Below are 72,089 nucleotides of genomic sequence, written 5' to 3' on the forward strand. Positions count from 1 at the left end.
TGCCTGACTAACAGGAGAAACCCCGTCTCTACTAAAAATACAAAATTAGCTGGGCGTGGTGGCACATGCCTGTAATCCCAGCTACTAGGGAGGTTGAGGCAGGAGAATTGCTTAAACCCGGGAGGCAGAGGTTGCAGTGAGCCGAGATCGCGCCAACAATAGTGAACAACAGCGAAACTCCATCTCAAAAAAAAAAAAAAAAAAAAAAAAAACCATCATAAGGAGGAGGGGAAAGAGAAAAAGAGGAAGGGTTAGTCTTGTTGTCTCAAGTGGGACAGAGGTGGAAGAAAATAGGCATATAAGTAGATCTGTGCAGTCCAAGCCCACGTTGTTGAAGGGCCAACTATATGTTACATAAAGTCTACACATAAAGTTGTGTATTGATTGGTTGATGAGCATATCGTGACCAGAAGTTTGCAGGAGCCCAGCTCTGTATCTCCCCTAACAGTGGTTTAGTATTTGGTAACTCAGCGTTTGCAGTGACTTTGTACACCATAGCTGCTATGAACAAGAACCAACTGTACTGTTACTTTAAGTTACTGATATTTCCTAGTTACATGAAAGACAGAGTTTGTGACCATATTTCTTGTTTTTTTTTTTTATTGTTCCCTTGTTGCTTTGGGGTGACTTCTGAGAAAAGTAGGGGTATCTTGCCAGTTGAACACTGTGAATATTATTTTTATCAGAGCTTTTGGAAGGTTTACTTTATTAGGCAAAGTTTTAAAGAGCAGGAGGGTGCCAAGTGGGAAGCTGAGGTTCAGAGAACAGACAGCAAGAGAGGATGAAACCCAAAAGATGGCAGCCAAGACAGGAACCAAGTCCCCAGCTCTGGGTGAGTGCAAAGCCTTTTGAGTAAGTCCTAGCACATGAGTATTTGGGAATCAGGTAGCTTAAAGTCTCACCCTGCCTCTGCTGGTTATTATTTCTGTGAGACTGAAAAGTTATTGCTCTGGGGATCTGTTTCCTCTTTGCAAACTTTGATCATAGAATTCTTGAGAGGTTCTAACAAGATTATATATGGAAAGTGTCTGGTGCACAGTAGGCCTCAGCATTCATGAGTTTACACCTCATTTACTTGGGAAGAAAGGGCATGTGGGAACACTTGTATACCTGCATTTCTGATTACTCTCAGAATCGGTTTATGGCCCATGCTCAGAAAAATCAATCTCCAAGTCACACTTGTTTATTACCCAAACTGCTATTCAATTGCTTGATTACCCTTCTTCTCAAGGCTTGGTATTAAATAGCTCTTAGCTATTTTCAAAATCAAATCCACCTGGAGCAAATGAAGATTTGCCACCAATATCAGTATTGTAGAGGGAAGACACGCTGTGAGTGTTGATGGCTCAAAGAATTCCAGAGTTGGAGACATCTATACCAAGATGACATCCCTGGTTCTGCGCAGCCTTACATAGATCCCACTTAAAAGAGGACAGCATGTATCTGGGTGCCAATGTCCTGGCAAGTTTATTCCTTAAAAATCAGCTCAGTTACCGGAGCATTACACTTGGTAGGTCTCAGCTGGAGGGGCCCAGTCATAGGTGCAGAGGGCTTTCCTGTGATGGGGCCAGGACCGGCGAAAGGAAGCAGGAATACCCCTGGTGAGAGGCCCCTGCTACTCCACTCACCACGCTGGCAAGCAGGCTGGTGGATCAGACATCTCTGGAGGCATCTGCTTTAGAGCCCTCACAAGGGGAACTCACTATACCAGGGCTTTCTCCAGACATGGTGTGATTGTGCTCTGGTAGGGAAAGTTTTGGTTACTCTGTGCTGTGACCAAGAATTGAAGTTACTGAGTGGAAAGAAGTAAACTGACAAAAAAATGAGGGTCAGGCAGTAGATTAAGAATTAGAATGAGGCCGAGTGTGGTGGCTCACACCTGTAATCCCAGCACTTTGGGATACTGAGGCGGGTGGATCACCTGAGGTCAGGAGTTTGAGACCAGCCTGGCCAACATGGCAAAACCGTGTCTCTGCTAAAAATACAAAAAGAAAAATTAGCCGAGCGTGATAGCACATGACTATAGTCCCAGCTACTTGGGAGGCTGAGGCAGGAGAATCGCTTGAACCCGGGAGGCAGAGGTTGCATGAGCCAAAATTGCACCACTGCACTCCAGCCTGGGTATCAGAGCGAGACTCCATCTCAAAAAGAGAAAAAAAATTAGAATGAGAGCTGGGGTCCTGCACTTGTGTCTCCCTGTAGTAGAGTTTGATGCAGCTGGGGAGGGGTCATGGAAAAAGCCCCAGTCAACCCTCTGGCCATGTCACCTGACAGACACCTGTGACTGTTCTGTATTCTGCGTAACCATTTCTCATTAACGTTCATCTTTTTGGCCTCCTCCTCCCACTGTGTCCTAACAGTGATGATATGATTTATCTTCACCTCCAAGAAACAGTCCAGGAGTTATAAATGGTGCTTTCCACAGCTTATCAATCTTCGGGATTGATCAATTGGTAATCCCACCGACTGGTAAGCTGTGGAAAGCACCCTGTGTAATTTCTGTCGAGTGGACACTGTTATTAATTCATTTAACACATGCGGTAACTGAAGCTTGGAAATGCTGAGTAACTTATCTGAGGCCACCCAGCTGGTGATGGCAAAGGTGGGGCTCACATCTAAGTCTGTCTGGCTCCCAAAGCCCAGGCCTGTTCCACCGTAGCAGACTACAGTGTGGCACTGCAAATGCAGGTTGGGCTAACAAGCGCCTCATATCCTGGCTGCATAGGAAATCCTGTGGGCTTTTAACTAATTTTTCAAGTCTGTGATTCATCTCCTTGGTTGTCACTGAGCTGTGCTCAGCTATGATGTCTACCTGGAGGGAGAGTCTTCTTACCTTTGTTTGAAAGTCTTCATCTTATTCTGGTGGTTAGACCCTTCTTGTTCATACAGGGAATGGGTATGGATACTTTCTGGATGTTTGAAATGAAGTATGAGAAATTGGCTTTTCAAGTAGGGGACTGCATTGCCCATCAAGAACACTTTAATGATATTTTGAATTGTAAAAACACCAAATTATAATAGCTCAAGAAAGGGACTTGAATGGAATGATCTTGGGGTAGTTCACAAAACCAAAAGAGAAGCAGCTAAGCCTCAAGAAGGAATTGAATCTCTCTGGGGAAGACCGAGTATGTTATCTTTCTCTCTTTCCCTCCCTCCATCCCTCCCTCCCTTCTTTCCTTCTTCCCTTCCTTCCTTCCTTCCTTCCTACCTTTTCTTCTATCATGCATCTATCTTTGATTTTTGAATATGTTGGTTTTATTCTTCTTTCTTATTATAGACTAGTGGTTCGCAAAGTGTGGTATCCGGACCAACAGCATCAATAACACCTGGAAACTTGTTACAAATGCTGATTTCCAGGCCCTATCCCAGAAACAGAGGGTGGGAGTCAGCAACATGTGTTTTAGCAAGACTTCTTGGTGATCCTGGTAGGGGTAGCTAAAATGCCTGTAAAGATTCAGAATGATCACTGTGGGCTACATCTCTCTGCTTTCTACATGACAGAAAATAGCCAGTGATGTTACATTGCTGTAGGTGCTGTTAATATTCATATTTTACAGATGAACGACACTTTTTAAAACTTGCTTGAGCTGACACAGCTTGTAAGCAGGATAAGAATGTAGGCAATCTATCCCAGCACTTTGGGAGGCCGAGGCGGGCGGATCATGAGGTCAGGAGATCGAGACCATCCTGGCTAACACGGTGAAACCCTGTCTCTACTAAAAATACAAAAAAAAAAAAAAAAAAAAAAATTAGCCAGGTGTGGTGGCAGGTGCCTGTAGTCCCAGCTACTCAGGAGGCTGAGGAAGGAGAATGACATGAACCTGGGAGGTGGAACTTGCAGTGAGCCGAGATCATGCCACTGCACTCCAGCCTGGGCGACAGAGCAAGACTCTGTCTCATTAAAAAAAAAAAAAAAAGAATGTAGGCAACTTGACCAATAATGAATCCTACCTCTATAAGTTGTCCACTATGAAGGGCAGCACATCTTGTGGATAGTTTGAGTATGAATGAGGTGATATCTGAAATCTCATCTGTCTGCAAGATCACAGACTATCTTTGGACATTTGATGTTTTAAAATATGACCAATGTGGCCGGGCGTGGTGGCTCACACTTGTAATCCCAGCACTTTGGGAGGCCAAGGCAGGTAAATCACAAGGTCAGGAATTCGAGACCAGCCTGGCTAACAGGCTGAAACCCCGTCTCTACTAAAAACAGAAACAATTAGCTGGGTGTAGTGGTGGGCGCCTGTAATCCCAGCTACTCAGGAGGCTGAGGCAGGAGAATTGCTTAAACCCGGGAGGCGGAGGTTGCGGTGAGCCGAGATCGCACCACTGCACTCCAGCCTGGGCGACAGAGTGAGACTGTGTCTAAAAAAAATAAAAATAACAAAATAAAAAAAAATTGACCAATGCATTTTGTACTGCAGAGTGAAATAAGAAAGATGCTGGCATGTGGGATTCTCAATACAGATTGTTTTCTGAGACACTAGAGCATTTGAAACTGACTTTGGCTGGGATCAAGTCCAGCTGGACAGAGAGGAGTAAAGGCATTTTAACTACCCCTACCAGGAGAAACTATAAATGAAGACTGGAGATAACATGTTCCAGACTCTTAATCATTGGGGGCTCCAGATGGGAGACTTGACTTGGAAACACAGGGCTTTCCTCTTACATTTCACTGTCTAAGCCCCTCCTTGGCTTTAAGGTATGCACACTAGCAGTCTAAGGTCTGCTGTCCTGAATGCACCCCTTTTTTATATATATAATTATAATTCTCAGGATTTTAACTATGAAGGGAAGCCGTTCCAGAAGAAACGATGGAGTTAAGAGTTTGGCATTGTCCAGCTTAGTCGGCAAATCTGAACAACCTTTTTCTCTTTTAAAGACTTTAGTCCTTTTCTTTATCCTCTCAACTCTGCCCTTCCCAGCCTCTTTCCTGGTGTTCTAAAAATGTTCAATTTCTGTCCTTAGAACTTCATAGCATGACGTCTCCCTCCCTTGGATGAGATAATCCATGATATTCTCACTCTTCTACTTGACTTCTTCTGCCAAGTCAGCTTTTCCCTGTACCAGCTCACCCACATCCTTGGCCTCAGGTTTCTTGTCTGTTTTTCAACCCATTCTTTCTCTTTAAAATAAATGAAGATTTCAAGTCTTCCTTCCTTTCTCTCTCTCTCCCTCCTTTTCTCTCATCTTGGAGGCAGCCATATTAAGTATCTTCCCCTTCCTTCTTTAATAACACCAATAAGAATACCCCAAAACCTTTTATTTACTAAGAACACAGGGAGGCTGGCATCTCATCTGGAGTGGCCAGGAATAACTGCTGCAATGAGGAGCTTTTCATCACAGTTCCCCACAGGGGATGGGTACCTTGTGACATTTTACTGGCCAAGACCAAACTTAATTCAAATCCAGCAGGCATTTTTAGAAGGCATGTTGGCTAGCATGTCTTTATTGCTCTCATTTTTAATTATGAAGTATAATAAGGTCACATTTCTGGAAATAGAACTCAGTAAGATACATTGGTTTAATTTGTAAAAGTAATCTCCCTTCATATATGATATGTTTCATTCCACTTCAGCTAAAACCCACATCCAATAGCAGAAAAATGAAACAGGCTTCAATTAGCCTCAATAATCTTTCGGCACAATGATGAACAGGAAGAGAAAGAAAAATGGATATTTCATATCTTCATCATTTAAGGACTTTGATGATATAAAATAGATTAGCTCTATTTATTTCCCTGTTGCAGTTCATGTCTTCTTGAAAGGTTGTAATATGATAAAATACTTTTAATAAAATGAAGGTGAAAGGATTATTTGGAACTGAGTCAAAAAGCTTTTGACTAGGCAGCAGAAAAGCTCCAGGAGATCTTTTGCAAACTGGAGACTGGAACTGATCTGTGCTTTGGTGGGCGGAAGACATGAGCAAAGCTCCAAGTAGTAAATGGAAGCATCCTTAGACTTAGAGAGCTGATGATGGAATATTTCAATGCCAAAAGTATTACCTGTAAGCTATTTAGGGTCTAAAAGTTTTCAGTTGGAGATAAAACTAGTGCAGTTTTTTAAAAGCCCTACCTGAAAAAGGTGTGTGTAACTACAGTTGACTCTAGAACCGCACGGATTTCCACTTATACATAGATCTTTTTTCAATGAAAGTTACACCAAGTGCAATTCTCCTACCTCCCCTTCCACCTCCTCCACCTCTTCTGACTCTGCCACCTCTGAAACAGCAAGACCAACCCCTCTCTTCCTCCTCCTTCTCAGCCTACTCAACATGAAGACAACAAGGATGAGACACTTGTGTTGATAAATTTCCATTTAATGAATAGTAAATATAATTTCCACACAATTTTCTTAATATGTTTTCTTTACTCTAGCTTAATTTATTGTAAGAATACGGTATATAATATAATATAACATATGAAAAATGTGTTAATCAACTGTTTGTGTTATCAGTAAAGTGTCCAGTCAACAGTAGACTATCAAGTGGCTAAGTATTGGGAGAGTCAAAAGTTATAGGTGGATTTTCAACTGTGCTGGGGATGGGTGACCTTATTCCCTGCATTGTTCAAGGGTCAACTATAATAGGTCAATGGTCTGGAAAATTCGAAGAGAAAAAGGGTGTAAGCAGGAGATCCATGTTCCAGGAGTAGGTCTACATCACAGGTGTGAGTAAACTGAGATACATTCCTTGTAAGTATCCTGTTATTCATCCATGAAATAGGAAAACATAGCTAGCCACAATGGTAGTTTATTCTCATTTCAATGTTAGTTTTTAAGTTTCTATAATGAGTGAATCCTAGATATAAACTATGTAAAGATATATAGCTTTTTAGAGATCACACAGTGCTGCCATATATACAATGCTATTTGATCCTTACAAAAAATATTTGAGGAAGACAGTGCAGAAACCCCTATTTTGCAGATGAGAAAAGCTGGCTCCGATGAAGGTGACTTATCTAAGTTGGCATGGACCATTGTGGCAGAGCTGACTTGAACCCAAATTTTCTGGTGTACATTATGAACTGAATTCTGATTCAGTTCAACATGCATTGACCCCACTGTATGCTAAGCTCTAGAAATAAAATATGAGTAAGTTTCAGATCTTTAAATGCAGCCTATGAGAAAAAACAGGTACTTTCTATAGTAAATTGAACCATATGACCAATTGCTGTTTTTGTGGGCCAAAAATGTCGAATATTGGTTATTTCATTTGATTTAATCAAATAATATGTAAGTACTATGATAGCGGTATATTGATAAGTTACTTTGTTGTTTTCCTTATATCTGGAATTTCTGCTGCTCTCAACCATTTTTATCCTCTACTTTTTGAAGCAGTTGGCCTTGTCAGAGGTGGCTAAATGTCTACATCACTTTAATTCACAAGAGTACATATATGCACGCTGGATGACTGATGACCCTAGCAATCCACACAGACTTCTTTCTTGCCTGAATCAACACGCAAGTTCATGTCTAATACAGCATTTCTTCTGGGCCTGTAAATACAGGGAATCAATGGCTAATGAGCAACTTCATACAGGATCTCTGAGGTTGTACATAATAAGTTGGACTACCCCAGACCTAAGGTACATGGTATTTCGAGACGTCAAGGACTGCAGAGTTCTGATGGCTTAAAGAGTTAGGAAAAACCACTGATTTGCCAGCCAAGAAGTCATCTGTGACCTCAAGATCTGCAGCAGTGGTGTAAGACTGATAATTGGCAGCAAAATAAAACAGCAGTACATGAAAAAGGGTGGCTGTGTACCAAGCATTGGGTCAAAAATCTTAATCTCTGAAAGGTCATAGGTTTGATAAGTTAGTAGAGTTTTTCCACTTTAAAGATAGGAATGATCATAGCATTATTGAAGGCAGAAGGAAAGAATCAATTAGAAGTGGAAGGGTTAGGCAGGGTGCAGTGGCTCACGCCTGTCATCTCAGCACTTTGGGAGACTGAGGTGGGAGGATTGCTTGAGCTCAGGAGTTCAAGACCAGCCTGGGCAACATAGAGAGACCTCATCTTTACCAACCATACAAAAATTACCCAGGCATGGTGGCGCCATGCCGGTGGTCTCAGCTACTCAGGAGGGTAAGGTGGGAAGATAGCTTGGGCTTGGGAGGTTAAGGCTATAGTGAGCCATGATTGTGCCACTGCACTCCAGCCTGGGTGCAGGATGAGACCTGGTCTCAAAACAAACAACAACAACAACAGCAACAAAGATGTGGAGGGGTTAAAGGTGCTGTTGAGGTTGTGCGGGGAGGGAGACAGAATGAAATCCACTTGTCCAGGGGATAGGGAGCCTCCTTCTCTGCAAGGGAGAGAGGGAAAAAGGGGGAAAACTTTCACAGTGCTGCAAAGGTGTTTTAAGTAAATGAGGAGACTGATGACAAATTAATAGAGGAACTGACTTGGGAAAACAAATCATAGATACATAGAAAATGATACAATCTGCTCACTTATGGAGGAACAGATAGGGATGTACTAGAGAAAAAAAATAGCAATGAATTTCAAATAACTACTGCCGGAAATACAGCAGGTAGTCAAGGAGATGGGGCAATTGTGTGGATAAATGAGGTGTTAGTACATATTCATTGGAGATAAGTTTGAAATAGAAGAAAAAGCCTTTGGATGCAGTCCAGGCAAGATTTAGTATGGTCTTCTCATTCCCAAAGACTCTCAACTATATCAAGAATACTTTGATGTAGAAAGTAATTAACACAAATTATTATAGCCCAGGTATTTGCCATTCCCTTCTGGGCCTTCTTAAGCTCCACAAAACCTAGTGAACAATATAGAATTAATTGAATCTGTCACCGAGGCAAGAGATGGCAAAGGGGGGTTATTAGGATAAGCAACATGACCTCCTGTAACAACCCCCAAATCTCAGTGGCTAAACAAAAATAAAGGTTTATTTCTTGCTCACTCAAAGATCTTCCTTCTTGGGCAGTTCTCTTGAGCAGCTTACCTGGGTGATTCTCCTTTCATCTTGTCAGCCCACTGTGTCCTGGGTCCTCAGAGTCCTCCAGAAGATCTTCGGAGTCAGGTACTGTGATAGAGTGTGAGAAAAGACAGCAATTAGAGCAAGGTCAGCAAACTAACGCCCAGCAACCAAATTCAGCCCACTGCCAGTTGTTGTATAGCTTCTGGGCTAATAGTGATTTTCATATTTTTCAGTGGTTGAAAAAATAAAAGGAAGAATAGTTTGTGACATGTGAAAACTAAATGAAATTCAGATTTCAATATCTATAAGTAGTTTTTTTTGAAACGCAGCCACGCTTATTTGTTTGTACTTTTTTTAGACAGGGTCTCACTCTGTTGCCTAGGCTGGAGTGCAGTGGCGTGATCTCGGCTCACTGCAACCTCCACCTCCCTGGTTCAAGCAGTTCCCCTGCCTCAGCCTCCTGAGTAGCTGGGAATACAGGTGCCTGTCACCACGCCCGGCTCATATTTTTTGTATTTTTAGTAGAGATGGGGTTTCACCATGTTGTCCAGGCTTGTCTGAAACTCCTGACCTCAGGTGATCCGCCCGCCTCAGCCTCCCAAAGTGCTGGGATTACAGGCATGAGCCACTGTGCCCGGCCTGTTTATCCATTTTCTATGGATGACTTTTTGCTGAAAGGCAAAGTTGAGTATTACTTGCAATAGAGACTGTATGGCCCAGAAAGCCTACAAATATGTATTATTAGCCCTTGGTAAAATGTTTGCCTACCTCTGACCTAAAGGATCAAGCATCTGAGACTTGATATCTTCATTCTGCAAAGTCATACCTTGCTTAACCCAGAGTCTATTTGCAATAACTAGCCATACAGACCCACCTAGATGCAAGGAGGCTGGGAAATGTAGTCCCTGGCTGAGTTGTTACTTCTCTGCATCAACTCTGCCCTTTCACACTAGGAGCAAAAATCTTTGTGCTTCTGGTCACTATGTGTGCAGCAGGTGGATTACATTGTACATCTTGCTAGAAATAGATTTTTTTTTTTTTGAGATGGAGTCTTGCTCTGTCGCCCAGGCTGGAGTGCAGTGGTGCAATCTTGGCTCACTGCAACCTCCGCCTCCTGGTTTCAAGCGATTCTCCTGCCTCAGCCTCCCGAGTAGCTGGGACTACAGCCGCCCATCACCATACCTGGCTAATTTTTGTATTTTTAGTGGAGACGAGGTTTCACCATGTTGGCCAGGCTGGTCTTGAACTCTTGACCTCAGGTGAGCCACCTGCCTCAGCCTCCCAAAGTGCTGGATTATAGGCATGAGCCACTGTGCCCAGCCCAGAAATAGATTTAAATGTTCTTTATACATTTCTGCCCTTAAAAATCCATTTTTAATCATGTCACCAGAGGATAGATGTGTGTGTATGTGTGTATGTGTGCGTATATATTTTTTAGGGGATATGTGCACACTTTCTTTCTGCCCATCAATGGTCACTAGTTTGTATTCTTAGAGGATGCTAATCCTATCAGATCAGGGCCCCACCCTTATGATCTATTTAAACTTAATTACCTCCTTAGTCACCCCATCTCCAAATGCAGTCACACTGGGGGTTAGAGCTTCAACATGAATTCAGTCCTTAGCATGCACCATCATGCCTCTTCCTTTTATTGTGCAAAGTGACTCAGCCATGCCCAAACACTCAATCCTAAACTACATACCCACCCTCAGCAACATTAAAGGCAGGCCCCTGTAAATAGAATCCACCATCCTTAGAAGGGAATGGTTGTCAGAACTGATTAAAATATGTCTTGTAAGCACAACAAGTCTTCACAAGATAAAGTTGGGTTGGATGAGCATTTCCTCCATTCCCCTAACATTTTAAAGAAATTCAAGCAAAATGTCAACATACTCAATTAGACCAATTTTGTACAAGGCATTTTAGGGACTCTTCTGGTGCACTGATGCCTCACCAGAGATTTACTACTCTTCCATCATCTACCACCTAAAGCTACCTAAAAAAAACATAAAATCTAAGTAAAAATGAGTCTATAACGCAAACACAAGCCAGACACTTTTCTTATAACACCTGGCCACTCCCCAAACCATAGATTGTCCCTCCCCAAACCAGTGCTATATAGAAATACACACACACACACGTGTGTGTGTATTTCTATATAGCACTGGTTATATTTATTTCTATATTCTATATAGAAATATATGTATTTCTATATTCTATATAGAAATATATGTATTTCTATATTCTATATAGAAATATATGTATTTCTATATTCTGTGTAGAAATATATGTATTTCTATATTCTGTGTAGAAATATATGTATTTCTATATTCTGTGTAGAAATATATGTATTTCTATATTCTGTGTAGAAATATATGTATTTCTATATTCTGTGTAGAAATATATGTATTTCTATATTCTGTGTAGAAATATATGTATTTCTATATTCTGTGTAGAAATATATGTATTTCTATATTCTGTGTAGAAATATATGTACTTCTATATACGTGTGTGTGTGTATTTCTATATAGCACTGGTTATATGTATTTCTATATTCTATATAGAAACATATGATTTCTATATTCTATGTGGAAACATACGCATTTCTATATTCTATATGGAAACATACGCATTTCTATATTCTATATGGAAACATACGCATTTCTATATTCTATATGGAAACATACGCATTTCTATATTCTATATGGAAACATATGCATTTCTATATTCTATGTGGAAACATACGCATTTCTATATTCTATGTGGAAACATACGCATTTCTATATTCTATGTGGAAACATACGCATTTCTATATTCTATGTGGAAATATACGCATTTCTATATTCTATGTGGAAATATACGCATTTCTATATTCTATGTGGAAGTATACGCATTTCTATATTCTATGTGGAAGTATACGCATTTCTATATTCTATGTGGAAGTATAAGCATTTCTATATTCTATGTGGAAATATACGCATTTCTATACTCTGTGGAAATATACGCATTTCTATATTCTATGTGGAAATATACGCATTTCTATATTCTATGTGGAAATATACGCATTTCTATATTCTATGTGGAAATATACGCATTTCTATATTCTATGTGGAAATATACGCATTTCTATATTCTATGTGGAAATATACGCATTTCTATATTCTATGTGGAAATGTATGTATTTCTATATAGCACACACACGGATGTGTGTGTGTGTGCGTGTGTGTGTGTGGTGCTGTAGGGAAATTTTGGAGTTACCACTGTGATACAAACATTAATTAAAATAATCCCTGTTCTCAAAGGGATCACAGGCCAGTGGAAAGACAGACTTTATGCATCTATGGATCAAGAAGGTAGACTCAAATCAGTGCTCAAACTGAGGTCCAAACAGTGTTCCCTGAGCAAACACAGGAGAGAATTGATTAATTATGGCAGATGTTCACCAAGAGTAATGATTTTAAGTGCTGGGAATAGAAAGATTTTCTCCATCACACTTGCAATGCTAATCCCAATTCATTCATCATCAAACCTCACCTTGCCTGGCCATTTATCTTGAACACAAACCCAGCTCTATTCAGGAAAATCGGCCATCTCCATTTATACTTTGACTGCAGATGCTCAGAGCGGATAACTGCTGTCTGCTCTATGTCATGCTCATCTGGTCACTTCGTAGGCCAGCATCTTGCCAGGTGACCTCTTAAGTTAAGATGCCTTTTAATTTAACTTAAAGATAAGTCCTGGGAATAAAGCAGCCCTATAGGCCTGATACTGTAATACAGTCGAGAATGTGATGCTTCCTTGTTTCTCATCTGTAATTCAAGTGGAAATGATATTGAGCACCTTCTCTTTGGAGGTTACCAAATACAAAGATGGAAAGATGATTGACATGGTCCCTTTCCCTCCAGAATGAAAGGCCAACATACAGATGAAGATGCAAGGCTGAAGATGATATAGGAGGGAAATGGTGAAGATCAACGTGCCATGAAAGCATTAAAAATAGAAACAAATTGTAACTGAGGGACTGGGGACAACTCAACTCTCATTCCTCTCTTAAAATAAAAAATGATACTTCTCCTTGTGCAGGCAAACCTTTCAACCTCTTTATGATACCTTGGTCTCTAGCTTCCCTGATGGTTTAATCATTCCTGTTAAACATATACACGTCTTCTCCATGGTGGAGGGCAAAAAAAAACTTACATCAGGATTGTCAGCCTCCTCTGGTTACCCTTTGTCTCCCTTCTCCACCAAACATCTCAAGTCAATCCTACCATGATGCCCCTCACCAATGCTGCCATCACACTATCAACACTGCGTCATAAAAATCCAGGCATCTTCTCTCAATCTTGATTTATCCTGCATTTCTTCTTCCATGATATTCCTGTGTTACTGGAGTTTATGAATAATGCCACTGAATGTTAATATGCATTTCCTTTTCTTGTGCAAATTTTATAGGTATTTTGTCATTTGGGCATGGTTTCACTGAAATCTTTCATCCAAGGGTTTGCAAACTGCTGTTGTTGGACAAAACTGGCCCTCTGACTGTTTTGATAAATAAAGTTTTATTGGAACACAGCCATGCCCATTCATTTATGTATTATCTATGCCCGTGTTTGTGCAACAACAGTAGAGTTGAGTAGTTGCAACGGGTACTGTTTGGCCCACAAAACCTAAAACACTATCTAGCTCTTTACAGAAAAAGCCTGTCCACTCACAAGTTAATCTTTCCTGTAGTTCATATTATAGGTGCTATATATGATCTTTGGCTCTTTTTACCTTTGATATATTGATGCTGGACTTTAGAAAGGCCATATTTTTTTTTCCCAAAAAGAATCCCTGGTTCAAAAAGTTGGGGAAATCCTGATTCTAACAGGGACATTCGTACTTCTATTACCCTGTGCTGCAAACCTTAGGGCAGCTATGGTGCCCACAAAAGATCTCACTATGGAAAAAGAAACCTGTTGTTGAATATTTGTTACTTTATCAGTAATTATTCCACTTTTATTCTGAAAATAATCCTAAGTTCTTGTTATAAGCTGGAGACTATGCTCAGATAACTGAGGCCACCACTTTGATGGACTACGAGTTGTTCTGGTGAAGGCAGGTGTTATACCATAAAATATCTTGAAATAAAATGTTCAGAGTCAACAGGAGCTGTGTGGGTAATACTGAGAAAACCAATAGCCCTACAAAAAAAAGTATGCACACATGTATAAAGTTCCTCCAAGGAAGGGGACAGGGAGGTAGAGGAAGACAGCTACTTTCTATGATGAGGCCTTCTGTTCTAATTAATTTTTTTTCCACATTGGTATGTGTTACTTGGAGAATGTCTTTGGATGAATCACATTAATTTTCAATTTCTCTATCTTTGTAATGCAGAAAATAATGTCTTCTCACCAACCTTTCCAGAAACCCAAGGAAGTGTACACAAAAATGTTTCAAAAATGCTGAAGATGCATTTAATAGGAAATATAGGTACAGCAGGACAGGATATAACAAGACCTAGAGGATTTGACAGGGCATCAGCCCAGTGCTGTCCAATGAAAACATAATTAAACACTTTCTGGTAGCCACTTAAACAATTTAAAATGAGGCAGACAAAAGTAATTTTAGTAATCTAGTTAGCACAATGTATCTAACATATTATCATTTCAACATGTAAATAATATGAAAATTGTTGAGATGTTTTACAGTCTTTTCTTTCATGTGACGCCTTCACTATCCAGAGCATATTTGATGCCAACAGCACATCTCACATTGGACCAGCCACAGATCAGTTTCTCAGTAACCCCTGCCACTAGTGGCTACTGGACTGGACACCACAGCTTGAGGTTGTGCCCAGCTGGCAAGCATCTTCCGGGTCACCCCTAATACCCATGTACTTCTCCAGGAGCACTGGAATATGCCCTACAAATAAGCAAAAATGACCAAAAGTTAGAGACCAAATTCCAAAAGTGGTGTCATTTCTAGTCCTTAAAGTGGTCATATTCTTTTTTTTTTTTTTTCTGAGACGGAGTCTCGCCCTGTTGCCAGGCTGGAGTACAGTGGCACCATCTCAGCTCACTGCAACCTCTGCCTCCTAGGTTCAAGCGATTCTCTCGTGCCTCAGCCTCCCCAAGTAGCTGAGACTACAGGTGCGTGCCACCACACCCAGCTAATTTTTGTATTTTTAGTAGTGACAGGGTTTCACCATGTTGGCCAGGATGATCTCGATCTCCTGACCTTGTGATCCATCTGCCTCAGCCTCCCAAAGTTCTGGGATTACAAGTGTGAGCGACCGTGCCCAGCCAAAGTGGTCATATTATTATTTTAAATTTTTATTTTTAGTTTTTATGGATATACAGTAGGTTTATATATTTAGGGGGCACATGAGATGTTTTGATATAGGCATGCAATGTGTAATAATCACATCATGGAGAATGGGGTATCCATCCTTTTAAGAATTTACCGTTTGTTACAAATAATCAAATTATACTCTTTTAGTTATTTTTTAATGCACAATTAAGTAATTATCAACTACAATCACCCTGTTGTGTTATCAAATAGTAGGTCTTCTTTATTCTTCCTATTTTTCTACATAGTGTTATTATTAATAATACCTAATATATGTTGAATATTTACTATGTTCCAGACATTCTGCTGAGGGTTTTACAAGATTATTTCATCTATTACTCACAGAAAAACTATACAAAAATAATTACTATTGTTTTATCACCATTTTACAAGTAAGTAAACTGGGTAAAAATTATACGATTTGCCCAAGGTCACAGAACTTTTGGGTTTTGGAGCCAGGATTAAGCACCAGTCAAATGTTCCCAGAGCCCACACCACTAACGATCAAGCTATGCACTCATTTCTTTGTCTTCTGCTTTTTTCACTGTCACCATTGCCTCCTCCTAAATACTAACTCTTGTCCCCTGACCTGACATGGCACTGTGTTGCTGAAGCCTGGAAGCAGAGATAGCATTTTCTGCAAGCTATGAGTGATGCTATATTTAAAATGACCAGTCTCCTGGAATGCCAGTCTCTCCCTGCCAACACAAACACATAGTCTTCTACTTTCAGCTTTCCAATGTCTTCTGAGGCAGAGCATTGAATCACTTCTCTTTCTTCTTTTTTATATTTTTATATGAATCACTTCTCTAGAGGAAGGCTAGAGGGCTCCTCATTCACAAGTCTACAATTCTTATTCATTTTGCTGACTAATATGAAGCGGACTCTGTTCTCCATTCTTATAAGATGGTTCAGTTAATTCTCTTTCCAGGGCTTCTCACATTCTTCTGTGTGAGAATAAGGTAGGACAGAATTTGTTCCCCTTATTTTATTAAGTATTGGTAGAAGTGGTCAAACGAATGAACATTTCCAAATTATCTTTTTTCTTTTTTCTTTTTTTTTTTTTTTTGAGACAGAGTCTTGCTCTGTCGCCAGGCTGGAGTGCAGTGGCACAATCTCAGCTCACTGCAACCTACGACTCCCTGGTTCAAGTGATTCTCCTCCCTCAGCCTCCCGAGTAGCTAGGATAACAGGCACGCCCAGCTAATTTTTGTATTTTTTGTAGAGACAGGGTTTCACCATGTTGGCCAGGATGGTCTTGATCTCCTGACCTTGTGATCCACCTGCCTCGGCCTCCCAAAGTTCTGGCATTATAGGTGTTAGCCACCATGCCCAGCCCCAAACTATCTTATCTCCAAGACACTCAATCCTTTTTTTTTTTCCATTAGTGACTCGTGATACAGAAGACTCACTCCTTTTACAAAAAGATAGGAAAATGTGCATTTGTGCTTGCATGCATTCTTTAGTCAAAGGAATCCCCTCTGCCCCCACCCAGCCAACATTTTTTTTACTCTGGTTTTGAAAGTAATATTGCATTTTCTACTTTTTTTTCTTTTTAATAACAAACATTTAAATTTATAAATATATACCTTTTATGTGAGATTCAAACAATATAAAATTGTTTAACAAAAACCCTGACAGCCCCCATTTATCTCTGTCACTATCTCAATCATTTTCCCAGTAGTCATTGCTGTTAACAGGTTGGATCATTGTTCTCAGTCCCTTTGCTGTGTACAGTTACACATACGGGTATATATTACATCTTTAAAAAACACAGTTAGGGCCCTAGTATGTCCTATAGTATTGTCCTATAGTTTGCTTTGTTCATCTGAAAATATGTCTTGGTGATTTTTCCATTTCATATTCCTTTTCAAAGCTCCATCATATTTTATAGCAAAGATATAGAATGCTCTATTTCAAGACTACCCTATTGATGGACTTTTCTTGTGGTCTATTTTATGCTATTTTCAACAATTTTTAATAAGTAATCTTATACACAAAGATATATAGGGTATAAAATTTCTAATTTATTTTCAGTTTTGACAGATACTATAAATTGCCTTCAGAAAAGTTTCATCTGTTTATAGTTCAAGTAACAGCATAGAGGAGACTCTGAATCCTTCAATGATCACATCACTTGATTTTATATAATTTGAAACATTTTTGCTAATCTGACAGAAATTCTTCTTGTATTTTTCAGAAAACTTATAATAAGGTCTTCATTCTGCATTCATTTCCATAGCATAAAACCTGTGACCAGACTCCCTCAGTTCATACCATGGCTCTGCCACTTATTTGCTGCATGATCCCAGGCACATTGCTTTACTTTGCTGTGGTTTAGTTCCTCCCCTCTGAACATGGTGGCAATAATGATACTTTACTCCTAGGGTGGTTGTGAGGACAAAATTGGTTAACCTGTGTAAAACACTTAGAGCTACATCTTGCACATTGTAAAGATATGTACATACTTGTTTTATTACTATTCTCTATATTTTTTATTTTCCTGAATACAAAAAATGGTTTTGGTATGTTGTTTTTCTATTTGGCCATTTTGTTGAGTTATCTTATTTATTATAATGGTTTTTTTTAAAATGACTTCTCTTAGATTTCCTTGGTAGAGGATTGTAAAAATTAGAGAGTTGAGCAGTTGAGGCCATCCTTTGCAATAGTTAAAACTCTTTTTTTTTCTTGTCTTATTACATTGGCTAATATCTCTCATGGCAATGATAATGGAAATCCTTGTCTTGTTCCTAAGTAGTAAGACTTCCTCTGATATTTCACCATTAAGCAAGATGTTTGCTGTAGGATTTGGTAACTATGCTTTAGAAGATGAAGATATTTTATTGTGATAAAAATGATATTATTAAAGTATTTTTTTAATGAGAAAGCATGATGAATTTTATTAAATGTTCTCTTTGGCATCTTTTAAATTTAGCATATATTTTTTCTATTTTAATCAGCCTATGTGGTGAATTTTATTAGTGGATTGCCCAGTGATAAATAAGGTAAGCCATGTTGACATTCTATTTTTAAATGGTTGGATTTGATATGTGAATTCATTTAAAACTTTTCAGTCTATGTATGTGATACTAGCCTACTTTTTAAAATGTACTATTTTTATAGATTTAGTGGAGAAATTTTCTATCTTTTGTTATGCTGTAGAATATGCTATATGACATGAAATTGTCTGTTCCTTGAACAGACTCATGGGTCCAGAGTCTTTAGTGGCAAATCTGTGATTACTTTCTTGGTTTTTTGTATGGTTATTAGTATATTCAAGATTTATACTTTTTCTTGAATAATTTGTTTTCCTAGGAAGGAAGTCATTTATTTCACCTAGAGTTTGAAATTTGTTGGCATAAAGTGTTGCAAGATAGCCTCACAATTCATAAGTCTCCTGTATAGCTGACATAATACCACCTTTTTTTTTTTTAAGTAAGTCTTACTTTTGTCTTTCTTTTCCCCTTAGTCAGACCTACCAAAGACTTATCTAGTCCATTGGTCTTTACAAGGAGCAGACTTTGGTTTTGCAGATTAGTGAGAACATTTTTGGGGGGCTGTTTTCTATATCATTAATTCTTGCTGCTATCCTTATAATTTCTGCCTTTTACTTTCTTTGGGTTACTTTTATTATTTTGTTCATATTTTTTCACATGGGAAGTAAGACAGAGGCAGAAAAGCATTATAGAAACTATAATAGAAGTCTATACTTAGCCTGTTGAGAACACAAAAGAACAATAGATTTATTCTATAAATGGGGGTTGGGAAAGAGTGGGTGTCTTAGTCTGTTTAGGCTACTTCAACACAATTCCATAAACTGGATGCTTATAAACAACAGTTCTGGAGACTAGAAAGTCCAAGATCAAGGTACCAGCAAACTCAGTGTCTAGTGATGGCCCATTCTTCAAAGATGGACATCTTCTCATTATAGCCTCACATGGTGGAAGGAATGAGAAATCTCTCTTGAGCCTCTTTTATAAGGGCACTGATCTCATTTATGAAAACTCTGCACTTATGACCTAAACGCCTTCCAAAAGGCATCACTTCCTGATATTATAACAGTGATGGTTAGGATTTTAATATATGAATTTTGTGGGGACACGATCAATCAGACCAAGGCAGTGGGGGCTTCATGATTGAAGATACAAGTGAAGGGGATAGGTGCTCAGCCACTTATGCTTTTAAATGGTTAAAATATTTCTGGAAACATTCACACTCATACACACACACACACAGACACACACACAACTTGTTACAGCAATTGCATATGAGGAAGGTAAGTGAAGGTGTTTAGCATACACTCTTTTAGGCTGTTTTTATTTTACCATGTGCAACTACTATTTATTCAATAAATATATTTCAAATGAAGTAAAATCAAGCTCATTCTGTTGAACACAAAAACTCCTTGAACTGGAAGGACTCTGAGAGATAAACTAGTTTCAACTTCCTGCTTAATTTAAAATATTTTTAATGCTGGGAAGGAAAGGAGACATTAGCACTCTCAGAGGCAAGCAAGTGCAGGTTGGATGTCTCTATTAGAAGCCAGACCACATGCCTGCATGAATCCTGCTGTCTGGTGTGCTAATGTCAGCAGAGGCTACAGGAATGAGTCCATGATCCTGGGAATGCAGTTAGCAAGGGTGAGGAGGAAGGCCATGGTTGGATCCAGCCGCAACAGTGACAGAGGAGGGAATGAGAGGTTTCCTGTCTGAGGCAGGCCTTTGCTTTCCTTTCAAGACCCCTTATCTCTGGCAAGTTGTGTCTGCCTCCATTCACCTAACAGCTTGCCTGGCTCTGGTTTTTAGCTTCTGAATTGACTCCAGCACCAGACAGCATCCTTGCCTGCCCTGCCTTTGACCCACAACATCTTTTTATTTCCTAAGCACACAACCTGTGTCCCCAACTTCAGCCACTTTACTGTGTCTCCCACCAGGGAACAGGGAGGTATTGTACACACAGGTTGTAAATAACCGTGAGGTCAAAAACAAGTATTGAAAGTTGAGTAGAACAGACATGGAAAATGGAATTAGCTAGATGGATGGAGTTAATAAGTGAATATTTATCTGGATGAGGTGGAAGAACAAATTTGTGTCGGATGGAGAATGAGAGAAGGAGCCAGCTAAAAGGTTATATTTGGGAACGTGAAGTACCAAATTTAAGATCTCGAAGGCCAGAGCTAAGAAGGGGAAGCAGGGAGGAAATAAACATGCATTTATTGAATGCCTTCTGTGTTCCAGGAGCTCTGCAGATATGATCTCATTTAATTCTCTTGACTGTCCCACATTTTACAGATGAGGACTCTCAAGCTCATGGGACTAAATATCTTGCCAAAGACACAGAGCTGATAAGTGGAGAGGCTGGGATTAGGGGTAATCATAGAGAGGTGAATGGTGGGTTGAAGGTGAGACTGGAGAGACAGAAGCTTCATATAACTTGTCAGCTCCAAGTGAGTTTGGGGAAGTGGGAAATAGGTGCTGATTAGAGGAAGTAACACCTTCATCTACTTGGTTACTCATCCCAGAAAAAGCGTATCCCTTCTATCAGCAAGTCTTGTCAATTCTATTTCCCAAAAAAAAAAACAAAAAAAAAAAACCGTATTTAATCTCCATCCTCTTCCTCTCCATTGCAATCACCTTAGCCCAAGCTGGGATCCTAAAATAAACCACCATTTCTTTACCTAGAAGGCCATACTAAACTACTGGTCGTTTTTTTTCTCTTTGATTCATTTTCCATAGATCAGGTAGAATAATCTTCCTAATATGCATAGCTGATCATGTCTTGCCATCCTTTAAAACTTTCCAATAGCTTCTCTCATTTTTAGGAGAACCTTCCTTAGCCTCAGTGTGGACTGCAGGGCACTGATGGTCCATCCTTTGCTAACTCCGAAGCCACCTTTTCCTTTGCTTATATCCTCTGATTGTTTTGGCCTTTTCACTGTTTTTCAAACTCAACAAGCTTCTTTCAAGCTTAGAATTTTTCACATTTTCGTTTTTCCATGTATCACCTGTCTTTCTATCTTTTTTTCTGGCTTGTTTCATCATTTAGGTTTCAGATTCTATGGAACCTCAGCAGGGATGTTCTTCTTACTTAAGCTAGGTAAACTGAGTCTAGATTTGATTCCTTGTATTATACAGATCATTAGTAGAATAATTTATTTAAGTCCGTGTCTACCACTGATTGAAAGCTGCATGAAGCTGAGATTGTTTTATGACTTATCCAGCTTTTAGTTGACTCTCAGTTTGGATGAATGAGTAAGTGAATAAAACATTAAATGAATGAAAAAAGTACCCTTAAAGGGAATCACAACTATGGGCTTGATTATTTAACCAAGTGTATATGGAAAGGATGAAATGATCGTTTGCACAAACTCCTTCCTTTCACTCACCATAACCTAAAAGCAATGGCTTATCTGGGTAGCTTCTCCCACGTGCCACCCAAATGAGGTTTGGCTATGTCTTTCTTCCCCATCTGATCAGTGAAGAAATCTGAGTTGTTGCCTCTTACTTTTTTCCTTCCTGCTTCTCTGTGTCTCTGTCCCTTCACTGTCTTATTCTAGCTTGGGATTTTAGGTACTGCTGTTGGGCTGTCCCCTACTTCTTGCATGCTAAATGTCATGATCATGGTTTTTTTTCTCCCCCCCTTGGAAATATTAAAAATAAACTTAAGTAAATATATGCAGGAGGAATAAAGCCCCTCTACCCTTTTGGAATCTTCATAAAGCCACTTTGGGACGGTGTTTCCATTTCTCCCTGCACAGCTCTGATGCCCCGTGAGCCACAGCCCCCTGGCCACATCACAGACCCAGCAGTGAGGCTGCCAGGCTCAGCAAGGGGCACCAGCTCCCCTGGAGGGATCTGGGCTTTTTCCATGTTGTGAGTCAATCTGGGCAGACAAATCCTGCTGAACACAGTTATAAATTGGGGATTGTGAACTTCTCCTGCTGAGACACGCTAACAGTTTATAAGGAAGAAAAATTGATAAACCCCTGGGTATCATTTTTTTTTGTTTTCATTTCACTCCAGGGCCAGCTGTGAAAGGAAAATGACTGTAAACAGCCTATTAGTAAAACTGCTTTAGTAAAAAATACCGCAAGGGAAAGTCATAAGCAGTTGTTACGTCAGCCAGGGCTCCCCAGCTTGCTTTGAAAGGCAGAAGCAGTGGAAGAAAGCCCTGAAATGCACCTATCTTGCCAAAAACAAAACAAAGCAACATCTAGCACTCATTTTGTGAGTGTAGACAGACCATAATGTCCCAGAAAGTGGTAACACATCTCTACTTCCCTCATGGCCTCTTTGATGACAATTGCTCTCTGCCACATGCTTAGGTTTTCTTTGTTTGATTGTATCTTTTTACTTTTATTAAGGGCAAAGCATACAGGGAAAAGAAAATTGTGTCTAGATCTCTACCATATGAGAAAGCTCATTACAATGGCAGCCAGAGTTCCGAGGGCCAACCACGTCCTTCAGGGAAACAGAAGAGATAAAGTTCACTTTGGGTTGTTAAGCAAAGGCAACATGAAGGACGTTGCTTCTGGACAGGATCTTGAAATATAAGAGGGAGAGAAAAGAAGGAAGATGCTTCTACATAGAAGGGAAGTGGGGATAGAAGTTTCAAGGAGAAAGTTCCTTGATAGGGCCGGGAGTCATTCTAAGGTCAGCTTGCCAATAGGACGTCAATATGCAAACCTAAATTATAAATCATATCTAAAGGGTTAAAACATTAAAATTCAAATCTGTGGTCTGAGAAGAGGAGCTGGGTGGACCTCAGTGCTGTGGGGCACTGGTTTTCCCAGCTGGCAGTGTCCCTGGGCTTCGCCTCCTTCTAGAGGGTAGGTAAACTAAAGCTGCCCCTTACTGCCAGCACCCCCCACCCCCCAGCCCCAGGCCTGGCTTCTCAGAAGCCATTCCAAACCCAAGGCCCCACTGGGACCCTGGAGACCACTGGAGACCTCTGGGAGGCCAAAGTGATGTGTTGGTCTCTTTGGCTGGATTTCAGACCCAACACCTCGGGTCCCAGGGAGCCTGGCATGACCTTGTGGATTTGTTTATTAGCTGTTCTGTTAAAGTTCCATTCATTTATTTAAATAAACAACTCGGATCTCTGTTCCTAACTCAAGGCTCTCTCCCCCAGCAGCCTTAAATCAAAGGAAGCTTCTGTTATACTTTACTACTTTACTTTGCAAATTTGAGTTAAGAGGGCAGCCAAGACCAGATGACTTTATGGCTCAGCTGCAGCCACGTAGCAAGTTCAGCTAAAAGCCAGAGTTTGCACCCCAAATCTTACCAGTGTTTTTATTGTGCAAACCCCTTTGTTGTTAGGGCTGCAAGAGGCCAGACGAGAATGCCTGGCTTCTACTAAGAAATGAATGAATTTGAGGTTTGAGGTGGTGAAGACTAGGGGAGACTGGGTTCCAGACAGGAATTAGCTGTGAGGTTGGGGAGTCATTTTGCATCTCTGACCTCCAGTTTCTTCTTTTGAGATAATTTAGCGGCAGAGCAAGATAATCCATATGTTCTTTTTCATTCTAAACTTCTGTGGCTCTGAGGCTTGACAGATTACCATGACACAGCTGGTAATGGGAAGCCGCAAGTGAAATGCTGAGCTGGTAGGTCCACCCTTGGTGTGAAAGGAAGGCAGAAAGTATCTAAGCAGTTATTGGAACAGACAGCACCAGCTAAGGGATCTTTCCAACCACAAATAAGCTTATTATATACGAAGGGTGTGGTGAGAAGGATGTCAGATGTGAATGGAAGTGAAACGAATGGAATGTGGGTCTTAGGAGATCTTGAGGTGCCCAGGCAGAGGTGGAGATGAGCATAATCCTCAGCTTTCTGGCTTGCGGGTTCCAAGATAAAATATTAAAGAAAACATGAACTTAGGAGCTAAGATGATTAATTCATTTTGGGACATAAAAGCCCTTCATTTTGATTTTTAAGAGCTAAATAGAATATTTAAAATCCTTATTAATCTAATACTTAGTATATACTCATATTATAAAAAAATACACACAGAAAAATCAAAATACACAGAAAAGCACAAAGGAAAATAAATTGCAGTATATTGTCCATAATTTGATCATTCAACTCAGAGGTAATCACTATTTACAATTCAGTGAAAAAATATATATATATTATTATATACGTATGTATATAAGTATACATATATTATACATATATATGTATATAAGTATACATATATATTATACATATGTATGTATATAAGTATACATATATATTATACATATGTATGTATATAAGTATACATATATATATACATATGTATGTATATAAGTATACATATATATTATACATATGTATGTATATAAGTATACATATGTATTATACATATGTATGTATATAAGTATACATATGTATTATACATATGTATGTATATAAGTATACATATGTATTATACATATGTATGTATATAAGTATACATATGTATTATACATATGTATGTATATAAGTATACATATGTATTATACATATGTATGTATATAAGTATACATATATTATACATATGTATGTATATAAGTATACATATATTATACATATGTATGTATATAAGTATACATATATTATACATATGTATGTATATAAGTATACATATATATTATACATATGTATGTATATAAGTATACATATATATTATACATATGTATGTATATAAGTATACATATATATTATACATATGTATGTATATAAGTATACATATATTATACATATGTATGTATATAAGTATACATATATATTATACATATGTATGTATATAAGTATACATATATTATACATATGTATGTATATAAGTATACATATATAATACATATGTATGTATAGAAGTATACATATATTATACATATGTATGTATATAAGTATACATATATATTATACATATGTATGTATATAAGTATACATATATACATATGTAGCATATAAGTATACATATATAATACATATGTATTATATAAGTATACATATATATACATATGTAGTATATAAGTATACATATATAATACATATGTATGTATATAAGTATACATATATATTATACATATGTATGTATAGAAGTATACATATATATTATACATATGTATGTATAGAAGTATACATATATATTATACATATGTATGTATAGAAGTATACATATATATTTTACATATGTATGTATAGAAGTATACATATATATTATACATATGTATGTATAGAAGTGTACATATATTATACATATGTATGTATAGAAGTATACATATATTATACATATGTATGTATAGAAGTATACATATATATTATACATATGTATGTATATAAGTATACATATATATTATACATATGTATGTATATAAGTATACATATATATTATACATATGTATGTATATAAGTATACATATATAATACATATGTATGTATATAAGTATACATATATTATACATATGTATGTATATAAGTATACATATATATTATACATATGTATGTATATAAGTATACATATATATATATTTTTTTTTTTTGAGACAGAGTCTCACTCTGTCACCCAGGCCGGAGTGCAATGGCATGGTCTCAGCTCACTGCAACCTCCATCTCCCAGGTTCAAGCGATTATCCTGCTTCAGCCTCCCAAGTAGCTGGGACTACAGGTGGATGCCACCACACCTGGCTAATTTTTGTATTTTTAGTAGAGAGGGGGTTTCATTTCATTGTGTTGGCCAGGCTGGTCTCAAACTCCTGACCAAACATTCTTATAGTTAAATCTTTAGTCCAATTATTTTAAAAATACAAATGATTAGAAGCAGAATTTTTGGGTAAAAACAGGCGAGCATTTTTAAAGGTTTGATAGATTTGTATATTTTGCCAAAATACTTTTCCAAAGTTGAACTAACTTACACCCTCAGAAATGCTATATAGATGTATGTTTTCCCAAATCTTTGTCAACATTGGAAAATGTATTCCTTTTTATTGTTATTAATGAATAGTGCTATTAGATTTTGAGCAGTATCATGCTTTAAATATGGTTACTAGCTGGAAGCAGTGGCTCACTTCTGTAATTCCAGCACTTAGGGAGGCTAAGGTGGGAGTATTGCTTGAGCCTAGGAGTTTGAGACCAGCCTAGGCAACATAGTGAGACCTTGTCTCTATTAAAAAATTGTAAAAAAATTTTTTAAAAATGGTTATTTTGTAAATTTTATGTTCAAACTATTTTTTTATTTTAGCTTGTTGCTTATCTTTTATTGATTTTTGGACGTTATATATCTTGAATTTAATCTATTTTCCTGCCTTCAATGTTGCTATTTTTGCCCCAATTTCTTCTATCTCAATTTGCTTATTGTGTGTTTTGGTAAATGGTTCTATTGTATCACATATCTTTTCATTTATGCTTTTACCTTCACTCTTATATGTATATAAAGACCATACTTGCTCTAAATTACTTAAAAATACTTTTATAATTTTTTTAGGTTGCTTTTTAAATATTTTTACCTATGATTCACTTCAGCTTCATTTTGATGTAGGGAACTTAATTCTTGTAGTTAATGGTAGATAAGCTACCATCTGGCGAATTACATCATTGATATGGCTTGGCTGTGTCCCCACCCAAATCTCATCTTGAATTGTAACTCTCACAATTCTCACATGTCATAGGAGGAATCCAATGGGAGGTGATTGAATTATGGGGGCAAGTCTTTCCTGCACTGTTCTCGTGATAGTGAATGAATCTCATGAGATCTGATGGTTTTAAAAATGGGAGTTTCCCTGCACAAGCTCTCTTTTTGCCAGCTGCCATCCACGTAAGATGTGACTTGCTCCTCCTTGCCTTCCACCATGATTGTGAGGCCTCCCTAGCCATGTGGAACTGTAAGTCCAGTAAACCTCTTTCTTTTGTAAATTGCCCAGCTTCAGGTATGGCTTTGTCAGCAGTGTGAAAACGGACTAATACAATCATGTATCAATTGACTTAAAATATCTCTTTTAGCATATACTAAATAAGTGGGTTAGTTTCTGGTCCTTATTTACAGTACATTGATTTCACTGTTGTATCTTATATTTTGCCTAAACTTGTAGGACTTCACCCTTCAATAGAGTAGTTTAAGCATTTACTGTCAGTCCTCTATACCAGTGGGGGATTGGTTCCAGGACCCCCAGGATGCCAAAATCCAAGCATGCTTAAGTCCCTTATAAAAAATGGCATAGTATTTGCATATCACCCACACACATCCTACTGTGTCCTTAAAATAATTTCTACATTACTTATAATATCTAATATAATGTAAATGCTATGTAAATTTTTCTTATACTGTTATTTTTATTTATATCTTTTTAATTATTGTATTATTATTCTTTATTGTTCATGTCTGAATATTTTAAATATGAGGTTGGTTGAATTTGCAGTTGTGAAACCTGTAGATGCAGAGGGCCAACTATACATTTAATGTAATGAGTGTTATTTTTTCTTTTATTTCTGTAGTTTTGTACTTTATTTTTAATGTTCTCTTATTTTTCCTTTACTTTTAATTTTTTGTTGTATGGGCTGTTATTCCTTTTCGTAAACACCTTTTCCTCTAGTGACTTAGAACAGATACATTCGATTTTTGCTTCATTGCCATCGATAATCTAATTGGCAATAACAAGTGCAAAACACTCATGAGTCCTCTTTATATAAAATGAAGAAATTAACACTCTTATTTAACTTCTTACTTTTCTCTGCCATCTCCTAGGTTTTGGCTGACAGATAACATAGGGCAGTGATCAAAGGGTTTACCTTCTCTGTGCCTCAGCTGCCCCATCTCGAAAGTGGGCATAATAGTATCATAGGGTTATTATGAAAATAAAACGACATAGTGCACAGGATGCATTTGCAACAGTGCCTAGCACATGGTAAGTCAGCAGTAACATTGTAATGATCAGTAAGATTGAATACATCCTTTAACTTTTTCAATGATAATCATTATTTTACATCATGAAACTTTTTATTCATTAATTACTTTTACAGCCTTATCTGGGGAATTATTTAGACTTTATGTTTTACTTTAATAGTTTTCTCACCTACTCTCAATTCTTTCATATCATAGTTTTCTATGTGAGGACTCTTTATTGTGATCCATCTACTAGTTGATTGGAATATTTCTTTGGGTAATTTTAGGTTATACATGTATTATAGTTATATTAAGTTTGTAAGGGCCAAGGGGAAAAAAATAATGACTTTTACAAATTCGGTTGATTTTTTCTTTCATAAAAAAATCATTAGGCAGTCTGGAGCTGCTATGGAAGTTTAGTTTCACAGTCATCAGGATGCCCATCTTATTTTCACTTTCATTCCTAAGTAACAAAATGGCTTCTGCAGCGCCATCTATCACATCTTCTTCCATCCAGCATGAAGGAAGAAAGCCCAAAGAAGAGGTTGGACCCTCCTATTAAGGAATCTTCCTAGAAGGTGCATATACCTTGTTGGCTTATATACAATTGGCTAGAACTTAGTTACAATGCGAGGGAGGCCATGAAGCATCTTCTTCACTCTGACTAGCCATCTGTTCAGCTAGACATTTATTTCTGGGATAGAAGAAAATAGATATTGAGGTCAATTATCTGTCTCTGTCATTCTGCCCTTTTGACCACCTGAATATCCAGGTGCATTTGTTCCATTCTTTTGGCATATTCCTCTTCCACAGGGAGACAGTCCCAAGTCCTATCTAGGTAGGGCGCTCAACTCAGACTCCATGATTGCAGGATGATGTGCAATCTTCTCCATGTCTGCTATGGCTCCTCATCAATCAGTGTCTAACCCCAAACACACATTTCCTGTCCTTCCATATCTAATCTATATCAGTGAAGGAGAAATATGATGACCAAAACAAAAATGTATTCTTGGAGAAAAAGAATTGGAAACACACAATAGTTACTGAGCAGTGGCTACTGTGTGATCCTAATTCTGTTCTTCCTTCCAACTGGATCTATAGCAATGAGCCATGCCATGAAGTAGCCACAGCAAAGACCCTCCTACCTGGCAGGCCGGTCGATGGCTTGGTGGTCCCATCCTGCAGCCTCAGCTTCTGCTCCTTGCTTATTGTCCTTGGTGGTCATATCTGGGGTGGGCTTTGGAAAGGTTGATCTTTCTGGGGGCTGTGCACTTTATTCGCTCTCTTCCTGCTGGTGCAGTTTTGAGGGCCTGGGAGTTGCTTAGGGGTTGAATGATTACTGGCTTTTGAGGGTAAGCTTGTGATTTATTTGGATAGAATTCCCTTAATAATTTAGTAGATTTCCTGTTTATTTGCTTCCCATCAGTTGCATGTGTAAGTAACTACTGCCAAAGATCTTGTTTCCATATAGTTTCCAAACCGAACTCTGTGCTCTATGCAACCCTCCTCTCAATAGTGACCTTGAAGTTCTCTAAAACAACAGGCTTTGGGGATAATCCTGGGTAATCTTACAATTCCTACCAGGCTAGAACATGTCGTCTGCTAAGGATCCCATAATGAAAGATTTTTGAGCAGAGATTTGGGACCAAAGTTTTATATCTTGCTAATTCCAGGACTTCAAGTCATTACTTAAAACTGCTTCAGTTTGGAGTTTAGGAGAAATTGGTTTTTGTTTGTTTGTTTGTTTGTTTGTTTGTTTGTTTTTAGCCCTGTAAGGGTTACTAAACTCTCAGTCTACTAAAATTGAAGACTACAAGCAGAAAATATTCCTCCTGGAAAAGCTGTATTCCCTTCCAAGGGCTTGCAGCCCATCCCATTGTAAACTGGCGGTCATCTGTCTCTTGTGGGTGTTGTTAAGACTGGTAACGGCAGCCAACACACCCACATTCTGACTGTTTCTGACCATTTTCCCTAATTCCTTCTCTACTTATTGAGTGCACTATTTCCTTTCTTTTCTTTTCATTTTCTTTGAATCCCTCAACAGTGTCCATGTCTTATATTTGTCCCCTTCCTTTCCACAGTCTTCCTCTCAGCTCTTAATCTCGGTGTCTGGTTACCAGTTCAGAAGCCGAATAACGAGATAGGTGGGTGATGCTTCAGCAATTCATCCTGGCATTCTGGCAGGATGAATTCCTCTCTGCAGTTCTTCTCTCCATCTGGCCAACTGCTGTAGTGGCCACCGCCTGCTGCAATAAGGAATCTTGCTTTGGAGAGAATCCTCTATCCTGCCTCCATTGCCTTTGCTGGTGCCTGGCTTCTGGCCCAAGTGTTCTGGCAAGGCCAGTTGTGAATTCCACATGTCTTCTTCTCAGGCACTGCCACTCCTTATGCCTAGAGGCAGGGGTGGGGAGGAGGAGAATGACTGTTTTGTGGAAACCCCCAACTCAGAACCGCACAGATGCCCTGCAGTTCCACCTCTGCATGGTAGCCAAAGAGAGTCCTCTAAATGAAGCAATCTCTTTGAGCCTCTCAGCATCCCCCCACTTCCAGCATCACTCAACCCAGAAACAATAGAATCTACAAGGGGACTCCCTACATGTTTCTTATGAGGTCAGAATTGCCATCCTGGAAAGGTGAGTTACAGTGCTGCCCAGGTGATTCTTATGTGTTACTCTATGTTATATCTATTGTATAATCTCACATTTAAATAGCACCATTCCTTTTATTGCAATGCTTATGAAAACTTTCCTTGTTTTCAGGTTTCCTTCGTCAGTCCAGGCAGGACTGTGCGTTTGGAAAAGGGACGGATGCTGGTCCTGGAAGGGGCGTCGTTATCTAGAAGCTCCCAACCTAAGTGGGTGACTCATAGGGAGGGCAAGGAGAGAAGGACACAGCAAGCAACTTACATGTAAAACAAGACGTGTGGGTTATTATGGAAGAAATTCACAACCAAACTTGGGGTTAGCCCGTATTGTTTTCCAAGAACTCTATGTGGACAGTGACAAAAAACAGACCTGAGAACTAGCAGATTGGGCAAAGCCTTTTCACATAACAACAAAGAAAAAGCAATTCCTCAGGAAAAAATGGTCAATGGGTCATTGTGTGTAGACAAAACTACAAGTTCTGCTCCAGACTCTGGGGAAACCATGCTGCCATCTTCAAGCTGTGGCCATTCTGTAATACAGACTACGCTAAATCACATGTTGTCATCAAGGCAGAATATTTTGTTCTTTTATGGGTCAGCCTGGGATACAAAATTAGAGAAATTTGCAATGAAAAATCCCTTGTGTCTCATTGAACTTTTTCCTTAATTCAAACCTTTCCTTTCACAGTTTTGATTAGTGCCTTTGCCCATGTGGACAATATTTTATGATCAGGTTTTAAGAGTAATCTATCCATGGCTGGTTGGCTGCCTGGAACTTAAAACAATGACAACAACAATGTCCAGATAAACCCAATAAAATAGGCTTTTAAATGTGTGTGTGTGTGTGTGTGTGTGTCTGTGTGTGTGTTGTGCTGATCTTTAGCCTTGAAGCTTCACTCTTTCCCCTCTTCTGAAGCAAGAAGGTGTTTGCAGGGTGGCTGAACTTGCCAAACGCTGACGCAGAGTAGATCCAGGCTGGCAGCTGTCTACAATTCCTTGATGGGCCTCTTCTACAAAGAAGATTGATGTGAGTCAGCAAAGCCCTCATTAAGTGAGTCATACCATTAATAAAAGGCGCAGATTGCAAAGCGGTGTTTATTTCAGTGTTGATAGAAACCAGGACACAGTGGCCTTGAATCAAAAATAACCTTGGGCCAGACACATTGAACTTGGATCAGATCTGAAATCCCAGGCATTCATCCCTCCCTGAAGGCAAACATACGTCCAGATGATACCGCTGCCTTCCTTGTTGTACAAATGACTTGCTCCTCATCACCAGCATTTACCTTGTGCTTGACAGTTTGCAAAGCCTGTCCACTTACAAACTCTCTTGTTCTGACATGAGTGAGCCTTAAGCAGTGATTAAGTGCTCTTGCTCAGGTGTCGAGCAGTCCTGGGTCAGAATCTCAGCTCTACCATTTTGAAGCTGTGTGAACTTGGTTAGCTCATTTAACCCCTACAAGGTTCAGACGACACTAAATAAACTCTAAGTACTCTTACTACACTAAGTAACCCTGTCTAATTTCCTCATGTGGGCCCAGTCTCCTTAGACTCTCCAACTTATGGGTGAGGATAATAATAATATCTCCACCATACAGCATGAAGATTAAACAAGGTAATAAAATTAATGAAATAATTGCAATGTGTGGCACATCATAAGAGCTCAAGAAATGTAATAACCCTGAGATTTGGGTAGCATAGGCGTTATGCTGATTAATAGATGAGGAAACAGGAGCTGAAAAAGTTTACTCATTCAAGGTCATAGGGTTGGGACTGGATGCCACCACAAGTTGAAACAAGTTCTCCTGACTTCAAAGTCAGTGTTCTTTCAAAGCCACCCATGGCACAGGTATTTGAACAACAGGCATATTTTCTCTTGCCCTATTCACTTTCCAGGAAATGAAATTGTATCATACTTTCCTCCTGGCTCTCATTGGTTTACCGTTTTGTCTGTATTCACTTTGATTTCTATATCAGCTGCTGCAATGCTAGTGAAAAAGACAAGGTCCTTACCCTCAAGATGCTTGCTGCCTAGCAATTTGTTACCATCAAGCCATGAGGCTGTTGTAAGTTGTTGTGATGGCTGATATGCCAGACATAGGATTAATACCTCTTCAGCCTTGGTTGCGGAGTGAGGGTGATCATTGGTCTGGCATTTAGTAGGTGGCCCAAGAAATATTTATAAACTGACTGCCAGCCTTTCCTTGAGCAGGGAACATGGAAACTGAGGGATAAATAGGAGTTAGCTAAATGAGAAGCAACCAGGTCAGGCAGGAGGGCTCCAGGGGAGAGGGCATGACATGTGCAGGGAGCCGCAATTGAAGTAGGTGCAGGGGCCAGGAAGAGGAGGGTGAGCTGCGCTGGGGAGAGGCTAGGGAGGCCTGTGGTGAAAGGCTGTGTAAGCCATGTTAAGGATTTTGGACCTTATTCTATAGGCATCAGCTGCTTCGAAGAAGAACATTTTGACTTGGGTGATTTGATACCACTCTGATGACATCACCATGTTTAACACAGGAGAATCTGATGCAGGAGTAAAAGCGTAACCATTAATATGTGAAAGCACTCTTTCATTACCAAACAATGCACTCTAGATTATACATGGTATATATGATTCTTAAGTCATGCCCAGGCAGGGAATAAATCTGTTTTACATATGACTTGGTAAGTTAAAAGTTTCAGTTAAAAGCTCAATAATTATAAAAATATTAGAAGAAAATGTAGGAGACTATTTCTTCAATCCTGGGATAAATAGATAGAAAAATAGGCAAACATAAAAAATGTGTCTACATAAAGTCAAAACTTCCCTGAGATTCCACAAAAGAACTCTAAAGAGCTAAAACATAAACAGCATGCTAAAAATTTTTGTAACACACATGACAAAGGATTACTACTCTAATGCATGAATGGTTTGTAAAAATCAAAAGGAGCAAGAAGACCAGCTGAGTAGATTAACAGATAGCTGGTAAAAGAAGGAAGACATGGGGTTCTTGAGGGCAGTGAATTGCATTTGGTTCAGTGATGTATTCCTATTGCTTGGGAAAGACCTGGTGCACGTATTCACCAGTCATTCATATTGAATGAAAAAATATAAGAGGATCTTTAGCTTTAGTGGCACTTTCTTTTGTTTGCTTGTTTTGAGAGAAGTTTGTTGCCTAGGCTGGAGTGCAGTGCCATGAACTTGGCTCACTGCAACCTCCACCTCCCAGACTCAAGCGATCCTTCCACCTTAGCCTCCTGAGCTGAGTAGTACTTTTATTTTTCAATTTTATTTTTAAAATTTCCACAGCATATACACTGCAGAGTAGTACTTGTAAAAGAATATTTTAATAAACCCAGAAGATGTATTTTTAGTCATTAATTACTCAAGATTAAAGATATTGGTAATATCCAATCAGATTTAGAGAGGGTAGAGGAATTTTCAACTGTCGTGCGCATTTTTCAATTTTAAATTAGACATCATCAATCCCCTACAAAAGAGGGACTGACTAAATACATTAGAACACATCAGGTATAGAATGAAATAGTATGCAACCCTTCACACTCTTTGTATAGATCTGTATCAATTTAGCTTGAAAAGTTACATATGACATATTTGAAACTGAATTAAAATTGACAGACTATAAAAAGAATAATTTAATTGTTTCACCATTAAGTATGACATTTGCTATAGGTTCCTACGATTTTCATTTAGTTAGTAAAATTTCCCTCTGTTTCTAATTTATCAAACCTTTTTTTAATTTTAATGTTTAAATCCAACATTGCTGATGAGAGCATTGGTGTTAATTCAGTCTTTTTCCCTCATAGGTATCCTTTTCTCTACCTCAAATTTTATTATTCTAATAAAAATTTGCCACAATGTATCTCAATGGTGGCCCTTTTTCATTCATTCCTTCTCAAATATTTGATGAGCTCTTAATTCTTCGATATTTTTTCCCATCACTGCTTCTCACATTTGCTTTCCTCCTTTCTTGGATCTATCCATCATTTATCAAGATTTATAGTTATCTTTTTCTTTCTTTGTGCTAAACATCAGGTCAAGTTTTAGGCTCTATCTAGTAACTCAAGAATTTATTCTTCTTTGTCTGTATCCATGATACCATTTAGTCCACATTTCTGAGATTTTAATTTTAGTGATAGCATTTATAATTCACAAGCTGTCTCATTGATTCTCTCTTCCTTTTTAAAAAGGTCTGTAATATCCACTCTATGTCTGTGAAGATTGCAATTAAAAATTTAAAGTATTGTTCTCATTGCTCTATTAAATCTGTTCCCTGGAGTATTGTGTCAGTCAGCTATTGTTGCAATAATACTGCATAACAAACAATCCTGAAAAGTAGTGACTGACAATGATAAGCATTTATTTTTCTTGCTCACACATCTGCAGACTAAGGTGGCTCTACTCTAGGCGACATTTAGCTGGGCTGGGCTTCTGCATTTGGGTTGGATTCAGGTTTGCCCCACTTCACACTCTCCTTGGACAAGCAACTACCTGGGTGCATGTTCTCCTCCTGGTGAATGATAGGAACACAAGAGACCAAGTCAACTGGTGCAAGCATGTTTGGAGCCTTGGGTCACTGCCGCAACCACTAAAGGTGACTTTTGTTGGTATGTTCAGTCTTGAATTTGATTTTCCTAAACTAGTGTTTCTGTTACTGCTGTATCTGTTAAGCACTGCCTGTTTGTAGGGGAGGGTAGAACTTGGTGCTGGATTCGGTCTATGCCAGCCAGTCTCTAATGATTGTGTGGGAGGCGCTGTCCATGCCCTCCTGTGCCTCTGTACCACACACTGTTCTGGTGCATGCTCTCTTTTTAATGTACCTTCCCCTGAGTCTCAGCCTAAGGGCTTTCTTTGGCCATGGTAACTTTGTCAGTCTGTGCTTGGAGCAGGACCAGAAGACACGAGTGGGTGCCCAGCAAGTTAATATCCCTAGCAGCCGCCCTCAACCAATCATGGGCTGGAAATGGCATATGAATACATCAATTTACTTTTAACTGAGTGGGACAACTCGGAGGTCTGTATTATATAGCCTCACAGACATCCCCAGCAGGATTAAGCCCGTTGCTTATGATGGTGACCTGCTCTTTAACACACTTTCTGTTGAATACCTTCCTTCCTCCTCTTACTTCCCCACTCTCCTACAGGTGATCTTGAGGTTACTTCCAAAATAAATAACTTACATGCCAATTCTTCTCTCAGCGTTTGCTTTTGAGAAATCGAGCTCAAGAAAAAAATGCTTATTTTGACAATAAAAGGTAATTTAAGAATTACAATTCCTTCTTTGTACTTTCAGAATTCTCTGAATGCTGTACAATGGGTGGGCAATACAGAAAAAAACAAACCATTACTACCAACAGGACAATCTCCTGTCATACCACATTGCCATGAATGTCTCCTGTTTTTTCTTAGAAGTAGAAAAAATGCAAAAATCAGATAAATTAATATACTGCTTTCCCAAAAATACCAAGCAACTTATTTTGGTATTTATGACCCAAATTATAATTTGGAAAATAAGTTGAACTAAATAGAAAAACATGAGCAAGTATTTCAAATGTGATAGATTTCCTACAGTTTCATCTCAAAAGGAGAAGCTGGAGAAAAAAAACCCCTCTCTTGTTTATTTAAAGTTCACCAGCTTAATGGGGAACATCATGTTTATCTCAAAAGAACTATTGGGTATGAAGCTGTAACATCAGTGGAGATGTCAGACACCATGTCTATCTGCCTCCCTCCTCTCCATTCAGGGCCTGTTAATCCATCCAGGACCATGGAGGAGCTGTTAATCCATCAATACAACAAATTCAACTTCATTCTCTGACAGCCACTGGGCCAGGTTGGAAAAAGAGTACAGTAAAAGACACACAAATCTCGGATCTCAAGACACTGGTGCTCCACCAGTGATATGGTTTGGCTGTGTCTCCACTCAAATCTTGTCTTGAATTGTAGTTCCTACAATCCCCATGTGTTGTGGGAGGGACCAGGTGGAGATAATTGAATCATGGGGGCAGTTTCCCCCATCTTGTTCTTGTGATAGTGAGTTAGTTCTCCTGAGACCTGATGATTTCTTTTTTTTTTTTAGACGGAGTCTCACTCTGTCTCCCAGGCTGGAGTGCAGTGGTGTGATCTTGGCACACTGCAAGCTCCACCTCCTGGGTTCAAACCATTCTCCTGCCTCAGCCTCCCAAGAAGCTGGGACTACAGGCACCCACCACCGCACCTGGCTAATTTTTTGTATTTTTTAGTAGAGACGGGTTTCACCATGTTAGCCAGGATGGTCTCGATCTCCTGACCTCGTGATCCACCGAGATCTGATGGTTTTATAAGGGGCTTCCCTTTCACTGGGCACTCATTCTTCTCCTTCCTGCTGTTATGTGAAGAAGGATTTGTTTGACTTCCCCTCCCTGCATGATTTTAAGTTTCTTGAGGCCTCCCCAGCCCTGCAGAACTGTAAGTCAATTAAAGTTCTTTCCTTTATAAATTACCCAGTCTTGTGTGTGTGTTTATTAGCAGCATGTTGAGAATGGACTAATACAGTAAATTGGTACCAGAAGTGGGGTGCTGCTCTAAGGATACCCAAAAATGTGGGAGTGACTTTGGAACTCGGTAACGGGCAGAGGTTGAAACAGTTTGGAGGGCTCAGAAGAAGACAGGAAAATGTGGTAAAGTTTGGAACTTCCTAGAGACTCGGAGGGCTCAGAAGGCAGGAAAATGTGGGAAAGTTTGGAACTTCCTAGAGACTTGTTGACTGACTTTGACCAAAATGCTGATAGTGAAATGGACAATGAAGTTCAGGTTCAGGTGGTCTCAGATGGAGATGAGGAACTTGTTGGGAACTGGAGTAAAGCTTACTCTTGCTATGCAAAGAGACTGGTGGCATTTTGGCCCTGCCCTAGAGATCTATGGAACTTTAAATTTGAGAGAGATGATTTAGGGCATCTGGTGGAAGTAAGCAGCAAAGCATACAAGAGGAAACAGGGCATAAAAGTTTGGAAAATTTGAAGCCTGACAATGTGATAGAACAGAAAACCCCATTTTCTGGGCAGGAATACAAGCTGACTGGAGAAATTTGCATAAGTAACAAGGAGCCAAATGTTAACACCAAGACAGTGGGAGAAATGTCCCTAGGGCATGTTAAAGACCTTCATGGCAGCCCCTCCCCTCACAAGCCCTGAGGCATAGGAGAAGAAAACAGTTTCCTGGGCCAGGCCCAGGGTTCTCCTGCTGTGTTAAGCCTAGGGACTTTGTGTCCTATGTCCCAGCTTCTCCAGCCATGGCTAAAAGAGGCCAAGGTACAGCTCAGACCATGGCTTCAGAGGGTGCAATCCCCAAGACTTGTGGCTTCCACATAGTGTTGAGCCTGCAGGTGCACAGAAGTCAATAATTGAGGTTATGGAACCTTCATTTAGATTTAAGAGGATGTATGGAAACACCTGGATGTCCAGGCAGAAGTTGGCTGCAGGGGCAGAGCCCTCAAGAAGAAACTCCACTAGGGCAGTGTGGAAGGGAAATGTGGGGTTGGAGCCCCAGTGCAGAGTCCCCACTGGGGCACTGACTAGTGGAGCTGTGAGAAGCAGGCCACAGTCCTCTAGACCCCAGAATGGTAGATCCACCTGCAGCTTGCACCCATGTGCCTGGAAAAGGTGCAGAAACTCAACACCTGCTCATGAAAGCAGCCTAGAGGGGGGCTGTACCCTGCAAAGCCACAGGGATGGAGCTACCCAAGACCATAGGAACCCACCCGTTGCATCAGCATGACCTGGATGTGAGACAAGGAGTCAAAGGAGATCATTTTAGAACTTTAAGATTTAATGACTGCCCTATTGTATTTCAGACTTGCATGGGTCCTGTAGCTCCTTTGTTTTGTCAGTTTCTCCCATTTGGAATGGGTTTATTTACCCAATACCTGTACCTCCATTGTATTTATGAAGAAACTAACTTGCTTTTGATTTTACAGTCTCATAGACAGAAGGGACTTGCCTTGTCTCAGATGAGACTTTGGACTTGGACTTTTGAGTTAATGCTGGAGTGAGTTAAGACTTCTGTTGGAAGGGTATGTTATGTTTTGAATTGTGAAGACATAAGATTTGGGAGGAGCCAGGGATGGAATGATATGGTTTGGCTATATCCCTACCCAAATCTCATCTTGAATTGTAGTTCCCATAATCCCCAAGTGTCATGAGAGGGACCAGGTGGAGACAATTGAATCATGAGGGTGATTTCTCCCATCCTGTTCTTGTGATAGTGAGTTAGTTCTCATGAGATCTGATGGTTTTGTAAGAGGCTTCCCCCTTCACTGGACACTCATTCTCCTCCTTCCTGCCATCATGTGAAGGACATGTTTGCTTCCCCTTCCATCATGATTGCGATTTTCCTGAGGCCTCCCCAGCTCTGCAGAACTGTGAGAAAATTAAACCTCTTGCCTGTACAAATTACCCAGTCTTGGGTATGTCTTTATTAGCAGTGTGAGAAAGGACTAATACAGAGAGAGAGAAAACAAATAAATACATGGTCAAGGGTATTTCAGATTCTGATACATTCTTTGAGGGAAATAAATAGAAAAGTGTGATACAGATGGTTACTTTGGAGTGAATTGGGATTTCTCTATAACAGTGGAGAGGGAAATTCTGTAGGGAAAATTTTGTTTGAGCTAAGGCTTGGAAGATGAGAAGATGACAACTTAGCAGAATCAAAGAAGTCTCCCAGGCCAAGGAAGGAGTAAGGATATAGACCTGGCCCTGGCTGGAGCTTGCTGTTTGAGAGGAATATGAAGCAGACAGGGAGCCTGGAGAACAGTAAGCAACATCATTTTGTGAAATGAAAACAAACAAACCCCGAACTCCACATTCATAAACGCTCAAGTTTACACTGAGACACACATACTAAACTATTATACAAACTATGCAAAGGAATAAAAAAAAGGGATTTCTCATATACTGTTTGTGAGAGTATAAATTGGCACAAGCTTTCTGTGTAAGACTATTTGACAATGTCTATTTAAATTTAAAATATTCTTTTACCTTTTGCTTCAAATACTTTCATATAATTTGAAATTTAATTTAATTTTATTTACATTTAAAAATTTAAAAAATAGATTGTTGGGTGCAAGTGCAGTTTTCTTACATGGTTATATTGCACACTGGAGAAGTTTGGGCTTTCAGTGTAACTATCATCCACATAGTGTACATTGTACCCATTAGGTAATTTCTCATCTCTCACCAACACCTCCCGCTATCCACTATCCCACCTTTCTGAGTCTCCAATGTCTATTATACTGCTCTATGTGTCCATGTGTTCACATTATTTAGCTCCTACTTATAAGTGAGAACATGCCGTATTTGATTTTCTATTTCTGAGTTATTTCACTTAATGGTTTAAAGTTTTATAATTATGTATTCCTTCTGCACTAACAAACTAATGAAAAATTTAAACCTGCTGTCTTCACATATATTATATCATGACACATATACCCGCACATGCATAGATAAAGTGGTGGGGGAAGAGTCACAGCAGTAGAGTCTAAAACCCAATGAACAAACAGGTATTTCAAGGGAGACTTAAGCAACAAACCCAAGTCCTTACAGCAGCCATGAAAATGTTAGATTAAATATGAGACCTGAATCTAGAAGAAACAAGCTTAAGACCAATTTTTTCTTTTAATTAAAAATGTGTTGCTTGAACTATGTCCAACCCTGGTTTTTCTGGCATTCATAAGTCCTACTTTTGGTTCCAGACCTTTTCACCATTTATCACACTTTACACCCACCCTGCTAGGAAGAAACACAAGGTGGGTCTGTGTAAGTTAAGTGTGTGAGTGTGTGCCTGTGCTGTTGTTGAATCATTTCCCCCAGGTGATCCAGGAAGAAGCATATCACAGACGCCAGTTTATTACAATCAATTTTCCAATAACTCCTAACTGGGCCAGATTCAATTTAATAACAAAGGATGAAAGTGTCTAAGTCCATTAAACTACCAGATTCCTGAATTTACTTAAATCACATATTAATTTCCGTTCCTGATCTCACTGCTAAGCTGTCAAAGCTCTATCCATGTGTCACTGAGTCAACTATTTGGGGGTCAATTATGTTGAATTGCTTTGCCATTAATTGGATCACAGCCCAGCAGATTTCATGCAGTCTTCAGTTTGAAATGCTCCATGGTCTAATCACCACCTTGTCCTCTCTCTGAAAGCAACACAAAGGAATATGTTGTCTGATTGTCCTCCTGAATGTCAACCTTAAAATACAGGCAAATATACTAACATCCCAGTTAAAACAATGTTTAGTATAACTGCTTGTGAGCTGATAACTTATCCAGGTCCCAAGAGCAACTATTTTACTCAAATCATAAAGACATAGTCTTTTTTCTTCTTCTTCTTAACCTAACACCATAAATGTAATGCTTTATTACTTTTCGAGTTCCCCTCCCAATTCCCATTCTTTATAACTCTTACTCTTCCAGAATGGAATTTTCTACCACCTACCCCCAACCACTTTCTTTACAAAGCTAAGTCCTGTTCATCTTTAGCACCTTCGCAAGTGCCCACACTCTCCTGCTCCAGTTTCCTGCTTTTAATGTTCTCCAAAGCCCACTTTCCTCCTAGCCTCCTGGATTGAATCCAAGAGTCCTTTCAGCAGCACGATTCATGGTATTCATTTTCATTGAGAAAGGAGTGTGGCAGTGTAGTATCTTGAAGGAACAATGAAAGGTTCTTCTTAGCTGTGACATTTTTGCAGCTCTTAAAAACACCTGGATGTATTCTGTGATATTCTTGATGCTAAGAATTTCTCCATCCAAATATGGACCTAACCCACAGCTGGAAATAACATGCTCTTCAAATCCCCCTGCCAAAGACTTAAATATCTTCCCAGCATTTTAAATCATTTAAAGGCACTTAACCACTCGAAATGGTATGAGTTCTCCTTCCACTCACATGGAAAGCATTGCACAATTGACAAAGAGCATTAAAGGGGCTTCAAAACCAAAGTTAGAAAAAAAGTCATGAAAATCAAATACTCTAGAGATTTATGAATACAAATCTTTACCTAAACCATAGTAAAAGGCTCATCAGGAATGGGTGGACAGTCCTCCCCCACTCTCACTCCGAAAATGGTAAGAATTCACTTGTTCTGATTGGATGTACAAAGAATAAAAAAAGGCTTCTATAAAACATAAAAACCACAGGGGAAAAAAAACCTGTTTTTCTTTTTCTTTTTCCTTAAACAGGGGAAGAAAATCAACTGATAGAAATATTTCAATAGAACAAACACTGGGGAATAGGTGAACTTTCTCCAGGCCAAAAAACCTTCATCTCTTACCTGGACAACTGTAATAGCTGCCCAACAGGCTTCCACTCTGACCACCAAAATTCATTCTCCAAAAAGCCTCCAAAACATATCACTTCCCTGTCAAAATCTTCCAGTGACTTTCAACTCTTCTTTGAGTCAAACCCAACCCCTTTATCAGGGCCCGCAAGATCCTGCATGACGTGATTCCATGCTTGTTTCTGCCACCTCACCCTGAAACATTCCTGTTCTCTGTGAAACCACTACATTGATATTCTATTCTTAGAACACACTGAGCTTGTTCCAGCTCAGGCCTTTTGCACTTGCTATTCCTCTGTCTGGAGCACACTTTTCTGAGTTTTTTTAAAAGAGGTTCTCATAGTTTATTAATAAATCTAACTCCCATTAGCCTGCCTAACGCAGACTACTCTTTACCCTTAGCCAGTTTCTGCTATTTAATGAGTTTTATTCTTTCACAACACCTCAAATATATAACTAGGTTATCCTGTTTACTACTTTTTTTTTTTTACTATTTAGTCTCTTATTAGAATAGAGATGCCAGGTAGTAGGGACTTCTATTTGTTCAACATTATATCCTCGGTACCAATGACCCTTGAGCAACACGGATTGGAACTACATGAGCCTGCTTATTGCAAATTTCCTTCCACCTTTGCAACCAGTGGGACGGCAAGACCAAGCCCTCTTTTTCTCCTCCTCCTCCGCCTACTCAAAGTGAAGTCAGCAAGGATAAAGACCTCTGTGATGATCCACGCCTCCTTAATGAATAGTAAATATATTTTCTCTTTTAATTTTCTTAATAACATTTTCTTTTCTCTAACTTACTTTAACAATACAGCGTATAATACACATAACACACAAAACATGTGTGGATTGGTAAGGCTTTTAGTCAATAGCAGGCTATTAGTAGTTAAGTTTTGGAGGAGTCAAAAGTTACATGGGGGTTTTTGATAGTGTGGGGGTCAGTACCCCTAATGCCCATGTTGTTCAAGGGTCTACTGTAATTAGAACTTGGTCTGGTACTTATAGCCTTCAATAAATATTTTTGGAATGAATGAATGAGTAAATGATGAATTTAAAGATCCTGTTCTAAAATATAGAGATTACTAGTCAACACAGTTCATTAGTGAACCAAGCACAATAAATTCATAATTGTGCCTCATGAATGAGCATTTCTATGATGACACACGAAGTAATGCCATGTATTAGGAGAGTCAAGAAGCACATTGCTTTGATAGATACTCCTTCTTTTCTGGGTTCTATATCTTTGAACTACTCTGAAACAGTGTTTTCCAAACGTTCCTGATGAAGAGTCACCTAGGGTGCTGGTAAAAATGCAGCCTCCAAAACCTGGCTCTTGGAGATACTGAAATCATGAGTCCAGGAGGAATCCTGAGAATTTGAAACTATAACATGCATTTCCTGGAGATTTTTGTCAATGAAGTTTGAGAAACTGCTCTAGAGCGGAGGTTGGCAAACTGCTACACATTAAAATCCCAGGGCCCAAGTTGTACCCTCATATTAATTAAATCAGAATGTCTAGGGGTCAGACTCAGGCATTCGTCTTTTCTAAAACTCTTCATTATTCCAAAGTGTGTCCAAGTTGTGATAACTACTTCTCTAAAACAGTGTTTCTCAAACTTTAATTTGCAAATGAATCACCTGGGGATCTTGTTTGAGTGTAGATTCTCATTTAGTGGGTCTTGGTGGGAGCCCAAGACTCTGTTTCTTTGGCACGCTTCCAGCAATGTTGATGCTGGGGGTGCTCTCATTAAGTAACAAAGTCTAGTGGATACATAAACTGTCCAATACCTAGTGTCATTGGCCATGCATATGGTATAGGAACTGTTAGGATCCTATGCTGGAATCTGTGGGGCTGTGGCTCAGAACATGATATCTCAAACTAGGGCAACTTGACCCACTGAGTACTTTGAACAAGAGGACTGGAAGGTCTCAGAAGCAAGGTTTCTCTAATATTCTTCTGCCCTCCCCTCTCTTGTCCCTCATTCTCCTCTGGAGCAAGTCATAGAATCCAGAATTCCTCTTCCCAAGGCACGTTATATAAACTAGAACTCTTCACTGAGCGCGGTGGCTCATGCCTGTAATCCCAGCACTTTGGGAGGCCAAGGCCAGTGGATCATGAGGTCAGGAGTTTGAGACCAGCCTGACCAATGTGGTGAAACCCTGTCTCTAATAAAAATGCAAAAAATTAGCAGGGCGTAGTGGCCCATGCCTATAATCCCAGCTACTCAGGAGGTTGAGGCAGGAGAATTGCTTGAATCCGGGAGGCGGAGGTTGCAGTGAGCCGAGATTGCACCACAGCACTCCAGCCTGGGCGACAGAGTGACACTCTGTCTCAAAAAAAAAAAAAAAAAAAAAAAAGAAAAAGAAAAAGAAAAAGAAAAGAAACTAGAACTATTCTCCCCAAAGCAAGTCGTAAAACCCAGAAATGTCACTCTTCCTTTCTCTCATCTCCCTTGAAGACCTAATTCCAGAGGGGTCCTGTCCTATATCTTGGGGAAGGGACACAACATTGAGAGACCAAGAAGAATCTGAACAGATGAACCTTGCTGGGTCTGTCCTGTCCTCAGTCTATTACCACGAGATCACACCCTTTTGTCCAATCAGATTTCTATATGGCTGTGCATTCTTCATTGAACCTAAGCATAAAAATAGATAGTTTTCTCTAGGTCTTTGGGTCTTCAGTTCAAAAAGCTCTGTGTCAAGTAAGACTTTGATAAAATAAGATTGTTATGCATTTCTCTTGTTACCTTGTTTCTTATTATAGGAGTGTCGACCATGACGCCTGTGATGGGTGAAGGAAGGCTTCACACTTTTCTGCCCCTACAGTGGTAAGGCTGGTGTGTACTTAAGGCATTTGTGTTGCTGCACCAACCATATTGTCCAACTAATCATATTTTGTTATGGACAAGTTTTCTTCCTGGAGTCTGGGGCTGAGTAATACAGTCCATTTATTGTTGGTAAACACACCTGATGGTCCACTTCATGTGAGGTGCTGTGCTTACTCTCCTATGGATGGGACAATCACCATAAATGTTGAAATAAATATCCTCGGCCAGGTGTGGTGGCTCATGCTTGTAATCCCAGCACTTTGGGAGGCTGAGGTGGGTGGATCACGAGGTCAGGAGATCAAGACCATCCTGGCTAACATGGTGAAACCCCGCCTCTACTAAAACTACAAAAAATTAGGCAGGTGTGGTGATGGGCGCCTGTAGTCGCAGCTACTCGGGAGGCTGAGGCAGGAGAATGGCGTCAACCCAGGAGGTGGAGCTTGCAGTGAGTCGAGATCATGACACTGCACTCCAGCCTGGGGGACAGAGCGAGACTCCGTCTCAAAAAAAAAAAAAAAAAGAAAGAAATATCCTCACACGAAACAGTCATATTTATGTGCTGTCATTTTACAATGGTCTTCCGTCCTGAAAACACACCAAAGTATTAAAAACTCTGCAAACCTTTGAAACCCATAGCTTGAGTTGGATGACAGTCTTTTAAGTGTCTTCATGGATGGAGCCTAATTGCTTACAACCTTGAACAAATTGTCGCATCTTTTTTGTAAATCTGAATCTTGATTCTGGAAACACATACATATTGGTAACATCAATGGTCAGTTTCTGAGTCTTTTCATTATCTGTCATGCCAAGGCCTTATTATAAGCAGAAGCTGTGAGTGTGGAAAAAGAAGTTTCCCTTGACTGGCTTTGGTCAAAGGCCATGTCCTTATATTCAATTAGGCCTGTGGCAGTTCCATCACTGAGTAATAATAGATCTGATTATCTTCTTAATGACTAACATAATCAAATCCTTTATTGATAAAACCACTGCTTTGTGCTTGACCATAATGAAAGTTGAGGAAAAAAATTGATTTTGTTGCTGAAGACTAATCAGTGTCCTTAAATTGTGAAGTCTTTTGGGAAGGGGGAGGTGCCATGATTCCAGTTGCTCATGAGCATCAATGATTTGAACCGTCCTGGCATTGAGTCTTGAATTATAGTATAAAGTCATTCAACATGGGAAGCATCCTTATGGCTTGAGTATTCTTGCAACAGATGATTATTTAAAAAAAAATTCAATACAAAGAACCAAGTAAATTGAAGTAAAATATCATAAGTTCTATTTATGGAAAGAGAATCTGCCATATTCTAGAGCAGTAGCATGTTTAAGAGGGGGTATTATCACATTGTGGAAATAAAACCAGTCTTCCCACTTGCTAACTGTGCAGAATTAATCAAGCTCCTCAGAAATTTAGGATTCAATTCCCCTATGTCTAAAATTGAACCTCAAAGTCCTTTTCATTCTCAAAATTCTATGAATCTATGAGTGTTTCAGCTGGTATGCTCCTACAATGGCTCAATTTAGAAATGGGAGGTTTGTAGCTTTTAGTTAGCAGCCCTTGTTTTCTGATAGTCTCTGATGGCCAGCAAACTAATTAAAGATTAACACGACTTTATTCGAAACCTCTCAGACTGAGAGTTGTAGATTTGCTATGGAATAAACTGAGGATATCTGTACTCTAAACTAGGCTCTGTGGGTACTTTTCACTGGGCACAAACTCACTTAACAAAATAAGAGGACATACAGCCACATATATGTTTATTCAGCCCCTTGCAACCAAGTCCCTTTTCAGCACCTCCGTAACTCTGTTGTGAAAACAGCAAGGTAATTGCCAAGTTCAATCAGCTTCCATGATGTAATAAATGGAAAGACCTGTGAATTGCTCCATTGCTACACATTAAGGCCTGGAATGATGTCATTCTTTAAAAATAAATAAGCATAACCTAATGTCTTTTTATTAATAGTCGACTAATTGCTGCATCAGAAGAAGGAAAGCTTTGTAGAAGGGAGTGAGAAACTGCCCCTGACATCATACCAACAGTACAAGAGGGACTTTATTCTCTGTGTGTACACACATACACACATGGGTAAAATGGCTTCTTAAATAATGAATCCCTAGATAATGCTGCAAGAGACATGAAAGGGGTGTCAGCAATCTGATTGGCTCACAGCTGGAAAAAATTAGCGAACTGAAAAATGACAGAATGATACAATGTACTACACGGTAATAGCCTTGGCTTGGCAGGGAAAGGAGGGAAGGAGCTCTGTTTTGAGCGACCCCTCCTGCTGTCCCTGGGCATCCTCTGTTTCAGACCCCACACCTGCACAGATGCTTACCTGTGTTCTCATTTATTTGTTCAAGTACACTGCAACCACTGCAAAGACCTAGTAAGGTGCAACTTAGTTGAGTGAAAATAGAATCAATAAAATGGCTTTACTATTTGGGGGTCAATTATGTTGAATTGCTTTGCTGTTAATTGGATCACAGCCCATCAGATTTCATGCAGTCTTCAGTTTGAAATGTTCCATGGTCTAGTCACCACCTTGTCTTCTCTCTGAAAGCAACACAAAGGAATATGTTGTCTGATTGTCCTCCTGAATATCAACCTTAAAATACAGGCAAATATACTAACATCCCAGTTAGAACAATGTTTAGTATAACTGTTTGTGAGCTGATAACTTATCCAGGTCCCAAGAGCAACTATTTTACTCAATTCATAGAGACATAGTCTTTTTTCTTCTTCTTCTTAACATAACACCATAAATGTAATGCTTTGTTACAATTATAAATTGTAATGGGAGCAATATATTAAAAATAAAAATCAAACAAGACTGAACCATTCCTCAATAAGGAAAGTAGAGAAGTCAAGGCACTGTAGAAGAACCAGATTATCCAGGTATTAGGAATCCTTAAGTATTTATGGCTTTAGAGACTGAAGTTTTTCTTATCAATGGGTTTGAATGCAGCAATGTTTTTCCCCAGGAGATTGAATCTGTCCCTTTCTCATCTACTCAGGATGTGTTTTTGCAATGATTTTTGTAGCAATGGATAAAAGAAAGGTCCTTTCACAACTTCTGGAACATGTTATCATATTTCCTATGGACAGACATCATAAAATACTGACTCAAATTGAAATGCGTGATTCATTGTTAGTGGGAACACAATCCCACGTGCATTACCATATATTATGTGGATAGCAATATGCCTCTTATTTTCAGCATAGAATTTCTTAGCTATGTAGTCAACATATGTATCAGTTGCACGAGGCATTTCGACCTGAGTCATTATTATAAGGGAAAGAGGTTCAGAAGCTATTATCAAGGGAAAGCAGTCCTGGTATCTGGTATCTGGCTTGTGATCAGTGCTCTAACAACTCTGCATAAGCCATTCAAATATTACTCCTTTGATACTGAGTCACGACTGGAGTTATGAGTGAGTCAGAAGAAATAACTTATCAAGAATATGAAAGCATTCTCTTGGCTTCTCTTGCCTGAAGATTGTAAATGCGAATGATTGCCTACCTCTCCCACCAAGTTGCAGAGCTGAAATGACTTAATTGAGATTCTAGCCACTAACAGTGCTTCAGTACATAGAGTGACCACTCTAGCGTGGTAGCTCATCTGTGTTACTCAAGCAGAGCATTATTCATCATTAGACACATAACAGGAGCTTCAGTGATGACAGAGGAAGAAGGATAACAGTGAAAAGGAGAAGAGGGAGAAAACCTAGTGTGCAGATGCCAATATAAACTACCTTGCAAGGAAGCACAGCCATGTGTTGGGAAGAGCACTGGACTTGAGAATAATAACAATAATGATTAACAACAACAATTATAATAATTGGGAGTCAGGAACGTGAGTTCTGTTGTATTTACCTAAGACTCTGTTTCTCAAAGGTTAGTCCCTTTGTTAAAAATGCAAATGCTCAGGCTCCAAGGCTATCTGGATCAGAGACTCCGGGGCAAGGTCCCAGCGATCTGTGTTTTAATAAGCCCTCCAGGTAATTCTGATGCACTGTAAGGTTTGAGAACCAACCTAAGAAATTTGTTGAAGCTAGGCCAGTTGCAACGTTTACTTTTTGAAAGCAATTCCCCCACACTCACATGATCCTCACTCTGCTCTCCACTCTGCCCTCACTACATTCTCTTTCTTCAGAGATATTGACTAGGAAAGACGTCTGAGAGTAAGAAAGAGTTTGTGCTGTTCAATAGCTGTGGGACTTCAGGCAAGTGTAGCCACTTTTGGGGCCTCAGTTTCCATATCTGCAAAATGAGGGGTTGGCCTAGAAGATCACCAAGATTCCTATAGATTTAATATTATACCGTTCTAAGAGTTGTTAAGTGTTATTCTCAACCTTAAGTGTCCACCATCACTCTCATTATGCATGTTACCAAGGCATCCAGAGGATAAGAGAGGCTGATAATACTCCTCAAGATAACAACACAATAAACAATCAAAGCCTTGCAGATAATAAGACCCTTGGCAAAAAATGCCTGACTATCTAAGACAGGAACAGTGATGTATAGCAAATACATTTAAACTTAGCAGTCTGCATTCTTGGGACATAGACTAAAGATTGCGTGTTAATGTTAGAAAAAGCAACACATTCCCCAGAAGGGTTATTCTGAATGATTAAATGGTAAATCCAGGTGAATAGGCATTCACGCAGATAAAACAATGAGGTTTCATAATGGATTTATTAATAATAACATACAATAATAAATGTGAGACAGAAGCCACTGGTAAACATTTTGGAAACCAGATGGTGCATGCATTAGATAGAAGAGACAGTTTAGGCTCATTTTATTATTTTATTTTATTAAAAAAATTTTAGCTATTTTAAATGGAAAATTTAAAACTGACAAAAAGTAGGTACAATAGAATAATGAACCCCTGAACTTGTTGGAACCAAAGTTTTAGGCGAAGACTATAATGGGGAAATAGGAAAACAGTGAAGATCAGAGAAGTGGGAGACGACAGGTTAGACCCAGGGAAGCAGAAGAATATCAGCAGTGAAATTCTCTCTTCAAAGAGCACATGAAGAAGACGTCTGAGGCTGGGCTCTGGATGGCTCATAGTGAGATGGGCCAACCACTGATAATAGCAATGACATAGGAGAGGAGATGACAGTCTTATAAACACTTTACACTTATTCTCCCAACACCACTGTATGTGATAAGTACTGGTAGTAACCCTGTTTTGGAGGCATGTTAACAGAGTCCCAGAAGGCTAGCAAGTGGCAGAGAGGGGACTTGAACCCCTGCAGGTGGCTTCTAGAGCCTGCATGCTTATCCACTAAACTGCTTCTTTACCTTAGAGATATATCAGACCAATCTCCTTGTTATACAGACCAAGGGGAAGAGAGAGAAAGTGACTTCCTACTGGCAGATAGAGTCTCTCAACGTGTATTGGGCAACCCCCAAATACAAAATACTGATGCCGCTAGGCACAGTGGCTCATGCCTGTAATCACAGCAGTTTGGGAGGCTGAGGCAGGCGGATCACTTGAGGTCAGGAGTTCGAGACCAGCCTGGCCAACATGGTGAAACCCCGTCTCTACAAAAACACAAATATAATTAGCTGGCTGTGGTGATTATGCCACCTAGCTACTTGTAATAATATAAAATAAAATAAAATAAGATAAACAAAATAAAACAAAATAAAAAACTAGTAGTAATCCTAGCTACTTGAGAGGCTGAGGCAGGAGAATTGTTTGATCCTGGGAGGCAGAGGTTGCAGTGAACCGAGATTGCACTACTGCACTCCAGCCTAGGTGACCAAGCTAGATTCCATTTCCAGAAAAATAAAAAATAAAAAAAGTACCGATGCCTCACCCAAAGCAAATGAGTTAAAATCTTACAGGGATAGGGCCGCAGCCTTCTTTGAACCTCCTCGGGTGATTCTAATGTGCAGCCGAGGTAGAGAAACTACTAAGCGTGGAAATAGCTTTAGGTGTCATCTGTTCTGAAATTCCAACTCTGTCACTCTACATGTCCTCACTTGTTATATAAGGAAATATCTTTTTTATTGAGGTGATTATAATACAAACAGTTTTTCAAAGGCCTTTGGCACAACTGCAAGTACTCAACAAATTAGAGTTGTTTTTTCTCCTATTAGTTGCTGACATATTCAAAGTTAAAAGAATGGATTTTATTTTGCTTTGTTTTCCCATAATCTTAGTATATGACATCCAGCTTCAGCAACACATTGCAGTAATAACTCACATATCAAAGGAGCCGCCTGTTGTAATCAAGGCTTGGGATCAATGAAAGTCAACCAGGCTAACAAGTAGAGTATCACTGCCCCCAGATGTCTGACACTTGTGCTCAGTAAAACGCAAATACCTCCATTCTGATCATCCAGAGAAGTTTTAAGTGCTTCCCCCGCCCCCCTCCAGTTTATCTGTGTGAATTGCCTTTCTTGAAGAGGCTAGTTAACCATGGCAAGGCTCAAGATAACTTGTTCTCTGCCTTCAACTATTTGAAGGGCTTTTGATGATCATGAAACTGAAACATTATTTATTCTCTCTGCCTACAGAGGACTCGGCAATGAAGCATGGACCCCTGCTGAAAGGAAAAATTTCAATTGCACATGAAGAAAATATGCTGAAATAGACTACAGAATATTTAGATCTTGGTCACTGAGTGAAAATATGCTGGAATAGACTACAGAATATTTAGACCTAGCACTCTCCTACCGTAAAATACAACACGGTTCTGGTTGGATTGGCCTTCACCTGCTTAACCTATTTTCCTTGGTCTTTTCACACTCTGTGATTTAATATTTATTTCAATTCCCTGATTCAAACCAACCATGTGTCCAGAGTGACTTTGTAAACCCAGTCCGGGCTGAACCGAGGCTGAAACTCCAAGTCCCTCTGGGCCTTTAAGGCTTACAGATCTCAGGAGTGAACATTTTCTTACCAAGTCACTGCTCTCAAAACAAACCCTGGAATGGAAGCTTCATTATCTTGTGGCCATCAGTCCACCTTTCTTCCCCTTCTGCCCTGTTGAGTTTATGTGTGTTTTATCTCCCTCCCGAGAGGGACTATACTTTGTTGGTGTTAAAGTGATCACGCTGGAGAGTTTATATATTCTCTCATCTTCAAAAAAATCTATCTTTGATTCCTAAATGCCTACATTCACAGCACTTTACAGCTGAAAGTGGTTGAGGTTGGGGCATTCACTGGAACATCTTGAGAGAGTGAAACTGAAGCTTCAGAAAGGCGAAGCGACTTACCCAAGACCAAGTGGCTATTCCGTTTTGAGAGTAGTAACTTTTCCCAGTAATGGGGCTACAGGAATGTGCCACCATGCCCTGCTAATTTTTATTTTTATTTTTTTTTGGTAGAGATGAGGCTTCATCATCTTGCCCAGGCTGGTCTCAAACTCTCGGGCTCAAGTGATTCACCCATCTAGGTCTCCCAAAATGAAAAACTTTTTATATAGTGAAAAATTAGTCCGGGCACAATGGCTCACACCTGCAATTCCAGCACTTTGAGAAGCAGAGGTGGGTGCATCAGTTGAGGCCAGGAGTTCAAGACAAGCCTGGCCAACATGGTGAAACCCATATCTACTAAAAATACAAAAATTAGTCAGTCATGGTGGCGCACCCCTGTCATCCCAGCTACTCAGAAGGCTGAGGCAGGAGAATCGCTTGAACCTGGGAGGCAGAGGTTGCAGTGAGCTGAGATTGTGCCACTGCACTCCAGCCTGGGCAACAGAGTGAGACTGTGAAAAGAAAGAAAGAAAGAAAGAAAAAGAAGAAAGAAAGAAAGAAAGAGAGAGAAGGAGAGAGGGAGGAAGGAAGGGAAGTTAAACATATATAATAAAAGTAGATAGCATAGTGTATCAACCCCCATAATCCTGAAACTCAAGAACCATCACTGATGATTGGTCAGATGTGAGAGGTGCCCTCCATATACCTGGAGGAAACGAGCATCTTTCTCTCTGAACACACAGGGACACGGAAAAAATCTGAACAAACAGGCCCTACTAAGTCCCCTCAGTTTATTACCATTGGATCCTACCGTCACGGAGAATCTTATTTCTCCACGACTCTCCGTTCTTCATCAAGCCTAGCTCAGGTTTGTCTGGTCTTTGCTCCCTTATGAAGGCCCCTATGTCACATAAAATGTACATTAAATACATTTGTATGCTTTCTCTTGTTAATCTGTCTTTTGTTCAAGTGGCTTTAGCCACAAACCTAGGAATAGCAGAAAGATGTTTTTCTTCCCCTACATATTGTCTATACCCCAAATTACCTCTCTCCTATATTAATTTTAAGCAAATTCTAGACATTACATTACTTTATGCATAACTACTATAAAAAAAGTTCTTAAAAAAACCCAACCACATAACCACCGTAATACTATCACACTTAAGAGTTTCAAAATAGTTCTTTGATACCATCAAATAGACAACTTTCAGATTTTCTATTGCCATCCAGTTATTACTTTTTTAAACAATGTTTTGATAGAACTATTATGTTAAAATAATAAGAAATTATGTGTCTGGAGCTGAAAATCTGACTGAATGACTTCAGAGTAAAAGACTATCAAGAATGTATGAGGCTTTAAGAAGAATGTTATAGATATTAAGTATTTTATAAAATCAGAGAGTGGTATCAACATCCACTGAGTCCTATGCTCAGAAGGCCAAAGGAAGCATAATTTTTAACTGGGCCTGACATTTAGGCATTAGGTAAGTAGAATTTAAAAGGGCAAATTCAGACTAGGAAGAGATGTGCCTAAAATCTCAGAAGCAGGAATATGTGAGGACTATTTGTGAGATGGTGAATAGAACACTTGTTACAGTCGAAGCTTTGCACCTTTACAACAAAATACGGAATGATAATATTAAGTATTTGAGTTGGATGTGATTCTGAAAGTCCTTAAATCTCAAGCTCAGGGTTTTTAGCTTGTCTTTTTATACATTGGGGTTCCAATGGAGGGCTTTTGAGCTATTATAAATGCAATCTGATTACATGAATAGTGGCAAAACAGAAATGCAACATTTTGTCATTATTACACAAAATAAATTGATGAGGAAGCAACACCTATCTATCTCCGTACACCATCAGAAAATATAATTAGAGAAGGAAGTGTAATTTAAATGATAACTTCTAACCACTGTAAATATGAAGATTTTTTTTCCAGGGACATTCCAATATCATTTGTCAACAGACATCAAATTAAACTGGGAAAAAAAGAACATGACTAGTTTATGTCTCCAGTCAAGATATTTGAAGTTGTTTATTGAACTGGAATTCAATCTCCATAATTCTGCGGCTTCCTCTTTTTATCCATAATAATTCATCTCTATAATTAAAGCCTAATGAACCAAACAATTTCTCTCTTCATAATCAAGTTCAGCTGTGTGAGGGGCCAACATTAAAATAGAATCTTTCCAGTAAACAGATCCAGTGCTCCTAGCTAAAAAAAAAAAAAAAAGGAAAAGAAAAAGAAAAAAACACATACTTTCTTTTTCTCTTGAAATTTCTCATTTATTCCCATTAATTAGATTTATTTCCTTAAGGATGCTGGAATGTCATAAAGAGTATCAATAGAGACTCCTAATAACCTCCAGAACTAAAGAAAAGCTTCATTTTTATTAAATTAATTAATTGATGCCACTTGAAATCTCAAATGTGCCATGTCATCTATGATCTATTGAGGGCCTTCAATTCATTTGTTTCATGCTTTGTTGTTTAATAATGCTTTGGTTCTTGGTAAAAGGATTGGTAAGAAAGAAGATGGAATTTCCATCTTTGAGTTCTTATTTAAAATTTAAATAACTCTTGCAAATGTAAGGCTTTAAAGCCATTATCAGTTAACGTCTTTGGACATAATTAGCTGATATCCAGCTGGGACCTGTATCGGTGCCTGTTGAAATGAAGGCCCAGGCTGAAGAATTGCAGAGTGAAGATAACAAGTACAACATTATCAGTCTCTACAGCTTTGCCAATCAAGCCAGTCAAGTCACTTCAAAGCAAATCTCTTTCCCCCGTCAGCGTAAATAAATACCAGAGATTGCCATGTCTGAGTAGCTACCATTTCTTCTGAAAAAACTTCTATTGTTGAAATAATTGTAAATAATATTTTACATACACTGCATTATACATAACAAGGTCCTTTCTTTTTTTTTCTTTTTTTAAATTTTCTTCTTTGAGACAGAGTCTCGCTCTGTCGCCCAGGCTGGAGTGCAGTGGCTCAATCTTGGCTCACTGCAACCTCCACCTCCCAGGTTCAAGCAATTCTTCTGCCTCAGCCTCCAGAGTAGCTGGGACTACAGGTGTGCACCACCACACCCCACTGATTTTCGTATTTTTAGTAGAGATGGGCTTTCACCATCTTGGCCAGGGTGGTCTCGAACTCCTGACCAACAAGGTCCTTTCTATTGGAGCCTCAGTGGTTGCCCCCATTTGGGACCTGTTTTCCCTTCATTATGGCTCTTAGGAAGCTCAAGCCAATATTTAAAAAAGATATTTCACAGAAAAAGTGGATCCCTAGCTTCACTTGGAAACTAGGAAGATGGCACAAAACTAGTCCTGTCTTCCTATTTTCTCAGGAAGCTGGGATCAGCAGACTCTGAGGAGCAGCCACCCTCTTTGGAAGGGGCATGTGCCCCCATTTCTCCTGGGCTCCAGTTCCCCCCACCCCTGAGGCTGTATAACTCTCCATTATCATTGTCTTGGAATTAATTTCCTTTTCTTCTGGTAGAGAAATATCTTCCTACACTTATGTCTCCATAAAAAGTGGGAGAAAGAAAGATGGCCAAGAGGCACACTGGCTTTCCCTACACCCTGTCTGCCTTATTCATTTAGGTTTCCTGCCTGACTCCCATGGACAGTGAGTCCTTACTCCTGCCTCAAGACCTTCAGATCAATACCCCTCCTCCAACTCTGGTTTCTTTACATTTTTTCCTTTGTCTTTTATCTTTTTCATTTTACTATTTCCTCTTGTATCTTTTTTTTTTTTTTTTTTTTTTTTTTTTTTTTTTTTTTTTTTGAGACAGAGTCTTGCTCTGTCGCCAGGCTGGAGTTCAGTGGTGCAATCTCGGCTCACTGCACCCTCCGCCTCCTGGCTTCAAGCAATTCTCTTGCCTCAGACTCCCAAGTAACTGGGACTCTGGGACTTCAGGTGCTTGCCACCACGCCCAGCTAATTTTTGTATGTTCAGTAGACATGGGGTTTCACCATGTTGGCCAGGATGGTCTCGATCTCTTGACCTCGTGATCCACCCGCCTCGGCCTCCCAAAGTGCTGGGATTATAGGCGTGAGCCACTGCACCTAGCCTGTACCCTTTAAAATAAAACCTTAGAACCTAGAATTAGCTCAGTTCTGTCTTTCATTCTTTTTTCCACATTTTCAAGCATAAACATCCTTTGTTTGGTTTGTTTCTCTTGACATTTCACCATTTACCAACTCTCTGACAGAGAATTTAATAACTACCAGTTTAAAATTTGTCTGTAAATATTATAAAGGGACTTTTCAAAATCTGGAAATTTTCTGGCTCATCACATGCATGTCATGCATATCAATTTTTTCAGGCAAGGGTTGCATTTATCGTTGTGTTCTCAATGCCTAACAGTGTGAGAAACAGAATAGTCACTTACGAAATGTTTGCTGAGTGAAGATCCCTTCAGATAGAAGCTAGTTAGATCAGAAGTCTGTAAAGGTTTGTCACCCGAGAAAAAACAGGGTTTATTTGCCTGGCGAGTAACATGAGAATGCAGATTTTAATCAATAGGAGTTTTATTACTTGTCACAAGTAAGGAGAGCACTACAAGTGTTCTCCAAAGTGGTGTCTCCCCAAGGGAAGCGACAGGAGGGTTTTATGGGGGTGAGAGAGGAAAGGGTGCATCATCGCATATAGAGGACGGGCCCCATTTGTGCAGATGTAGTGAGTCATCCTGCCGGCAACACTGGTCTCATGTTATGCTAATGAAGCTGTAGCCCCTCCCACGGTGGAGAATTTAGCATGGAACTGAGGATAGTTCACTTAGGTTCATGTATAAGTTGTTGGGGTCTGTCAGGAGCTGGTTTCAATAGACGATGTGGCTGCATTCCACACAGAATTTGGGGAAAAACAGGCTGTCAGCTGGCAGGATGTAAAACAGTCTGATTGCTCAAGTTGATTAAATTCCCGTAGTCCCTGGGCACTCTTCCTCTCTGCTCACACTTTTTCTGCAAAAAGACAAATAGCAAATACTGCAGGCTGGTCGGACCATATGGCCTCTGTAGCACAATAGCAGCCCTAGAAGATACATAATTGAATGGGCAGGGCTGTGTTCCAATAAAACTTTATTTACAAAAAAGATGGTGGCCTGGATCTGGCGTGTGGGTCTGTAGTTTGCCAACTCTTGGCTTAGAGGATGTGTCATTTTAAAGCATTTGGAGAAAATAAAAAAAAAAAAACTATGCTCACTTTCCTTTCTCTGTAGAGAGTAAGAACTGAAATTTAGAAAGGCCAGTCAAGTAGCTATTGTAATCCAGGAATTCAATCCACATTTACTGAGCCCTCCTCTTTTCTAGACCCTGTGGCAGGTTTGGGAAACATTATAGTGGACAGAAAGAGAATCTCCCTTACATCAGTTTTAGAGTGTCAGGGACAAAAAAGACTTATCCTCTACCTTCTTAGGTTCAGTTTTTGAAGGATTAAACTGACAATTAAACTGCAAATTAAACTGACAAAAGACAGTTTAGCAAGAGGGGGAAAAATCCCAGATATAATTACACAGGCACACACAGGGTTTCGCCAAAAAATGTGAGTCAGAGATAGGTTGGAAATGTGGGGCTTAAATAGCATCTTAATAGGGGATGAAGAAGGGCAGAGGGGCACTTCTGGGAGTCCACATGACTTTTAAGAAAAATAAATGGGCCCTTAGGAGAACATATGAGAGTTCTGGTTGTTTTATGACAATGTTGGTTTAGGTGATTTCTTATTCAGGAGCTGACGTGACTTCTCATCTCTAGTGATAAGAGTCCGTTTTCTCTGGTTGTGAAACTCCTGGGGAGGGAAGTTATGACAACTGAATTCTTTTGAGAGGCTTTGCTTTTAGGGAGATAAAGGGTGTTCAGAAAGGCTTCTTCCTGCAGCTGTTGATTCCCAGAAGTCTTCAGCTCTAAATGATTCTCATGTCACTGAGGCATAGTCTCAGACTCCTGGGAGAGAGAGGCAGGGTTACAGGGAGAGACAAGATAAGACTTACACTGTGATGACAGAGAATCCTGGAGTTCACAGCAGATAAAAGGAGGACCTCCCAGAAGAAGTGATTTCGAAGCTGGAGCCTGAGGGATGGGTGGGAGCTCAGCAGGAGGAGTGAAGATAAGATGTAAGCTGTCAGTATAGAGAGAACACATCCAGCAAAGGAACCAGTCTGTAGAGAGGCCCAGAGGCCCAAACAGCAAGGAAATGCAGTGCGAAAATGCAAGTACATCTATCTGAGACAGAAATGCCAAGGGTTATTGCTGGAGAAGTGGCAGGCCCTGTGCTTTACTTAACACACATGGAATCATTTACTGTCTGCTTTCTCTGTTAGCTTGAAGTCAGGAACTGTGTCCTTGTGGTTCATCCCTACACCCCCTAGTGCCAGACATAGCTGGATGCTCAATAAATATCTGTTGGCTGACATTTGAGCACTAGGCTTAATTATTGAGAAGAGAAGGTTATGGGTTTTTTAATATGGGGAGATTTTCCAGAGGCCTCTACCACAGTCTGCTTCACATGCCTTTCGGGAATCCAAGGGTTACACAGGAACCCTTACCTCCAGCTTTGTGCACTCTACCAAAAACACATCCACACTCATGTAGGACTTTCACAAGTTCATGAAAGGCAAGCGTAGTATATTGACTGCAGCCAAGGGAACGATTTTCCAGCCCTCCCTGAATCCATATCCTATGCAAAGAGACTACACAGCTCCTCCCAGGAGGACACAGAATTGATATCCTACCCCTTGAATGTGGCCCGCCTTATGACTTGCTTTGGCCAATTGCTTGCAGCAGAGGTGATACTGCACCATGGCCATTGTAGGAGAGAAGATTTATTTTCTCATCCGTTGCTAGGATTGTGGTTGAGAAGCCTTATAACAAGAAACAGATCATCAAGAGAAAAGCATAACAATTTAATGAAGTTTTACATTACATGGGAGACTTCAGAAATGAAGATTCAAAGAAAGAAAAAACTATTTTTATGTTTAGCTTTGATAAAGAGTAAACAGTTGGGCAGAAGTATGAGTGGACAATGGGGGTATGACCTAATAGTAATAAACTGGGGAAAACTTAGCAAAGCCTGTTTGTTTAGATCCTTCTTGATTTCTCCGTGTCCTCAAGCATAAGAATGTTTCTTTCCTCCAGGTATAGGGAGGGCACCTCTGGAAAGAAGGTTTTATGATCTACTTCAGGAGAAGGTCAGCTTCAAGGGAGAAGCATTGAGAGGAAGGTGAGAGTGACCTGCTTGCTTCTGCTGTTTTCTCAAATTCCAAGGTGCTATATTATGGGGTAGCATGTTCTGAACCCAATCACTGGCTTCCAAAGACCTTGTATGCTTCTACTCACTTGGAAATCCATAGTCATATATACAGGCCTGGGTTAGCCTGCTGGGTGTTGGGAGACACATGGCCTAGTCTGTCTGTTGCCTCAGGAACAGCCAACCAACCACAGACATGTGTAAGGCCATCCTACATCTGCCTCTCAATGGCCTAAACCTGGCCTTACCTGACCTGCATGTGTAAGCCTGGCACAAACTGGCAGGTGAGCCCAGCTGATGAGCAAAGTAGCAAGAAATAATAAATGCTCACTGTTTTAAGTCACTGGGTTTTGGGGTGATTTGTTAGGCAGCATAGCTAACTGATACAGCATGAAAAAGGGATCTCTCTTCTCAGCTTTTTCTCATTATCTATAACTTTTTTCTCTCCAAAGCATCACCCCTATTTTTCCCCTTGGACTGTCTCTTCAAAGTTAGCATCTAATAGGCTTTCTCTTTCTGATATTCATCTTTTAAATATTATAGTCATATGTGCAGATTTCTAGATCACCACTGAAAATTGAAAGTGGAATCTGAATCCACACGAAATGGATTTTTTTTTTTTAAAAAAAGAGCAAGACACATATCATGCAGTAGCTAATTGTTTGTGCGTGGTTGAATGACTGAACACACAGTGGTGAGGTTTTTCAGCCTTCTATCATAGCTTGCCCATAACAGGGAACACAGAAACGGTGTGTGCAGCCCAGCATGAAAGAAAAGACCTCAGGTCGGTTCCTTTCCAGTTTGCCATTCACAGACAGAGGTGAGGCAGGATGCTGTCCATCTTTTTCAAGTGGACACAGGTTGCTCTTAGGGCATGTTTGCTGCCTTGATCCGGATGAGCAAACAGTGATCTTGTGGAAGTAACAGGAATGGGAGTTTTGACATCAGAAGAAGAGCACTGTGGTCAACAGAATTGCATCTCTTTGTCCTCAACAGCCATTTCTCATTAGCTCCAGGACCCTTGGACCCATGTCACTTGGCATTCCTGCAAAACCTCATGCCAAGATTGTCATTGTGGCTGATATATAGATTCGAAGGTAATCTCACATGTAGTAAGAAAAAGAGGTACACAGAGGCCAGCTATTAGCCCACATGAAGAAACTAGTCTCTCTGCTTCTGCAAAAAATACATTACTTACATTTGCAACTTAATGTTTTCAAGGCATTTCCTGAATATTTATGGCACTTGATGCTTATAAGATATTGTGAGAGAAATAACAGAGGCTCAAAGTTACCCAGCTAACCCCAAATCATAAAGCAATTTAGTGGCTGAGTGGTTAACCTCCTGACACTTTCATTTCCTTCATTTTATTAATTCAACAAATATTTCTTGAGCATTTACTATGTGCCACTTTTGAAGTGAGACTGAACACATGATTTTGAATTTTTAAAAAACTTTGTTAGTTTTATAATATATGTGAATTTTGAATTACTATTTTTAAAAAGTTTTCACAAATTGCAGACCTAATTTAGCCCCAGCTGAAAAAAAAAACAGAATATGGCAATAAACAATTTAATACACTAAATTAAAATATTATTCTTGACTTATTCTAAATAGAATAAAGGTGGAGAAGAAAATATAATATTTCTGCAAGTATCTCAGGTTAGACATTTATTAGGAAGACAGGTATTCCAAAAATGATTAGGAAGCTGGTATAAATTCCTTTTGATAAGTGGCAGAGTTTAATTAAAATAAAAAAGCATGATTGGAAATGTTACGAGAAAGAAATGTTCCAGGGTTGTATGTGAAAGCATTTGTATTTTCTGGAGAAATGTGGAGACTTTAAAAGGTAGCTTTAAATTGTTTGCCTATAGTTTTATAAGATCTACTACCAGCAGGTTAGCCTAAATCAGAGAGGAATGTCTTTTTGTCCTTCTTCAACACAGTCATCTGGTTGTAAAGTAAAGAACTTCCCAGAAAACAAATCCATGTCAAAGTGTACCAGGGCTGGGCAGACCTGAGATACGGACTAAAAGAGAGGAGTACACTAATACAGAGGAGTAAAGAAGAAAGATGACATTAAGTCAGAGAAATGGGCAAAGGCTACGCTGGCACGTGTCGGGAGCCAGGGCTTCCAGTTTTGCCCAAAGTAAGATGAGATAAGGCTGAATCCTGCAACTCGACAGGCAGGAGTGCTGTGTCAAGAGAAGAAACCGATGCAGAGGGATACAAACTTCCTGGTGTGCAGCGAGGCAGACCAGAGCTTCAGAGCCTGGGAAATGTCAGCCGGTTCTGGGTCGCTGACAGCTCCCTCCCTTTCCACTCACCACCCTGCCTCAATGGCTCTCCTGGCTTTGCCCTGAGGCTCCCAAGCACGCTCATGTATGGTCCCTTGGATCTTGGTTTGCTCTGTGTCCACTTTCGGGGACTTCCTTCATTGGATAACCACTCCCGGCCCCTAATGCAGGCCCTATCCCCTCATAGCTCAGCCCACAGGTGAAGGCCCATACTATCTACTTCCAGGTCCAGATGTGGCTCCTCAGCATAGGACCTAAGCTTGGGCCCCGGGAATAAAGCTTGGGAAAATGAGGGCAGCAACCCTAGCAAATTTGCAATAGAAATCCAGATTAATGATTTTGAGTAGAGTTTCAGTAACAAGCTCTGGGCATAAGCAACCATCAAAAAGTTTTGGTATACCAAAGGTTTTTTAATTCAAGAAGTACCTTCTTCCTCGATTCTTACATTCCTTTTGTCTGATCCAAACTGGTTTTGGAGCTGATTTTAGAATTATCTTTTCCAGTGAATTGTCCACATGTCAGGATCATCTGAGATGTTGGTTGAATATGCAGATTTCTATCTCCAGCCCTTGTCTAATTGAGTCAGTTGCTTGAGGATGAGGCCCAGGAGCTTGTATTACTAGCGAGTGGCCCAGGTCCATGAAAGTTAGATAACTCCTCAAGTATTTCACAGCACAATGACCTGGATATGGAGGCAGCTCTGGAATCTTCTTATCAAATCTTCTTATCAAAATTTTGCTCTTCTCCATGGGCCTGTTAGCTGCAAGAGCCATAGACAGCGGTTTCCCCCTTCCCACTTGTTGCCTGTTGATTTATTGGAGAAACATTGATCGGTGCCTGTATTAGTTCATTCTTGTATTGTTATAAAGACATACATGAGACTGGGTAATTTATAAAGAAAAGAGGTTTAATTGGCTTACTGTTCTGCAGACAGTACAGGAAACATAGCAGCTTCTGCTTCTGGAGAGGCCTCAGGAAACTTACAATCATGGCAGACGTGAAGGGGAAGCAGGTACCTCCTATATGGCCAGAGGAAGAGCAAGAGATGGGGGGAGGTGTTACACACTTTTAAACAACCAGAACTCACGATAACTCACTCTTGCTGTGACAACACAAAGGTGGGTAATGTTAAACCATGAGAAACTGCTCCCATGATGCAATCACCTCCCACCAGGCGCCACTTCAACACTGGGGATTTGGAAGGAGATTTGGGTGGAGACACAGATCCAAACCAGCGTCAGTACCATGCAATAGGTACTGGTTTGCATATACAGTAGAAAAAAAGTTCACATAAAACTACCTGCCCTCAGGAAGCTAACCTTCAAGTGGGAGGAGACAAGCCATAACCAAGTAAAACCAAGAGTGGTAACTGGCAGGAGAAAATGCATCTGGAAAGGAGGGAAGGAGGGATGGGGCTGGGTACAGAGGGTTGTAATTTTAAATAGGGGGCCTGGGAAGGCAGCCCTGAGAAGATGGCTTCTGAGTTGTGATCTCATGAAGGGGAAGACACAAGCCTTCTGCAGGGTTACCTGATAAAATAAGTTCGCTGTTATGGACTGAATTGTGTATCCCCTGGCAAAAATCATGTATTGAAGCCCTAATTTCCAGGTGACCCTATTTAGAGATAGGTCCTTCAACGAGGCAATTAATATTAAATAAGGTCACAAAGGTGGGACCCTAATACAATAAGACTGGTGGCTTTTGAAGAAGAGAAAGAGACACCAGGGAGGAATGTGCACAGAGAAAAAACCATGTGAGGACACAGCAAGAAAGCGGCCATCAACAAGCCCAGGAGAGAGACCTCAGGAGAAACCAAACCTGCCAACTCCTTGACCATGGACTTCCAGCCTCCAGAATGGTGAGAAAATAAATTTCTGTTGTTGAGGCCCTCCAGTCTGTGGTACTTGGTTATGGCAGCTTCAGAAAACTCATGCAGATACTCAGCTACAATTTAATTTCAGATAAACAACAAATAATTTTTAGTGTCAGTATATAGCATGCATAGCAAAAATGTACTTGTTGTTTTTCTGAAATTCAAATGTAGCTGAGCATCCTGCATTTTTATTTGCAAAGTCTGGCAACCTTGGTTATGTGAGCACCTGAGAGAAGAGAATTCTAGGCAGAGTGAACAACAAAAAGGATCTGAGGTGATCAGCATGGTGGAATTTTTGATAGCTGTAAGCTTTTCCAAGGAGCTTCTGTGACAGTTGATCATATGAATTGAGTCATTATTGTCACACCCAACTAAAACAGTTGAGAAACCAAGAGGCAAAAGCACTCACGACACGTAACATTGCTCCCGAAGTGTCATTCTCTGCAAGCCTGGCTGCTGAAAACACTTGCTGCAACCTGAAACCAGTTTTACCTAATGACTTCTGAAGCTGCTGCAACTCTAAAACTAACTTTACCCACAGCTGTCACTCACCAACCAAACTTGCCAGCTCCCCCAGTCCTGACTAGTGCCAATAAACTTTCTCAAAGAGCAAGACAGAACATGTCTCTTTTATAATACCCAACCTTCTCTTTGTTCTTTGGACATAGTGAAGACACCTAGTGGGTGTGTATGTCCTGAACTGCAATTCATTCTTCTTAAATAAAATATTAAATATAGAGATTCATCTCTTCATTTTTATTTTGACTTTGATGCTTTTCTTTTCTTTCTTTATTTTTTTTTGAGATGGAGTCTCACTCTGTCACCCAGGATAGAGTGCGGTGGCGTGATCTCAGTTCACTGCAACCTCCGCCTCCCAGGTTCAAGCAATTCTCCTGCCTCAGTCTCTTGAGTAGCTGGGATTACAGGTACCCGCCACCACACCCGGCTACTTTTTTTGTATTTTTTAAGTAGAGATGGGGTTTCACCCTGTTGCCAGGCTGGTCTCGAACTCCTGAGCTCAAGCAATCCACCCGCCTCGGCTTCCTGATTTTGACACTTTTAAGCAATTTCTTTTCTTGGAAAGCTGAGGTTTTCTTTCAGATTTTCTACTTGGAACAAAGGTTTTCTTTTGTAACTTTCAGGAACAAGAGAGTTGCTCATCCCACTGTCCCAACTGACTGAGTAGTAGCTGGAATTTGGAACTTATAAAAAAATTGCACTATACTCATTTTACTCCATTAGCACTGTGGCAGATGTTGAAATTTTACATCTTCTGATTTTTTAAGCCCTCCCGTCTCGTTTTTGGAATACCTGCACCCAGATCATGTAAAGGGAAAGAAGGAGGCAAGAGCTGGATTGTTTAATTAAGCTTTTCTAATTGGAAATTTTTATAAGTGAAAATATAATTCTCCTGCTTAATTTTGCTTATAAAACTTTCCCAATTAAAACCTAATGGAAAAGAACTAAAAAAAAAAAAAAAAAAAATTAAAGCTTTGAAAAATTCCCTAATACCACAATGGAAAACTGTTAGGTACTGTTCTATTTGTTCAGAAAGTTTACTGCTAGGAAAATCTCATAACTTGTTTAATCCCCTGCAGCTGGGAAAAGCAGTTGAAGGTAGGTGAGGGAGGCTGTTAGAAGCCTTTTGCAAAGAGCAGGAGGAAAGAAAGATATTTCATTGTGAAGCATAATCATTCATAGATTAAGGAAAATCCAAAGCTTTGATTACAGGTATGCTAAAATATTGATTAGGACTTAGTTCCTGCTCTAGATTCGAGAACTTGTGGATTTTACATCTCTTACAGGCTGTAAAGAATAATAGGACAACAGAAAAGTTTTTAAAAATCACATATGGGCCAGGCGCGGTGGCTCACACCTGTAATCCCAGCACTTTGGGAGGCCAAGGTGGGCAGACCATGAAGTCAGGAGATCGAGACCATCCTGGCTAACATGGTGAAACCCCGTCTCTACTAAATACACAAAAAATTAGCCGGGCGTGGTGGCGGGCACCTGTAGTCCCAGCTACTCGGGAGGCTGAGGCAGGAGAATGGCGTGAAACTGGGAGGTGGAACTTGCAGTGAGCCAAGATCGCACCACTGCACTCCAGCCTGGACAACAGAGTAAGACTCGGTCTCAAAAAAAAAAAAATCACATATGATGACAATAGGAATGGTTAAATAGAACGAAGTGAATGATGGATTACTTGGTCTTTCCTGGTCTGCAAGCTCAGACGTAGACACAGCACTGTGGGGGGCCGAGGCAGGCGGATCATGAGGTCAGGAGTTTGACACCAGTCTGGCCAGCATGGTGAAACCCCATCTCTACTAAAAACACAAAAATTAGCCAGGCACGGTGGTGCACGCCTGTAATCCCAGCTACTCGGGAGGCTGAGGCAGGAGAATTGCTTGAACCCGGGAGGTGGAGGTTGCAGTGAGCCAAGATGGCGCCACTGTACTCCAGCCTGGGTAACAGAGCAAGAGTCTGTCTCAAAAAAAAAAAAAAGAAATGTGCATTAAGTAGTGTATTAATTATTTAAAAGATAAAGCAATTTCCAAATATTTTATTTAAAACATCTCTTGCTTAGTTTGCTTTTAAACGAGTCTAAAATGTCCACAGTAGACTTCTGTGGTTTGGGTAGGTTCAGAATTCTCTTCCCACTCTTTTCCATAAAGCTTACTCCCTCTTTCTTCAGGAAACCTTCTTGAGGAGCCAGCAGTTGCACAACACCAGCTTTAGGGGCAGATGATCCATCTAGGCAAGGTCAGTTAAAATAACTCACAAGATCAGATAAGACTAAGAGTCCAAGAAATGGACCAGCAATCTCAGGTCCTCTTTGGGGACTTTTTGTATGTCAAGCATTTGGAGAAACAGCTTTGCCTTTTTTTCCTTTCTCTGCAGTTGCTAATTGAGGATGGTGGAAGGCTACCATTGCTTGTTCTGTGTGTTTTCCCTCGTCACAAAGAACTTTATGAAAGAAGAGAAAAATAATCCCAATATATAGAAAAGTAGAGATAAGAGAGATGAGTTGCCAAAGAGACTAGTCAAGAGTGAGAGGAAAAGCAAAAGCGAATACCACGTTCTTTTAGTCCTTGGATTTGATCGGTACTGAACACACTTCATTCTTGTCCTTTGTGTATATGACCTACTAAGTCTCTGTATATGTTTTCTTGGTATGAGTAAAGTGTCTGTCTTAAAAGCCAACATCCCTGACTAAATAAGACCTAATTCCCTTGTGATAGATATGTCTTAGGTTTTATGTAAGTGAAACTTACATGTACATATCTATGATTATAAAGCATCGTTTTTATTTTCCCCCAAAAAGTTATCAGTTAAAAAAGATGCGGTTGTGTTATTTTCAGATCCTCACAAATTCTCCAGTACAGCATTTGCTTTCTTAATCACTTTAATTTGAACAACATACCATTTGGGAAAGACACATAAACCTGAAAGAGCTAATTTTGGATCTTTATAGTGGAGGACTTGATATCATTTATTTGAAAAAACAGAAAAGAGGCAAAGAAATTTAAACAGATCCAGTAATTATTCCTGGGGGTATCAGATTTTTTTTCAATCAAGCCATTTATATAGAGTATTATTTTTAAAAGCCAAATAGTAAGCGAATATATTTCAGAGACCACACATAAACCCCTCAAGGGTGAATGGGAAAATAAACAAAAAACAGTCCCTATGCTATGAAAATGGGAACTTGTGGCCTGGGGCAAAAATGTAAGTGTCATCATTAGACACAGCTTAAAAGGGTACTTTATCTCAAAAAAGAAGCAGAAATGCTGTTTTCTGGGAAACCACGTTTGATGACTCAAGAGAAGTGGTTTAATGATGAGGAAGACATTGATGCGTGGGAAAAATCTGAAAAACATTTCTCGCTAAACATAAATTTGAAAGAATAAATTTTCAAATTAAAAGATTATTTTATATAGTATGTATTTTTAAATATCATATTACCTAATTAATTATTGGGCATAGGGATTTTATTTTTTCACCTATATCACTAACATTTTAATTGACCAACATTTTATTTTCTTCAATATTCTCATTGGGACATTGGATAATCATCTTATATTTGCAGATATACGTGATATCTATCATATATATTAGGTATGTACATGGGGGAAAAAGAAAAAGAGGCTTCAAAGGGTCAGAAACACATGTGGTAGTTTGACCAATAGTTTAGGGGAGGGTTCGTGGACAGACCGATCAGGTAAGACAAAATTGTGAGCTTGAACTTCACCTGAAATGGTTATTCAGTGTAAGGTTTCTCTGGTTTCACATAAAGTAAATTTAAAGGTAACTGCTGAGTGGCAGGGCCAAGAAAAATATTATAAAGCTCTCTGCACATTTTTAAGTGAAATTCTGCCAAAATTCCCTCTCCTCCCCTCTCCCCACAAGTCTCTGTTTGCCGATGGGTAGAGCAAGCTGCTGGAGCCTCATCCTAGCGTTTAAGTGAATTAAGCATGGCAGGTAAGTCTGAAGCCTGTGACTCCTGTGTGTAACAAATGATGGAAAGAGAAGGCATACAAAGAGTGGGAGGTAAGGTTCCTGCTCAGATGCTGGAAATATCATTCAACCATAAGCAAACAGTATGTCTGTGTCTCTAGCTGACTATTCATTGGACTGTTTTTCCAGCTGAATTTTATTTTCCCAGCTGTGTCTGTCACCAGCCACTGTCATCATCACTGCTGCTTGGGCTCATCATCATCAACAGAAGACCCGTCCAGTCTACTGTGTTGAAACACTCTCCACGTGCCAAGCCTTGTCCTAGGCACTCCAGGCGCTTCATTTTGCCTACTGACCACAGTTTAGTGGATGGCACTGTGATACCTTTTAGGGTTACAAAACCACACACACACAAAACATATTCTTGCCATAAAGAGAATGTAACATAGTAGGAAAAATGCAACATATGGATAACACATGAGCCAACCCTGAAAGTGAAGCTAACTGATAATAAATTAAAACAAATAGTATCAACCATAAAGGTGATTATTTTGTGTTCAGTGAATCTGTTATTCTTTGTCATGCTGTCCAATATAATTCACCTGAATCCCCTAAAGGAGTTATGAAATGGGTACCAAAGAATACCAAAGCTATCCAAATAATTCAATGACCAAAATATTGAACAACAGAGCAAAAGAAAGCAAAACAAAAGCCTCAAATATGACTAAATATGACCACCTTCCCACTCTTTAAGGAGAAATTAAAGTTTCAAATTAAATCTCACAGAAATAAACAGATGGAAGTTTTTGTCCTCTGAATTTTTATTTTCTGTTTATTCCCAGCTGCTTCCTTTGTAATGTCTAGATTAAGTCAGGATTCCTTTTCCAGCAATTGTAACATTTACTATCTTCCACCAAATTGAGTAAAAATTTAAGTAATCTAAAGCGAAATAAACCAAAGATTCTCATATGTCCTACATTCATAATGTTGGAGAGTCAATGGGACTTATAAGGGATCACAGATCCTGATCCACCATAAAAGTCTAAGGAAATTGACAAGAATCACCCTTGCCCTCTAGCAATTACCTGCCATGAAATTATGTTTCTGGAACTTAGTACCTGGTTCTAGTAAAGACTGAATGATCTATTGAAAAAGGAGTGCAGACAAAGAAAAGTTAAAAAGAAAAAGAAAAGAAAATAATTGAAATCTCAGGTTCCAAGATGCCAGTCAGATTCTTGTGTTGGGTGTACAAACTCCAAAGCCGACAAACTTAGGTGTCAAGAAATCTCCCATCAAGTAATTCCGGCACCTTCCATCCGCTATTTTGGTATTTTGGAGGAGGTAGTATTCAAGACGTTTCTATCTTGCAAAATCTGCCATGGTGCTGGTCTGAGTCATCATGTCTTATTTAGAGTGTCCTTTCTTCCTTTAGGCTCCATCATGGACTTTGTGGACCCTGCAATTTCTATTTTCCTTTGAATATTATTCTCAGCACCTGAGTGCTGAACTTAGTTTTGTCAATTTTTGTTGGCAAATCTCCCATCCTTTCTTGTGCGGAGGATTCTTCACAGTTAGCGGTTGGGAAATTGAAGCATGCATGGAGTTGCTGCTTTTACTCTTCTGACCTCCTGTTCTCCTTCCTTACTGCATCTTCAGCCAGGTCCCAAGGCCTGTGAGTTCCGTGCTACGTGTCTGTGAGCATTAGTCTTTGCTTCAGAATTTTTAAAGCTTGTGAAAACAACCTCCTGGAAGCACTTTGCCCTCAGCCTTAGGTTTGTTCCCACAGGACCATCTCTCTCAATAACTTTTTAAACTGAAACTGTTGGTGCTTTAAATATCTGTGTTGTGGGTGTCCCCAGGTGAACCACTGTGGCTTCTGCTACAAGTTCCACCAAACTTGTTTTCTCTCAACCTTTGAATCTTCCGGACCCCGATATATCAGCATGGAAATTCTTCAACCTAGCACTACGACTGGTGTTTCATTTTCAGAGGTTCAACAGAGTTTGTAAGAGTTCTACGGGCTTTTTAGCATGTCCCTTTCCTTTTTGACCAAGTGCAGGACTAACATGGTTGGCTGACTCCAAGGGTCTCCTTTCCTTGCTTTCCCTTTTCTTTTTGGTTCAGATATTTATCTAACATAGGATTCTAGATTTCTCTCCTATGTGTCAGTCCTCATGCCCTCACCTCTAACAATGAAAGAGAGAATATTATGGAGTTCTTAGTCTACCAAAATTATCCGTTATACACACAACCCCCTTTCTCCTAGAATTGGATATTTCCCATGTGAGTGTCCTATCAACCCATCATCTCCCCATGCCTAGACTCCATCTATTGCTGTCTTCTCCTTCCTGCATCTCCATAAATTTCCCTGGCATGTCCTCTCAGGCAATCCCCGAATCATCACCTACAAAAACCTTGTTTTCTTAAAACTTACCTAATAATATTTGGGATGTCTTACACTGCTCTCCTCATCTTCTTCTCTCATCTCTTCTGTCTAAAAAAACTAACACAGTAAAACATTTTTTTCTAATTACAAAACACATGTTCTCTGTAAACAGCGAAATGATACAAATTAGAATAAGAAAATTTGAAATAACATTCTTTTATGTTTGTAAACATCCACATACACTTTTACAAACATAAGATCATATCATGCTTTTTGTTGTTTTGTTTTGTTTTGCTTAACCTCTGCTCTTCCTCTATTCTTTTAATCCATCCCACTCCAGGGAACTCATGTTAATAACCTATTAAGTGTCCTACTAAATAATTTTCTGTGCTTATGTAATCAGAATGGTGAAGACAGTGTCCACGGGCCCTCCTAGAGGTACGATGGGCTGGGGTGACCGAGGAAGTCACACAAAATAGGCTCCTCTAACATAACCCATTTTTCCAGGCCTCCAGACTCCTTCCTACCATATACTAGGAATGCAATGGCATTTCAAGCTCTTCATCACATTCAAGGTTTGATTAGGCAACCTAGCAACTATTAATGCATTTGCAATGTGGGGCTTTAGTGTGAATCAACCCACAAAATCCCCAGATCTGGGTGATAACATCTATGTCAGGAAATTCTGCAGGATCCAAATTCAATTTGTGTTTCCTTTTGGCTTAACACTCTTGGGATCCACTCCCACACAAGTCCCCTAGGCTTCTGCTGATTCACATTAGCAAAAATTTGTTGCTTTCTTGAACAGTAAACTGTCCTTTCTGGAGCAAGCCTTTCACCTCTACATATGGGCTGGGAGGACTCTAACTAGCTTTATGGGGCTAGAAGAAATGAGAGATGTTGCTATGAGTAGGGTGACTATTGTTCCAGCTTTCAGCAATTGAGGGAGTTCCTTGGGCCTAGGATTTTCAGTGCTAAAACCAAGAAAGTCATGAGCAAACTGGGACAAGTTGGTCATCCTAGATGTGGGTGCTGAGAGAATAGGCATCGTGTTATAAGGCCTGCCCCATGTGAAGAAACTGAACGGCTTTTATGCAGGTAAAAGCCAGTTCTTTTATATTGGGGAGGGAGAGAGGCATCCTCTTCCTGCAAAGAGGGGTTCAAAGGAATAATATTCCAAGTTCTTAGGTGTATCTATGTCTGCTCAAATGTCCTCAACCCAGGTCTCAGGTTCCCAGTTTTCCTCACTAGTGTCTTTACCATAGCCTAAGAGGTGTGGTGGGGTTGAGCATCTACTTGGAGCTGTACCTTCACCCTCATACCCTGGGCCTTACCTCCCCTAAGGTCACAGGAGACAGAAAGGATCCTTTAATGCTGACATGGAGACTTCTGATTTTCCATGCATGTCTTCGATTGTGTGCTCATGGTATTTAATTTCTCTTCTCTATGCACTCTCTTTATAGGCCTAAGAAGATGCCAGGTGTCTTCGTAATATTTATTACTTCAATTTCACCACAAGAAATCAGTGTCACAGCCTGATGAACTCCCAGCACCCTTCCCTCTCCTTACACTCCCTATATTTTATCTTGCTCTGTCCACAAGTGATAATTTGAATGACTGAATATCACAGGTTACTCATATTCTGTGTTTACTCAACAAGTAAAATGGAACATTCACTCCTTGCATATACATCCAACCCAATTC

The 72,089-nt window shown here is 39.7% G+C and overlaps 1 long non-coding RNA gene across 2 annotated transcripts; it reads left to right on the top strand.

Moving 5' to 3' along the window:
* The first annotated feature begins 11,907 nt into the window (after positions 1 to 11,907).
* Positions 11,908 to 52,712, top strand: LOC117976543 (uncharacterized). 2 transcript variants are annotated; one of them, XR_010110550.1, is made up of 3 exons: positions 11,908 to 18,276; positions 30,874 to 44,908; positions 51,445 to 52,712. It is a non-coding gene; the product is annotated as an uncharacterized LOC117976543 (long non-coding RNA). The 2 variants fall into 2 exon arrangements; XR_008621689.2 differs by lacking the exon at positions 11,908 to 18,276 and having other exon boundaries at positions 28,156 to 44,908.
* The last annotated feature ends 19,377 nt before the right edge of the window (positions 52,713 to 72,089 follow it).

Source organism: Pan paniscus, chromosome 19 (genome assembly GCF_029289425.2).
Source record: "Pan paniscus chromosome 19, NHGRI_mPanPan1-v2.0_pri, whole genome shotgun sequence".
Lineage (NCBI taxonomy): Eukaryota > Metazoa > Chordata > Mammalia > Primates > Hominidae > Pan > Pan paniscus.